This window comes from Lepidochelys kempii, chromosome 1, assembly GCF_965140285.1.
Source record: "Lepidochelys kempii isolate rLepKem1 chromosome 1, rLepKem1.hap1, whole genome shotgun sequence".
NCBI classification, from domain to species: domain Eukaryota; kingdom Metazoa; phylum Chordata; order Testudines; family Cheloniidae; genus Lepidochelys; species Lepidochelys kempii.
In genome coordinates this window covers 148038454-148110542 of record NC_136380.1, presented here as the reverse complement: position 1 = coordinate 148110542, position 72089 = coordinate 148038454, and the positions used below count along the sequence as shown (strand labels likewise).

The 72089-nt window shown below is 42.3% G+C and overlaps 1 protein-coding gene across 3 annotated transcripts; it reads right to left on the bottom strand.

Annotated features, from left to right (window-relative positions):
* Positions 1-14369: 14369 nt before the first annotated feature.
* GK (glycerol kinase) lies at positions 14370-60609 on the bottom strand. 3 transcript variants are annotated; one of them, XM_073357779.2, is made up of 20 exons: positions 60385-60608; positions 51378-51451; positions 50492-50598; positions 49897-49974; positions 48830-48909; positions 47886-48023; positions 47204-47313; positions 46478-46544; positions 43419-43454; positions 42332-42399; positions 36197-36239; positions 35029-35109; positions 34067-34145; positions 31760-31856; positions 29631-29715; positions 28481-28601; positions 26452-26595; positions 23592-23672; positions 20225-20311; positions 14370-16941 (listed from the first exon to the last, which is right to left on the bottom strand). In XM_073357779.2, the coding sequence occupies exons 1-20, from the start codon at positions 60460-60462 to the stop codon at positions 16928-16930; spliced, it is 1668 nt and encodes a 555-aa protein (XP_073213880.1). In that variant the 5' UTR covers positions 60463-60608; the 3' UTR covers positions 14370-16927. The 3 variants fall into 3 exon arrangements, with proteins under 3 accessions (XP_073213880.1, XP_073213894.1, XP_073213883.1); XM_073357793.2 differs by lacking the exon at positions 47886-48023 and having other exon boundaries at positions 60385-60609; XM_073357782.2 differs by lacking the exon at positions 20225-20311 and having other exon boundaries at positions 60385-60606.
* Positions 60610-72089: the final 11480 nt, after the last annotated feature.

Sequence of the window (72089 nt, the reverse complement as noted above, 5' to 3'; positions counted from 1 at the left end):
CTGACGCCCGCTCCGGCTCGGGGCTGCGGCGACCGGCCCGTGAACCCCGCCGTGGGGCGCCAGCAGCAGCGGCAGGGCGTGCCCCGCGCCCCGGCTGCCGGCGGCGCCGCCCGGGCATTGCCCAGCGTTGCTGACAGGCGCCGGCAGGGAGCCGCCGCTGTTGCTACAGGACGGCGCAGGCCGGGACTTGCCGCGGGCTGGCGGCTGGGGCTGGGGCTGGGGCTGGGGCAGCAGCGGCGGCCCCGCCACAAGCCACAGGCAGTAGGCATGGTCAGTGGGCAGGACTGCGTCTGCCAGGCTGCCGTGCGAGTGCGAGGAAGGGGAAGGGTGTTTTAAGCACGGGGAGCCCCCTGCCCGGAGATGGCCCGTTTCCAAGTGTGGTTGGTTTGTTTTGTTGTGGTTTTTTTTTTTTTTTTTTTTTTAACAAACACGCTCTTGGCGTGTGAGTGACTTAGCGTCTCTAACACCTGATGCCATGGGGGCGGGCGGGGTGGGGGGGGGGCGAATGTGGCTACACTATAGCTGACCTCGGACCTCCCCCGGGTACTGGCCAAGATTTTCAAAAGTGACTAGCAATTTTGGGTGCTTCCTTTTTTGGGGGTGCCCAATTTAAACTGCTGCAAAGGGGCTGCTTGTTTTTTTTCCAGCTGGTGAGCGCTGGGCAGTTTCTGAAACTCACTTTGGGGTGTCTCCAATTGCTCCAAGCCTGCCGCACGCTAGGTGTCCATGTGCATGGACCCTGCTGCCAGGCACTGAACGTTCTCCAGTGCGCTTTGATCTACTCCCTTTTCAAAGCAAGGTAGAACAAAATACACTAGGGCACTTTTAGTGCAGGGCATCGGGGTCCAACCAGCCACTTAGCGTATGTCTACACTTGGAGCTGGAGGTGGGATTCCCAGCTTGAAGAGACAGGCTCCTGCTGACTCTCATTAACCCAGCACACTAAAAATCGAAGTAGCTGCAGTAGCAGGGGCAGCGGCAGCTCAGGCTAGCTATTCAAGTACACACTCCTGGGGTCTGGAGTGGTTTGTACTGGGGCAGCTTGCCCCTCCCACCACTTGCTGCTTCCTACGCTACCTCGCTATTTTAGCACACTATCTTGATGAGCATGTCTCCTTGAGCTGGGACTCATACTCCCCCCACTCCAATTACCTTAATGTGCGCCAGGCTACTGCAAGAGAGAGATTTATGCCCCAGCTTGCCCCAAAGTAGGTATTCACAGAGACAAGCCCTGAGTCTCTTCTGAGCTAAACAGCCAGGCTTCGCTGCCGGAGTCTGTAGAAGACTAATCTCATTTGTGAAGGGGCCACTGACAGAGACCACTAATTCCTTTTCTCAGCCTCTGGGCTAGCAGAGTTCTGCAGTGAGATGGAGGGAATGGTGGTAGTACCATGGAGTGCTGAGGAGAAGAAATGTCTAACACAGGGGTGGCCAACCTGAACCTAAGAGGAGCCAGAATTTACCAGTGTACGTTGCCAAAGAGCCACAGTAATATGTCAGCAGCCCCCCCATCAGCTCCCCCACACCCCCGCCCACCAGCAGCCCTGCTAATCAGTGCCTCCCCCCCTCCCCAAACCTGCCTATGAGCTGTTTTGTGGTGTGCAGGAGGCTCTGGGTGGGGGGGGGGCGAGGGCAGTGCAGGGGAGGGGGAGGGGGCAGGAAGGGGTGGAGTGGGGGCAGGGCTTGTGGCAGAGCCAAAGGTTGAGCAGTGATCACCCTCCAGCACATTGGAAAGTTGGCGCCTGTAGCTCCAGCCCCGGAGTCGGTGCCTAGACAAGGAGCCGCATATTAACTTCTGAAGAGCCGCATGTGGCTCCGGAGCCACGGGTTGGCCACCCCTGGTCTAATGTTATCCAACAGTGACTCCTTTGGCAGAGTAAGGAATGATACTGCCAAGCTTCAAAGGACATCCTGTCTGAGCCAAATGGACAGCTATCACGTGGAGCTGGCCAGGTTAAAATGTAGGAAATGGGATAAGAAACTTGCTGTGACAAAGATGCAAAGGGGAGGGAGGGAGGAAAATAAGCTGAGGTCTTCTTAGGTGCTTGTGAAAGTGGAGAAAGCCCTGGGTAGACAGCAAGCCCCTAATATTACCCAGGTGCTTCTTACCACTGAGAACATACTACCTTCCTCCTGCAGAAAATTAGGTGAATATATTTTAATAATCAATGCAATGTTTTGAAGTGACTGAGTAATCAGGGGCAGCAGAACCAGGCAGCTGTGGAGGCCAGCACCCTTCCCAATGGAAATACTGTGGGGGCTGATCTACATTAATTCCACCCCTGCCAGTCATTCTTAAATGAGTTGTTTCACATGGTTAGGCCGGGTGAGGCTCCATGGCTGCTGGGGGCAGAGGCCAGAGAGGGCTGTCACAGCACCTGGGATTGGGCCAGAGACCAGGTAGGAACCAGGGTGATCAGACCGGGGCTGGGAGCAACAAGCCCTGGAGCAAGATGTGAACTGCCAGTACTGGCTTCCCAGCCTGGAGACAGCTGCCCCTCCCTGCCAAATCTCAATAGCTTCCCTCCTTTCCCACCCCACTCCTATCCCTGACAGTGACACGCCAACCTCCCCTCCCGCACCCATGACTGCCCCCCACTCCCTATGCAGAGCACCCACCCTGACTTCTCCTGACACCTCACTTGTCCCCCTCTCCCAGTGCTTAGCATGGTGCTTCGTATGTTTAAATTTCACTACGCACCTCTGCTTCCCGCATTCCAGGTAAGCTTCCGCAGCCTCTGTGACTAATGCCGTCTCCTACGCAGAGACATTTCTGCTGTGGCCCTTTTTTCCCCTCAGGTTTTCTGACTCCCACTCCATCAGTAAAGCCATAGGGAAAATCATACTGATTTTAATTACATAATTAATGCAAGTTAAACATTGACATTTTCCATGAAAATCCTTCTGTCAAGGTATAAGACTCTATGAATTCCTTGTTTTATATAGATGTGAATTTTAATTAAAACTTGTGCAGTGCTTTAAACTGAGTTACTTTATATAATTACTTGGTAAACTTGATAAATAGATGCAACAACAGTATTCTGGATTTTTAAATTGTTTTTATTTATTTTTGTCATGAGCTTTCACGAGTTTTAAGTGACACCTAGGGAAGGACAACGTGCCACAAATGGCTGAGCAAGACTTGTTCCTGAGCATCATGCTCTTTCAACTGCTCAGTCTGCTAAACATAGTATCCTGCTGTACATTCTAGCCAAGGAGTTGGAAGACCTGGGTTCAAATTGCTACTCTGTTCCTGTGTGACCTTGAGCAAGTCATTAAGGACCAGATCCTCAAAGGCATCTAACTTCCATGGAAGTTAGGAGCCTAAATACCTCTGTGGATCTGGGCCTTAGCCTCTCTGTGCCTCAGTTCCCTATCTGTAAAATGGGGGTAATCACACTTCTCTACCTCACAGGGATGTTGTGAGGATAAATACATTAATTGTGAGGTGTTCAAATACTAAGGTGATGGGGGCCACATAAGTATCATTGATATGTAGACACACTCCATTGGCATATGTCATAAAACCCTGCCTTCCCTTATTCCCCCAACCCTGAGTGGGATCCCTTTCAGAGTTGACCTACTATAATAAATATTTCAGAATAATTAAAGGTGACATTTGCCCTTGTACAAAGGTCCAACACAAGGACTGTGCATTGCTTACGTCCCACTTGAGCCTCATTTTGAGGCCATAGGTATGATTTAATTGGTGCATAGCAAGTGTTGCTGACTCTTGAGATTTTTATCATAAGTCTTGCAATATTTGTTGTTTTTCTTACAACTCAAGCTCCTGGGGTCATATTATTATATGAGTTGCTCAACTTTCAAATATCTCTCCATATATCTATCTATCTATATATAGCTCATGCAGTTGCAGACAAAAGCTTGAAAATGTGAAACCTTAAAAGCGCAAAAAACAGAAGGCAAGTAATAGAAAGAATCCAATGTTGATTGTGATTTTTAAATCTCATGATTTTTAAGCCAATCTCAGTTTTTGGAGAGACCTGACTCATGTTTTTTTTGAATGCTCAGTCATGGCAATATTGCACAGGCGTGGTGCAGGCCTGTTGCACAGTGTGATTCATCCTAAAAAAACACGTGTTCATTAAAAGTCAAGCCTGCTTTCCTTGAGTCACCAAAACTCTCATTAGCTCTGCAAAGAAAGCCTGAACCTAACATGTGTGCGCGCGCTCAGGATCCTGAAGGCTTGTAAACAAACAGGTGACTGGACAGCTTCTACTTGACTGGTAGTGGGATCCAGAACTTTCTTTTAATGGATTACTGAGTCACATCTGGCCCTAGTGGCTAAAGGCAACTTCCCTTTAATGGTGCTGGCCTGAAGGCAATGAGTTAAGGGGACTCTTTCAGTTCCTAGTGGATAGGTGGCTACACCACCCTTTGTAATTTCAAAAGAGGTGGTAGGGAGTGAATTGCTTTCCCTGTTTATGTGGAACATGAGGGAGGAGGCACACTGGGGTGACCAGATAGCAAGTGTAAAAAATCGGGACGGGGGTGGGGGTAATAGGTGCCTGTATAAGAAAAAAACCCCAAAATCGGGGCTGTCCCTATAAAATCAGGACATCTGGTCACCCTAAGGCACACTGACATTGTGAAGCTTAGGAAGTCTGCTTGCCATGCATGACTTATGTGGCTACACACAGGACTTCACATTACAGTGCTGTGAGTTGAGCACCTTTAAGTATGTGAATTCAACTTTCATGAAAAATGAGTCAAGTCAACAAGTGCCTTGTTTTTAATTAAAAACAGCTGGTAATTTTTGAGCTAAGGCAAAAAACAGTGATTAAGAAAGCAAAAACAATTCTCTGCTCTTTTGCTCAGAAAATATAATTTATGCTTTTTATACTTAATCAACCAAAGCCCCAAATTAAAAGCAGAACTTGCATAGCAACATAGGAGCATTTCCTACTGCGACTGCCCTAAACTATGTGATCATTTACAATTTGCTTGTGACATTTCCTTAATGCTAATTCAGGCTGTATTAGTACATGGTGAAAGACGTTATCAAGCAGCAAAGCAAAGTTAGGTTTGTTAAAAATGAACAGAAATATCACATCTGTGCCAATGACTTCTTAGTACAAAGCACTGTTTACTCAAATAAAGCAAGCCCCATGAATTAGGGCCAGCAGTATCTAGCTACCCAGCTGATCAAATAGGAGTTTTGTTTTTACAACCAGAACTGCATTTCCTTAACATCTGCTGCGATAGAGAAATGGCAGTGGAGACAAATCAGTTTAGTTGCACTGTTCTTTGGAAAAAACCTTTAACCATTTGTGGTTCCAGTGAACAGGTTGTAATGAACTTTGTTTAGGAAAGGGAACTCAAAGACATAAAAGAGACTGACGACTCAAAAAGGAAGCAAGAGAGCGCATCAAGTCTTATCAATCAATATACGCAACTAATCTTTCAAACAGTTTTTAGAGGGACCCTATAAACTTTAAGTGACTAAGTTAAAGTAATTTAATGTTCTGGTATGCTTTAAATATTTATCCTCATGAAAAAAATTACATTATAATGACTATTTTGTTGGCTCTGTTTATATTTAAAGGCAGTAGGGGGTTAGGCAGTCCCATTAAACATGTCCTGAAAGTGGGCAGGCACGGTCCATGTCTTAGACACTCCTTACTGTGATGGGCCTGGAGAGCTGGCAGCTGCGAACTAGCTAGGGCAGTGTAAGCTACACGCTCACTGCACTGAGACTGGTGTTGGGAGATATACTGTATGCCACATGATGAGAAGCAGAGAACAGGCAGATTCAGCACATAGTTCAGGCACCGAGAGCTATGACTGGGTTGGGGAGCTGAGAACAAACATGCTCGGTGCTTGCCACATGCACACAGCATAGAGAGCAGGGGAGGGAAGTGAAACTGGGCAGGGTTGGTGAATGCCACTAACACACACATCTGAAACTGGGGAGTTGACACAGGCAGTGCACATCTCAGGCACACAATGCTGGGAGCCAGGTGCATGCTAAAGACCCACGATGTAGAGACTAGGGTCGGGAGCTGTAAGCAGACTTGCTCAATGACTGACACAGACAAGTAGCATTGCAGGAAGACAACTGGCAAGCTTAGTGGATGGCAAGGGCATGCAGCTGTGAGACTAGGCTGACAGATTGAGACCAGCCAAACATGCCAAAGGCACACAGTGACAGGATTGTGGATTAACTGAGACTGGCATGGTGCAGGCACACAGAGCTGAGTCCAGGGGGGAGTGCTAAAAACAGAAAATGCATGTCACAGACACACAGCATTAAGCCCAGTGTGCAGAGCTGAGAAGGGGCAGGCTAGTCCCTGGCATAATCACACACTGCAAGGCAAGTGACGTGAGCGCAGAACAGGCAGGATTGGTACATAACACAGGCACACAGAACAGTACCCACAGCCTGGGAGAGCAGACCAGGCAGCCAGAGCTCTGAGACTTGGGCAGGGAGCTCTGACCAGGCTGGCTCAGTGCATGGCACAGACACACACAGTAAACAGACTCGGGTGGGGAGATGTGCCCAGGCAAGCTTGGTGCATGGCACAAAAAGCAACTAAGATTTAAAAAACCAGGCATATGCCATATGTACACAGCACTGCACAGGGAATAGGACAGGCTCTCAGTAATGGGATCAGAGGTTGGGGGGAGCTGAGCGCAGGCAGACTTGGGATATATCACAGGCACACAGTATGAGGGCTGTGAACAGGAGCGAAGAATGCGCAGGCTTGCTGTATGCCAGAAGCATGCAGAGTTGCAACTAGGGCTGGGAGCTGAGGTTTCTTTGCTCCATACCACAGACGCATAGTGCCGACTGACCTAGCTTGGTGCCTGGCCGTGGCACACAGTTATTATCTGGGTGGGATGCTCAAAATGGATGTGTACAGTGCATGCCACAATCACACAGTGCCGACAGAGGCGCTAAAACCAGGCCAGCTCAGTGCATGGTACAGGTAAATTAAACTGTGTGGGGACAGGAGAGCTGAGCACAGACAGACTCAGTTCATACCATGGAAAGCAAGTGCTGAGACTGAAATGGGGAAGCTGATAACAGGCCTGGTATGGGCGCACACAGCATAGTGTCCAGTTGTACTGAAAAAGGATGGAGCATTGAGCACAGGCTGAGCCAGGTACTCAGTAATGGGATTGGGTTGGGGAGCAGAGAACTGATACGCTTGGTGTATATCACAGGCCCCGGGAACTGCTGCCTCGGTAGAGTGGAGCTGAGAATGGGCATGTGTTGTTAGATGTTGTTCCCAGCCCCAATCATAGCTCCGTATGGTCTATACACACAGAGCTATGACTGAGGCTGGGAACTAAGACTGGAGTTATTTGGGCCAGGCTACAGCTGGGGCAGACACTGAGAACAGGCTGGCTATGCAGACATGCTCAGCCAGTACTCTCCGGGGCAGAAGACCTGAGAAAGGCCAGGCTTGGTGCACGACCCAGGGACATACTGTCGATACACATAAGGGAGCCAAGAAATTGCCTAGGGAGGTTGTGGCCTCTCCGTCATTGGAGGTTTTTTTCAGCACAGGTTAGACAAACACCTGTCAAGAATGGTCTAGTTTGTCCTGCCTTGAGTGTAGCGGCCTGAACCAGATGACTTACTGAGGACCCTTCCAGTCCTCCTCTTCCATGAAATGGACAATTCAGTGCATGCTTGGGATGGGCAAAAGTGCTGGCCGAGACTGCAGATCCGTGCTCAGATGAGGCAGGCTCAGTGTATACCTCCCCCCAGTTTGGCTGTAAAGGTGGGGAGCTGAGAACGTGCATGTCACAGGCACACAGCCCTGCGCCCAGAGTGAGAGCTGTGCAACCACACAGAGAACAGCCACAAAGCGCTAAGGCTGGGGCAAGGAGCTGGGACAGGGCATGGCACAGGAACTTAACAGGCAGTCTGTGGAGGGAAGCTGAAAACCAGCAAGCTCAGCACATAGCGCAGTCACCCAGTAAACAGCGTGGGGTGGGGCAATTAGAACAGGAAAGCTCAATGCCTGGCACAGAGAGCAAGTGCTAAGCTCAAAAAAAAGGGGCTTGAGAGAACAGGTGTGGACACCCCTTCCCCCACTTACAACCTGACGAGGGTGGGCGGGAGCTGAGAACAGGTTGGTTTGGTCTTAGATGGGGCTGCGTAGCTGAGACTGGGCTGGCTTGGTGCCGGGCACAGCCATTCAGAAATGGTGTACATCACAGGCACCTTGTCGTGAGGCCAGAGTAGGCTGCTGAGACCAGGTTTGTTTGCTCCATGCCACAGACACACACTGTTTAGCTTGGTCATGTAGCTGAGAATAGACAGGCTCAGTTCATACCACAGTCAGCAAGTGCCAAGACTGAAATGGGGTGCAAAGACCTGGTATGGTCACTATTTGCTGTAGACCTGGAGGTCTACCCGGGGGCACACAGCTGCGGCCTGGACAAACCCCACAGGGAGCAGGGAGGGAGTGTCACCCAGCTCTGCTCCTGGCCCCAGCCCTGGCTCCTGGCCTCGGCCCTCCAGTTGGGTCTCCACTCTGCTCCCGCCTCCGCCCCCAGCTGTGACCCCAGCCTTGGCCCCTTTACCCCATCCATGTCCCCGTTCCCCCATGCCCCAGAGCGGCGGTCCCATTCCCAACCCTGGCTGGAAGGGGTTGTGGATAGAGATTGGGGCTGGGGCAAAACCCTGAAAAGTTTGAGGACACACAACTCTGAGCTGAGCTGGGCTGGGCTGGTGGTAATGGCCTGGCTCAGAGCATGGCACGGACATGTACTAATGGGGAGCTGAGAATAGGCATGCTCAGGACTGGAGGCACAAATAAGAGGTTTACAAAAGACCTGCAGCAACAAGTTTGGGCTGGAGCCTGGGCTCTGAATCCCTAAGGGGGTGGGGGGGTCACAGAGCCCAGGCCAAAAAGTCTGGACTGCTATCTTTAGCTCAAGGAGCCCTAGTTAATTGCCCTGGCCTCTAAGACTTTCTGCCATGGGTTTTTTTTTTCGCTTCCCCTGCCCCAGCCCTGCCTGGCACAGGGAGTTAAACACCTAACTCCACTTGAAGCCTATGCCTGGCATTAGGCATGTAAGCCTGGTCAGCCCTTTCTTGCAAAAGGCTAATAGCGTCAACCCTGTAGCCCAGTGGTTCATGCAGTCATCAAGGTTGTGGGAGACAGGGCCGTCAGGCCACAAATTTGTGATGGGACAGAGTTGAGAACGGGCTGGCTCAGAAAGGGAATGGTGAGCTGAGAAAGGGCAGGTGTGCGGCCTGCCACAGGCACACCACATTACAACTGGGAATAGCTGCTGAGAACACATGGGCTTGTCCTGTGCCACAGACATCCTCTCTGCATGGGCACAGAACACTAAGTGCAGGTGGACAGGACGGCCAGGCTCAGGTCATACCATAGAAAGAAAGTGCTGAGATCAAAATGGGGAGTAGAGAACCAGTGAGGTCATTAAATGCTATTGGCATACACCACTGAGTAGACAACGGGCTGGCTTAGTGCATGGCATGAGCATTCAGTGATGGGAATGGGTAGGCTCAGTCCATTGAAACTCATCCTGTGTTTGGGGGAGGGATTTTGGGAGTAACTGAGGATGAGATACAGGAGGATGGTTTGGGATGCTGTAGGTCTAGGGAAGCCAGTGTTGTGCTTGGTGAGACGTAATTTTAGAGTGCCTTGCAGGGAAGATTGGTGCCTCACCAGAATTCTTTTTCTTTTCAACAGGACATTCCTGAAGTGCACTGACACAGCTGTAAGCCTCTTATGCTGCTCAGCTGGCATATTCCTGAAGTTTCACTCATAAAATCTGCAACAGGGGTTCTGTTTAAACACAGAAGTTGAAATAAAGGTGTAATGAATCCTACTTCTCTAGTTAATATTCACACCTTGTAGAAATGCAGCAAACTGATTGTGTGTAACAAATGGGGCTAGAAGAAAAAGATAATTCTGTAGTAACAGTAATAGATGAAACCAGGAAGAGGTCTGGCTAACAAGAGGGGATTATCGTGTTAGGAAAGACGTAAGTAGCCATAAACACAGCCTACTTTATTCATGAGCTGTAATGGCCCTTAAACAACGAAGGATACACCCACACACTCAAACACTCATCTGTCACACAACTCTCTGCCAATTCAAGTGTCCAACTGCTTGAGGTTCATATCTTACTATCCTATTCCCCTACCCCACTGTGAATAGAACTAGATGATTAATTTATTATAGGCTGGATAGGTAGCGCTGCATAATTAAGGCTGTCTTCCCATTGTAAGACCCTGCTTTAAGTTGCTTATAAGTTTACCAACTTGAATTATTTGAAGTAAAGTTTTCTGTGTTGATTTTCTCCCTCAGGCTACATTTGTTTTGGAAATTTTTAGCCAAAATGATTCAGCTGTTTCTGAGACTAAGGCTAGGGGAAAATATGTTTCCCATAAAAAAAAAAAAAGCTAGCAACCTTTTCTTTGAGAAACTAGTATCCCCACATTTTCAACTAGGGACTTAAAACTTGGCAGAGGTGAACTTTAGGTCAGGGATGTACATTTTGCTGTTTTTGTGAAAATGTGCACAAGTGTGACCAAGATCTATGCCTTTAAAAAAATTAAGTCAGAGTTGGCACATGCCCAGTAGATACTCAGTTTAGCCCCTAATATCTCTGAAGATTCTGTCATCACAGTGCATACCCAAGCCTCTGATAGATGCTAGTGCTAGCCAGCCTACATATGTGCCATCCTAATGAGCATGCTCCCTCCAGCTCAGGACTTTCCCACTAGTGGCTGCTGCAGGCTAGGGTAGGATTGGGCAACAGAACAGAGAGCACCGAGTCTCTCCTCCCTACCCCATGTGCTCTCAATGACCCCCTGGGCCCTGCTTACACCCACGCAGCGTAGAAGAGGAATCCACCAGACTCAGATGAAAAGAAGATAGAGGAAACATGGAGACTGAGCAGGGTTCGAATAGTGTGTAGTAAATCATAGGCCATTCAATGAACAATGAGTTTAAAACTAAAATACAGATCATCCAGCCTACGCACTGGCCAAGGCAGAGGTCATGTGGGGAAAAAATATTATATGGTCACATAAGTAATGACTGTATCAATGCACACTGCTAAGGGAACAGAATTCCCCTAAATCTATAGGAATAAGCTACACCAGTACAAGGCACCTTTACACTGATATAACTGTCTACATTAGAGGGCATTGTACTAACCTGACTGATTCCAAACTGATCTAGTGCGTAGACAAGCCCTCACTTGCCTTCTATTTGACCTGTAAGCATATTGGGAAAGAAACTTATTAGAGCAACCTTCCAAACAAACCACTCAACACTAACAGGGAATCATTTCTTATAATGAACTGTCATAATTTATTAATTGAAGGGGCTTAGAATTGTAAAGTGTTTTATAGCTTCCAATGACACATAGCATTAAATAACCTTTTAATAGTAAGTCAACTTCTGGAGACCACAAAAATACCCAGAGGCTTGGGAAGAATATTGAAAACACACCATTATGCTCAGTTTATAGCACACCCTAATATAGAATACTGGATGCTGTACTGGCCACCCCATCTCAAAAAGGCTATTGTAGAATTAAAGAGGTTTAAAAATTAAACTTTTGCTAGAGCTACATGCTTTAGGGTTTAAAACACTTAGGTTAAGGCCTTCATAGGGAGCACATTATCTCACATCTTCCTACAGCTGGATTCTTTGAGCCTCTCTGTGAGATGGGTGATCCTCGTTATTGTGGGAGACAGGATATCAGACTAGGTGGATCATGAGTCCAATCCAGTATGGTAATTCCTAACCAACAACTGACTAACTCCTTGTCAACAGCTAAACATCAAAATCCTTTTAAAAAAAGGCAAACAATAAAATGGCAATACAAATATTTGAGATCCTTGGATGAAAGCTGCCATGGAAGGGCCAACTGCTTTCTACAAAATAATGAACTGATGTTTTCTTTTCCTCAGCCTCTAATACTACCTGGCTCAAGCTGCAGTTCACAATGCAGACACACTCCTACTGAAGTCAGTGGGTGCTTTCCCTGCATAAATGACTGCAGAATAGGCTATCTTATCAGAAGCAGCTTTGTGAAACTCTGCAGACAGGCCATCCTCCCAGAGGATTTACCTATATTTAGCATTTTAATAGCTGCTTTAATCTCTTCACATCAAAGAAGACAGGTCTGCATCATCTTCAAGATCCATTAAGTTACTGTGGGTAAATTAATCCCTTCCACAGAACTTTTCATACAGTTAGGATCACTCACATATTCTGAGGTGTGCAAGACTTGAACATTGACAAAATTCACTGGTTGTTCCCTAAGGACTGTGGGTAAATGTCCTATTCTGTAGTTGTGCTAGCAACATTTTGCAGTTTTTCAGGGCTGCTAGCCATTTGCCTGCCCTTTGCCCCAGTGAGATTTGCATTTCCATCAGGCTAAATGAGTGGTCCCCAAACTGTGAGGAGGAACATTTGGGGGCCACACAGTGGGGTAGGGACACCACCCACTCCTGCTCTGCCCCCAGCTCTGCTCTGGCCCCAACCACAGCTCCACTCCACCCCCATCACAGCTCCGCCCTCACTCCCTCTCTGCCCCCAGGCCAGCTCTGCCTCCAGGCCCAGCTCCTCCCACATCCCTAGTTCCACTCCCAGCTCTGTCATCAGCGCAAGGTCCTCTGCTGAGCTAACTGTGCAGTAATGGGGGGAGGGGGGAGGAGCCCCACACACAGATTCCATTACTGGTAAGGGGTGGGCGAGACAGGAAAAGTTTGGGCATCACTGGGGCTAAACATATTCCTTTCAAACTGAATAAAAAAGGAAAATAATCACACTGAATTTATTAAATCTCATAGTATGTTTGTTTCTCACTGAGAAAAATTAATTATTTTCTAGGCAGAAGGACGGTGGCCAAAATTCGCAGACTTGGGTGCTGGGGGAAAAAAAAAAAAAAAAAATCTAGTCCAAAATTTGCAGTGCCCCTGCGAATCAGGTTCTCTTTACTCGGAAGCCTAATTTTACATATATGAGAGTTTTACAGCACCTTGCTCCAGCAGACAGAGTTCTAAGAGCTTCCTTGCACAACAAATCAGTACAGTAGGCATATGTATTTTTACATCAAGTTTGATTTTGTGCTAGCATCACTATTTTTAGGTTTTGATATACTAGTGATTTGTATATTTCCTAATGTCAGCTCTCTGGGGCACAGCTAGAATCTTGGCTGTTAAGAAGGGGCTACTGGGGTGTTTGATACCTGCAGAGGAATGGAAACAGCTTGATATCGTGGGGTAATCACATCTGCTGGAGGTTTCTGCTAAAATGATCAGCAGTGAAGTGGGTGTTGTTCATTTTCGTTAAGTCTGAAACCTAAAGGCAAGTCACCCATTTTGATGGGGGAACAGAGCCACTGTTCTACAGACTCTCAGCCATAAGGGCTGTTTAAAATTTTTAATTGAATGGAAGTTTGTATTCTAGGCACAATTATGTGTGAAAGATGGATTTTGCAGCAAGTCCCAGACATGGATTTGTGAAATAGATGGGGGTCTGAATATAATGGCCAGAGACTTGCACGCACCCCCTACACACCAGTTACTACTCAGACCCATAACCAGTCACACGACAGCAATTTACATGGATGTAAAGTCCGTGGTAGCCATATACCCACAGTGTGCCTTTGGAGACAATATACACTCAGAAAACAAGAGAGTTACCACACATAGGTAACCTCTCTCTAAGACAGACTTCTTCTCCCAATCCATTCTATAGCACCATGCAGTTGCATGCACCTACTGACCTACCCCTCGACAATACCCTCAAACCATAGTCCTTTCATTGTTTTACATCTCCCCTGCCCCCATGCAATGGCTCCTCATCGTACAATAGTCTTATTTCCTTCAATAACTTAGAAACAGAAAAATATCAAAGCACTTTCAAATCTGATCCTTACAACTGAAAAATGCCACCGATCAACCCAAGTGAGAGCAAGCAGCAGAACCAATTAACCAAACTTTGGAAAATAAGATTTTATCCAGAGTTGAATAAAGCCGGGGGAGGGGGTGATTTAGATAGGAATCCACTGCGTATTACACCTCTTGGAGTCCATATGGCATCCTGCATGTTAAGTTTTCATTCATGTTTTCCTCTGCAAGTACACATCTGCAAGCAAGAACTGAGACAAATTTTTAAGCCAATTTATTCATTGTATTTCAATGTCAATGTTTTTCAAGTAAGAATTCATAAATCTGGCAATTTATAGAAAAAAGTCAATTTCTATTCACACAATTTATTTGAAGAGGTTTTCAAGTTATTTATAGTTAATTTAAGCTATTTTGGTAGAAAATTAACAATGGTGTTGAAATAACACCTAAAAAATATCTGCAACAGTAATTTGAATCTCACAAAAAATAAGTTACAATCATTTACTCACAAACTGCAATTGGAACAGCATCATCTCACAATAGGTTGTATATGTCAGAAAAACAGCAGAATCAATACTCTATGCAAAAAACAGATACACCAGTGTAAAAGGCAACACAATGAAATTAATGATTTCAGGTTCATTACATATTACAGGTTTCCCGTTTCAGCATTAATCTGGAGAAAATAACCACTTGGGAACTAATTTTGGCAAATAACTAACTAGAAACCCCATTTTCTAGGGTATGGCCACCCTTAATCTGTGTCCTCCTCCAGGGGCTACTAGCACTACATTGGTCCCCGGTGTTTGGCCTGGTCTACACTAGGGATTAGCTCCACATAGCTGCATTGCTCAGGGATGTGAAAAATTCACCTCCCAAAAGCAATGTAGCCATGCCAACCTAACCCCCTGTGTAGATGCAGTTAGGTCAACAAAAGCATGCTTCTATCAACCAAAACACCATCACCTTGGCATGGTGCTGTTCCTATACCAATGGAAAAACTTCTATGGGAGCAGGCTACTTCCACAATACAGAATTAAGATGGCATAAGTATAGCACCGTAGCTATGCCAATGTAGTCCCTGTAGTATAGATGTGAGATTCTAGAGAGTAAGTCACAAAGGGAAGATTGAGAATTGTGTAAAGTTGAGGAGCTTTGTGGTTTTACCATTATTTACTGATTACATTCCTCCTTCAGTATACTTCTACAATTACATCTGAATACATATTGAAAACCAGAAACCTTTATTGCTACATGTATCCAAACACTAGGTATTTACAGAAGTTAGTGTGGACAAAGTATGTTCAAGTGACATAAGGCCTGAGTGAACAGATTATGGGTATGAAGGGAGGTTATATATTTCCACCAATGCAGAAGACTCCCACGAGTATCAATCAGTTATATAAGCATCAATGGGAAAATATATTCCTCAGTGAACATTTAAAAAGCAGATGTTTTCAGACTTCATTGCACTTGATAATAAAAAGGCAGTTTATATTAAAAACATGTAAAGACCTGAACTTCTATGCAGCTCCAATACTTATTACTCTCTACTAGCTCCTCCTTTACAGTTTATGGAAGAAATAAAGCTTTTTTAGCGAATGACTGCTTTTGCATAAAACAGACCAGGAGAGAGCTTTTGAACACAAAAACACCCCCTTCAGCTCCTAGTGCACCTATGAAAAATATTCAAAATAAATGACAGGAAAGTTCCCACACTGACTCTCCTCCTCAGTGTCACTGTAACATTAGTATCATCTTGCATATGCAGAAACATCTTCTCTGCCCTACCAAATAAGCTTTTAAATAATTTATGTTGCTACTGTCAGATTGTCACTTTTCCTATGATCATCTTAGATGACTATCTGTTTAGATATACTGGGTCTACATTTTTAAGTGGACTGAAGGCAATTTCTAAGTTTGTGGCTTAGACCTTAAGTGTCTAGTTTTGGATACTCAAGTTTGTGTATCCCAAAGCTTGGATCTGGGCTTGCAAACATCACAATTCAAGACACAAAACAAGCTCATTAAGTAAAAACATGGTCATGCACATTCAGAAGCAGCTTTTTGTCCCCAAGATACACTAAATGTGATCAAGAACATGAAGTGATGAGGGAGAACAACTTATTTAGAGTGGATCCTCTTTGTGTAAACAGCAATAGCTGCATCTTTCTAAAGTTTTGTGCATCATGTAGTATCCTAAACTGGTATGAGAAAAGCCCAAATACAGCATGGGACAACAAAGGTCAATACATCCCTTTAACTGTAAGGGCTATCAGTTGTTACGGACTACGAGGCTCTCCTGTGAACAGTGTGCCTGTGTAAAATCTGGCTTTCAAAACAATGCAAATGTACAAAAATGGCCTTTACCAAAAAAGTTGATTCTCCCTATTCCCTTCCAAGAGACAGAGTTAGGATTTAGTGTCTTAAATAGTTCTTATCAATGATCCTCCCATGAATGTATACTAGAGACAATAAATCAAACCTCATTTAATGTTTTGATCAATATTTAAGAAGAGTCTGCAGATATTAAAGTGTCCGGTACTAAGTCAGTGTTAAAAAAACAAAAACCCTATACCAATAGAGATGTTTCAATCCAGCAGCCACTGAACAAAAAATCCTTTTAGCAACCATAGAAATACAATTAATTCACAGCAGCTGGGAAATAATTTAACTGTTTTATGGCTTACTGTAATGCATTATAATAAAGTACCAACAATTAGACAGGTTACAACTTCTATTTATGGCACGTCCTCAAACAAAGTTAGGACCTATGGACCTTGAAAGGATACTTAAATGGAGGTCAGAGAGGAGAAAAGAATGGTATATTTTGTGTGGGGGTGGGGGTGGGGGGGTAGGGGAGCTTACTTTCCTTATTTCAAGTTAGAAATCCACCACCTTAGATGTCTCTGTAGGTCAGACAACAGATCGGTTTATAAATTAACTAATCAAACAAACAGTGCCATCATATTGGGTGATAACTGGATTCTTCTCTCTTCGTACATAAACCAAACAGGCCGTATTCCGGTAATCCATTAAGTAGCCTCATTTGTCAATTCCTTAAACAGAAAAGATTATGCATCAAAAGTACAGAATGTACCACAACACATTTAATGTCACATGGAGGGGTTGAAATAGGATGCTCTTAGCTTCATTTTCTTGAAACGGGGATCAGCTTTCCACAGTTAAAATCCTAATTTAGCCAATCTGCATAGATTTTTCTGCATTTCAGCGGTAGGTGCTGTTATGCCCATCTGTAACTAGTTTTCAATTTCACAGCCATCTCTCTGGTTGAATGCAGTAGCCACCAGAACACCCAACAATTTAAGAGACAAAAGGTGAGGAAGAATGTCTCATACATGTGCAATAGCAGAGGAATTTAGGTAGGTGGAATTATATTACATGTTTTGGAAGATAGCCTCATCAGCAGGGCCAATGCCGCCCTTTGTGGGATCTTAACCAGAAGTTTTATACCATCTTTTTTATACCATCTTTCAGAGGAAGTAACTTGGACAGCACAATACACCATGTGGAGACATTGCTTCAGTTTCAACTCTAAGGACAGAATGCTAATTTTCACCAAAATAAGAAAAATCACTACAAGAAATAATTAGTGAAACTTCAAAAAGCACCCAAGGTTTTATTTTATGTTTGGTTAGAGATCTCACATCATCAAGTGAGAAGTCAAGCAGCTAAGCTTAAAAAATAAATCTAATGAGATTGCAGCTCCAGGACTCAGTATGCTACATAAGTTACAATGAAAACAATGGGTTTCAGAGTAGCAGCCGTTTTAGTCTGTATCCGCAAAAAGAAAAGGAGGACTTGTGGCACCTTAGAGACTAACCAATTTATTTGAGCATAAGCTTTTGTGATGCATCCGATGAAGTGAGCTGTAGCTCACGAAAGCTTGTGCTCAAATTTGTTAGTCTCTAAGGTGCCACAAGTCCTCCTCCTCTTTTTAATGAGAACAATGTTTATTAGATGCACCATTAGTCTTTTTTCCTTTGGAGCAAGGGTCATACTCTGACATCTTTAGGTGTTAATAATTAAGTGATTCCCGTTTGATTTCTGGTACAGTGATGAAGCGACTACATTACAGGACAATTTACAATTTGGCAGCTTCTGTATAAAATGGCTTTGCTGCACTAGTGCTCCAGATACTGTCCTAGCAAGGAGAGATTCTTCTCCCCCTGCAGTAGCTCTAGTATCACAAGGTTGCCCAGAAGACAGATGAACAACAACTGTGTTGTTGCCTGGTGCTGATTCACTGCATACAAGACAGGAAATTTAACCTCAGTTAAATTAAGTAAATAATCTTCTAATTGACACTGCAGCTCCAATGCAGTCATCAAGACTCAAATGAGCCAGTGGGATTATGCTGCTGTAAATAAGAAAGCATGTGACCAAATGTGACTTTTTAAAGAGGGAAGTCCCTTCTAATTAAGGGATTTTTCCCTTTTGAGTTTGTTAACCAGTTTCAATTTTATATCCTCCCCACCCCCGAAGCCTACCATGTAAATAATATGTTAAAAGCCCATCTCTGCATGCCTGCCTTAAATTTCTTTTAAAAATATAGCTGAGGTTTTGAAGTTTGTTTTTAGCCAGTGAACCCTCACTTTATGATAACTTGAAAACAAGAGGAGGAACATGATCTGAAGGTCAGAGAGATTCAGAGATTCTGTTTTCCCAGGCCTTTATTCCTGCAGGTGTCATGTGAGAGCTGATAAGACTTAGTTTTAGTGGGTGGGAAGGAATTAAGATTCACATTGGTTCCAAGCATGAGAGTTTAGATATGCACTTAGATTACGGGACAAAGCATTTTTAAACAAATAAACCCAACATTTAAAAAAAATAATAATAATCATAAGCAGAAATGGGCACAGTATTGACTTGCTTTCTAATGTCAAATTTCATATTGTTGTAGGTGTCCCAGATGCGGTCAGGAATCAGTACTGCAATTAAAACTAAAGAGTTCTCATTAAGCTTGTTAAAAATGTACCTACTTGTACAAATTTGTTTTAATAGAGTACTGACTTGTAACTGGGTTTCTCAGCCAGGGCCCGCCTTCGAGTGCTGCACTATCCACTTAAGTGGCAGCTCATCAAACTCATTTTCGGATATATTCCAGAGTTAGTAAATCAAAGGCAAGCCTCTCAATTTGATTTTTACCATTAAACTTTCTGAGAAGTACAGGCCACACGCAATCTTTAAAACACAATGCAAGAAAAAGTAGCATTGAACAGTATGAGCAACAGACTGAATAGAAAAATTATTTTCAGATCACTAGAACAGTGTTCCAGAGTCATTAACAGTTTGGGTCAGTGTTTCAGAAATGTATGGCCACTATGCTGTTAAGTATCTGCTTCAGGCTGAAAACTTGCCGTTTGTATTTTTTTTAAAACAAAAAGCTCAAAATAAGCCACGTGGGTCTATATTGTAAGAAAGCAAAATAATGTATATACATACGACATTTGTGTTTCTGCTGTTCAAAGACACTATTTTTAAACCTTGTTAATCTATTGTTAACTTTTAAACAAAGGACTGTCTCTGAAAATAAATATTTACTGCACATGCACACAATTCTTCCCATTTAAAAAAAAGTTTGTTTTTTTTAAAATGCATAGGCCCACCATGCTCTGTTCACTTTATATACATGGACAAATCTAGTTAGTTATATTACAGGATGCACTGCGGCATCAAGAGAAGACTGAAAAAAGTGTATATGAGCAAAATAATGAAGCTGTTCAGTTTGCTAAGTCTGTACAAACAGACCAATAGCTCCAAGTGGATCAGAACTGAACACACATTCGAATTGTTTGAACTCCTCTCTCTCTTTCAAGGAGAGCTGAAAATACATTTGCCCTTTTAGGTCTTTAAGCCAGGCCCTCAAAGTAGTTTAAAAGAAAAGAAGTATAGGACACAGGCTAAAACTCTTATTTTAAACTCCCAGTTATGCCACACTACTGCAGAGAATATGATTCTCTGTCAGCGTGCTCCAAAGGGTACATCTTGTTTACTAGATGTACAAATCAAATCAAAAAAGCACCATGGACTATACAGTTCAAGTGTTTATGCAGAACTCCTGCTTCAGGTAAGAATTCTGCACAAACAAAAAAACAAAAAAGAACTTACAGCGCAACGGGATGAGTTGCAAATAGAGTTCCAGCATTCACCTGCATTTTCTTACTAACTATAGGTTTAATTCCCACCCTTAACTTTTCTCTGTGTGCATGAGCAACAAATAGCATTGAAAACTTTCTTGTTGAGAACAAACAAATGGAAGATAAGAACATTTAAACTAGTGTAGAGACCCTGTAGAATTATCTAGTTCAAATAACTAACCTGAGATGTACTTTGCTCCGATTAACATTATCATGCTACTCACTATATAAAAACCCAAAGGCAGACTAGAGAAGATACTAGAGTCACCTGATGTCATCCAGTAGAAGGAGTTTCCAGTCAAGCAAACGAAAAGAGAAATATATGTAAATTGCAGTATTTGCGTTAAGAATCATATGAACAGCAAAAAAGTTACAAAAAAGAGTAGTAACATTCACAAAAATGTTATTAAAAGTGTTACATGCATGCCATATAGAGAAGTCCAAGCCATATACATTTGAATCTGGATCCAGAATCCTCTTTCAAAAGTTATTAGGTAGAGCCCATCTCTAATATTATTCAGCATAAAGCCACAAGCAGAAAGCAAGCACAATTATTCCAAAATAAGAGTGAAGGCAAATACCAAAGATTCTCCCAGTGGTAACCTGAGATCACTGCAAGTAGATTTTGGTAAATAGTTATATTCTGCTTGTGAAATTGCACTCCATATGATTTTATGAAAATATGCTAATGAGTGTGAATATAATGTAACTGGAATATGCTTCATCCAAAAGGTCTCTTGTAAGGTATCATTACAAAGCTTAATCTACCGAGTGTGTTCATCCTATTTGTATGAATGTATCATTCTTGTATATGAAACCGGAAATATAAAATATAACTCTGAGGTCTTACTTTAGTTATGCAAAGTGTGGGCCATTAATGGTGGTTTAGAATCTTGATGGCTCCCATCAACTAGGACAATTGACTGTAGATGGCTCTGTTTATTTGCAAGCCTTCCTATGAGTCAGGTCAGGAAGAATGAAGGCTGGGGAGGGGGGGGTCTCACAGGACATGTGATCAAGTCTTAAACCTGGTGCTTTTCCATTTAGAAGGAGGGGCGGGGACCCAAAGAGACAAAAGCTTCCACCCTTGTGCCTAAGGTATGTAAAGTGATGGAACAGAATAAAGGGGGCTGCAGTCATGAAAAATCCCCTAGTTACCACCTGAGCTAGAACAAGGACTGTACCAGTGAAAGGATTGGGCCCATACCAGGAAGGAGTCCAGTCTGTGAAAGAAGCTTATTGGAACATTTCATCTGTAACCAGTTTCTTAAATGTATTAGGCTTAGACTTGCATGTTTTGCTTTATTTTACTTGGTACTTACTTTGTTCTGTCTGTTATTACTTGGAACCACTTAAATCCTACTTTTTATTTAATAAAATCACTTTTTGTTCATTAATTTACCCAGAGCAAGTATTAATTCCCGGGGCAGCATACAGCTGTGCATATCTATCAGTGTTATAGAGGGCGAACAATTTATGAGTTTACTCTGTATAATCTTTATACAGTGTAAAATGGATTTATTTGGGGTTTGGACCCCATTGGGAACTGGGTATCTGGATGTTGGAGACGGAAGCAATTCTTAAGCTGTTTTCAGTTAAGCCTGCAGCTTTTGAGGGACATGGTTCAGACCTGTGTCTGTGTTTGCAGCAGGCTAGCGGGTCTGGCTCAACATGACAGGGTACTGACGTCCCGAGCTGCCAGGGAAAATGGGCTCAGAGGTAGTCTCAGCACACCAGGTGGCAGTCCCAAAGGAGTTTCTGTGACCCAACCTGTCACACTGCTTATCACTTTAAGTGAAAAGGGAAATAAGCATATTTTTGAGGGCTGGAAGAATTTTCAATTCTGTTAATGGGGAAACACCCTGTATACGCACTTCATTCTCTAGCTGTTGGTGATTTTAGGGTACATAACATTCGAGTTTGTCCCATGTAAGGCATCCCAGTCACAACTGACATTTTACTGAAAAAGAACTTTTGTCATTTGTATTAAGATTATGTATTTGCTCTTCTAGGGATTCCAGATAAATTTGTTTTTTGCGCTTGTGACATTAAATGAGGTATGTGTATCTAGTCCAATCCTTTTTAAAAAAATGACAATGAACTGAGTATTTAAATGTACACTGAATTAATAAGATGTCCAATTAATATGCATTTAAACTGTTCCCAGGAGCAAAGTAATTCCCTCTAGTTGCTGCAGCTTCCCTCTTTCAAAATGCTTCCCCCTCAACCTCTCCATTTTCTCGTGAGTTTGGTTCTTAAATCCAATTTTTGTAACATTGCAATATAGTTGTATTTTTTGTGTGCTCTAGAGAAATACATATAGCATTGTGTGCTTTAAATCTCTCTCCCTCCCCAAATAAGACGTATATTATAATCTACTTTGAGCAGTCTAGCTCAAACATTGTCAGAAATACTTTCACTGATCTTAGGTCAGTGCTTCATTTACCTTACTAACATGAGTTGAGAATGTCTTTTGCAAGGATCTAAAGTTGCAACTTCTCTCTCTGAGGAAGGGTTGCCCTTTCACAGAGAGGGCAGCATGCTGCATGGACCATTTCTATAGCTCATTTAGCTCAAATCAAAATCAGCCTTATTTTATAGGCCTGAATCTAGCCATATGGGACTATTCTTAATCAGTTGATGATTACACTCCAACTCCGGCAGCTTTTGTTTAAATTGAACTTGCTGATACCACAGAGTATGAAATGATATGCTACTTTAAAAATGTAGCTACTGTTTAGTTGTTCAGAAAGTTGTTGCTTTCTCTGTATGGGGCATATAGTCAGAGCCATGTTATTTTTACTTCATAATAATTAGTACACGGATTCTCAACCTGTGGGTCACAATCAGTTTCAAGGAGTTATTGCCCTCCCCTCTCTCCATCCCTCTTTTTTTTTTTTAAAAATAGGGACATGAGGGTCCTAAAACATTTTCCTTTTGTAGCATGGGGCCACATTATGGAAGTGTCTGAGAACCGCTGTATTAACTCTTAGCTTCCAGCTTTATACTATGTTTGTTCTCTTACTGCAGACATCTTTACTGATGCAGTTCAGAGGAAGCTACAGTCTGCTCTTGGTGTACATGCCCAAGATTTTAATATCTTTGCAGTGACTTAAGCATCACAAGTAAATCTCCTTAAAAGTTACATAGGAAAATCCACTTCCTGTTTGATTTGTTTTACATCTATAGCCCTTTTACTGCAAATAATATCTTTTTTCAATTAAAGGATCTGATAATGTCAATAAGGAAATAGGCCATTATCCTTTCAACTGTACAGTTTATATTTTAAAAGGAATAACTATTCAACAAGGTTAAATACCTTGATTTCAGAGCTCCAGGGATAAAGATTTTTAAACCTTAAAATGCTGTTTGCTTAGAAGCAGAGATAGACAATTCAGTGTTACCAAGTGCTAAAATGTAATAAAAAGCGAGGTTTTTTTCTGTCTTTTACAGGAGAAAAATATATCTCCATAATGTAGAGGGCTACTGATGTTTTGAAGGACCTTCAACTTGTGCTAGTCACTGAAGTATAAAATATAATGGTTTACCATTTGCCTGAGGTTCGGATGTCTCCCAGCCCATTGATTTCATTACAGCTTTCTTCCACCTGGCATAGCGATATTCACTTTCTGGAATCACAAAGAGGAATTAATGTAATTTCACGTTAGATTTCCACACATTAAATTCACCATTAAGCCTCTGTCCTGCAAAGATTTCCCAAAGAATACACAGCAGTTATTTAAGAACTCATCCCCATTACAACAGAATATCTGGAGTGATAAAAAAAGAGACTCATGCATGAACAACTAGCAATTTATCAATTCTTCACAGCTCTAAACATTTATAGAGTAAGGATTACAGACTTTATTCTCTACTGCATTTCACTTAGAATCATAGAAATGTAGGACTGGAAGGGGCCTCTGTAGGTCATCTACCCCAGTCCCTTGCACTGAGGCAGCACTGCGGGCTTGGCTACACTTGCGAGTTACAGCGCAATAAAAGGAGCCCCAGGCACACTAGCTCAACACCCGTCCACACTGGCAAGGCACATAGAGCGCTCTGACTCCACGGCTACAGCACTCCTGGTACTCCACCTTGGCGAGCGGAATAACATTTGCTGCGCCCCCCGCTGGAGCGCAATTGCATTACTGCGCTCTGATCAGCCTCCAGAAACATCCCATAATCCCCTTAAGTCAAGTGGCCACTCTTCTCATTGTTTTTGAATCACTGTAGGAATGCAGATATGCCCTTTGAAAGCGCTGTTTCTGACAGCCCGCATGCTTATCTGCTTCAAGACAAAGCAACTATTAGTGTGGAATGCTCTGGGGGGGGGGGCAGGGGAGGGAGGGAAGGTCTGCTGCTGTCTGAACTTACAAGACAGCATGCTGACATGCTCTCAGCCCCCCCAAAACCCACTCGCTCTCCCCCCCCACATTCACACAACACACTCCCTGTTACACTCCACCCGGCCCATTTGAAAAGCATGTTGCAGTCACTTGCATGCTGGGATAGCTGCCCATAATGCACCACGCCCAATGAGAGTGCTGCAAATGTGGCCACGCCAGCGTGCTTGAAGCTGTCAGCGTGGACAGAATGCAGCGCTTTCCCTACTGTGCTCTATGAAGGCTGCTCTACGTCTGCAAGTGTAGCCATGCCCTGGGTATTATTTAGGCCATCCCTAACAGGTGTTTGTCTAGCCTGCTCTTAAAAACCTCCAATGATGGAGATTTCACAACCCACCTAAGTAATTTGTTCCAGTGCTTAACTACCTTGACTGTTAGAAAGTTTTTCCTAATGTCCAACCTAAACCTCCCTTGCTGCAATTTAAGCCCATTGCTTCTTGTCCTATCATCAGTGGTTAAGGAGAACAATTTATAACAACCCTGTGTGTACCTGAAGACTGTTGTCATATCCCCTCCGCCCACAGTTCCTCAGTCTTCTCTTCTACAGACTAAACACATCCACTTTTTTCAATCTGTCCTCATGGTCATGTTTTTTAGACCTTTAATCATTTGTTGCTCTCCTTCCTCTCGACTTTCTCCAATTTGTCCAAATCTTTCCCAAGTGTGGTGCCCAGAATTGAATAGAACTCCAGCCGACACCTTATCTGTGCTGAGTTGAGTAGAAGAATTACTTCTCACATCTTGCTTATAAAACACTCCTGGCTAACACATCCCAGAATGATGTTTGCTTTTTTTTTTTTGAGGCAGTATAATGCTGTAGACTTCTATTTAGTTTGTGATCCACTATAACCTCCAGATCCTTTTCTGCTGTACCTGTTCCTAAGCAGTCATTTGCTGTCATTCTGACTCAACTGTGACTCAACACAGGTAAAACTAAATATGCTGGGATATGGGTAGTGGAGAATCAGGCTTTAAAACTCAACTTTTCCCCTACAAATTCACTAGGCAGATTGGTAAGTATAATCCAAATTGAAGCAGTAGTAGTCACTTTGAAGTTAATATACTAGGAGAGGAAATCGACAGAAATTTATTGCTGTTAAAAACACCCAGACAAAAAAATTGTGCAAAGAGCAATGCAATCAAATATTAAAACCTCTAATAAAAAGGGAGAAATGCTTGAGTCTTGCACATGTATCTGTTCTTAGGTTCTTCTGGAGACAGAAACTTAGCATTATAATGAATACAAGATGACACATTAGTTAGAACAGTGAGCTAATTTTAAAGATAACAACCTGCTCTACATAGAAAAAGTTTCTCCTAAAATTATAAAAAGTTGGCCCCTTCTGCAGCCCTGTGTGGGCTGACAACTGTGTGGACTCTTTAGGGGCCACTAGCATCCTTTGCCAACAATTTTCAACACTGAGGACTCAGAGGGGTAAGTGGGATTTTTTTAATCAGTTTTTAATTGGTTGAAACCAAAAGCCACCAAATCCAGTCACACTAAACGACATGCTCCTATGTAAAGAGCTTTGGTATTAAGTCATTTTTGCCTGCTCCATCATTATTGTCCAACTATTGGCAAAGCAAGCAGACGGAACCCACACCTCCCTCCTAAAAAGCCAGAAGCATCAAGCACTACAGACTTGTTACCACAGTCTGAGTGGTAGGGGGGAGGGATAGCTCAGTGTTTTGAGCACTGGCCTGCTAAATCCAGGGTTGTGAGTTCAATCCTTGAGGGGGCCATTTAGGGATCTGGGACAAAAATTGGGGATTGGTCCTGCTTTGACCAGGGGGTTGGACTAGATTACCTCCTGAGGTCCCTTCCAACCCTGATATTCTATGATTCTATGAAATGGTACCGCTAATTACCAGTAACTATCTTTACAGTGGGGTGTTCAACTTTTGGCCAACCATTCAATTTAAATTTATATGTATGCTAACAGAAAGGGGCTGCTGGGGAGTTTTCAGATAATTTTTTAAAGTTCAAATTTCAAATTTCTTTTACCCTCAGGATTGATCTGTGGTTCAAATCGTTCCCATGTCACTGCCGTCAAATCCCCAGGATTCAGACTCCAAACTCCAACTCCTTCCGCTGCTCCGGCTGCCATTGCAGCTCCTAGTGCTGTTGTTTCAGGCATTGATGGCTTCACTAAAGTAAAACAAAGGAACACAAACCATCTTTCTTTATGGGTCAAAGTGCATAGACAAAAGAGGCCTAACTGGGCTATTATACACCTAGCTTCCCTAAGGTTTAAAGTTTGCAAACCTCCCTTTAAACACAGTTGTCACGGTTACTGGTCTAATATGTCTGACCTCAATGGAGTGCATCTCCCTCAAGCTTCTAGCCTTCTCTCACTCTTCTCTCACAGCCTCGGGCTGTGGTTCCCAGATGCTAACCACCATTACCTCAACAAGCCTGACTTACGTTCAGTACCTGCAGTTCTGTGCCCTCCTTAGTCAGTGACTTGTGGTTATCACAGTGACCAAATAGCCTTCTTAAAGCTAAGTATTATTTATTTAGAACAAAAACATTTCAGAGAAAACTAGTATTAAAAACTATACACACATCTAGCTAGACAGGTGTCTTTCCATCTTCCGCAGGGGAAGGGAAGCAGGAGGGAGATAATTCTTCCTCCTGTCTCTGCTCAGTCTTTCTGATCCCTTCCCTTCTCAGGGAACACATCACTTTAATTATTTACAACCCTTCGGTCTGTTAACTCTCAGCAATGGCAAAAATAAGGCTCGCAACTTCACTGGAGACAGAACATAGGATTCTCAAAGTTATGAAGTGTGTGCCAGGGCTCTCTTATCTGGGAGCCATTGTGTTGCCTTCCTGCTTGTTTTTCCAGCAACCCGTATTAAGTTAGCTCTATACACGGACACAGAAAATTCTATTAACTCAATACAACTATATGGAAACTACCCTGGCCAGGTCAGATACCACATTAATAAATTACATATCAGTATTCGCAGCAGCTCCACATTGCCACAGCAGTATTACAGTAAGGGTTTGGGAAAGGTGTTCTATTCTCACTGCTGCTGAAGTTCTGTAATCCTATAAAAGTTTTGTGGTATAATACTGCAAGAGGCTTTAAAGAGCAACCCACTTAGAGCAATGGCGCTCAGTCTCAAGAGCTGAAGAGCCTTTTCACCATACAATGGCCTTGCAGGCACAGCTTGATGCCCTTTATTATAATCCCGTTGCGCTGCTGTTGCATCAATATCTTTCGTCTGTGAAACTTCATTTCCTGAAGAAGTGCTAACTTCTTTATTCCCCTCAGCTGGCCTCTTCCGTGGGAGGGATCTTATCTAGGTTTCTGTACTACATTCACCACATTAATACATGGAAAATCCTTAAATTATTTTATTTTCTTCCTTCTCCACCCACCTCTTCATAGCCAATGTGGGAGATACCCCTTCCCCCCACATCATTGGGTGCAGAACACTGACATTTCTCTTTGGTCTTTCCACATTCTACACTTTGAGTCATGGAACTTCCTTCCACTTAAGCCACGTGGCAGAGCTGAGAGGGCAGAATGAAGGGGGGGGGGGGAGAGGGTAAGGAAGTGAGGGGGGGGAAGGTACAACTCCTAGCAGCTGCCACCCTACTGGCGATTTTGTTTAGCGCTCCCCCATATATATGATGCAGTTGGGGTGCAATCTTGTGAACTGGCCTCTACATCAGACTCCAACAACCTACATGTGGGTTTAGAATCTGAACCGGGATGAGAAACCTTGCGTAAGAAGAACCTGCACCAGATCTTAGATCTCTACTATGATGCTGTAATGCTTCAGTAACGGAAGTCAGAAAGAGCCAAGCACCTCTAGAATACTACAATCCTTATTGGGCCTTGGACACTCCCCTCCCACAAACCAGGCTAGCCAGTGCTTTTATTTAAATCCCCATCCCACCCCCGAACAGCGATGGGAAGGGCCAGCAGCAAAAAAAGCTAATACTTTACATATGAAGTTTGTTCAGCTTTTTAGACTCTGATTGTGTTCTTGAGAAGTCTAAACAGTCAGTTTGCACTTACCTACTGGAATACATAGAATATCTGCTTGGAGCTGCATAAGAATCTTGTTGTTAGTCATGCCTCCATCTACTTGTAACTCGCTCAGTGGTATCCCGCAGTCCTTGTTCATAGCATCTAAAATCTGAAAGAAGAGCACTACATATTATACATTTTACTGTGCAGAAACACAAGAGCCTCTTTCAATACAAAGAAAGATTGTTGAAGAATTCCAGACTGAGAACATTCCTCTGAAGTCCTATTCATCCACAAAAGAGAAAGCAGGCAGTGACGATACTGGTTTGCTCCCACATTACTCAAACATATACTCTTAAAATATGTGTACAGGAAAGGTGTTAGACTCTTATTACTGCTACAGACTTGTAGAGAGTCTACAAACCATGCTTAAAAGGCCCATGTACATCAGACCTGAATAAAAATATATCTAACCTCTAGAGCCGAGAAGATGGCTTCATCTTCACACAAAGTTGACCCCGGAGACTCAGACTACCAAATGGAGACCTTTGACTGCCTAGACAGGTTGTTTAGAGGTCTTCCACAGTTCTTTGGGCAAGGAAGAGGAACTGAGGTGAAAGAGGATCGTAAGGATTTACTGATGGCAGTTCATAAAAAGAATGAACTTGTAATGCTGTGATTTATTGTAGGGGTAGACTGGTTGGCCCATCAGAGCAGGGACTGACTTTTTTTTTTTTAAACCACAAAGAGCTCAGCAGAGTGGGGCCCAAATTAGCATCGGACACTGTAATATTAAATATTTGTTATGATAAGGTGAAACACAGAGGAGAACAATTCTAGAGGTGGAATATGCACTATGGCTCAAATTTGTAAAGGTAGGGAAGCACTGCTGTGCTCAATATTGCAACGCCTACCTGATTTAACAGCCTAAATCTCATGGACTATCAATGGGATTTAGATTCTTAAATGCCTAAATCATTTTTTGAAAATGAGATTTAGGCTCTTAAATCAGATAGGTGTTGGAACACTGAGCACAGCAATGTCCTGATAGCTGTACAAATCTGGGGCTACTAAACTTAACTGGATCTTTTCATCAGTTTGTTGGAGAAATTTTTAAATACCACAAGTCATTATTGTTTGTACTCAAACTCAAAAACAACCCCCCTCCCCCAGAAGTTAGGAGCAAGTTTGCCTTTACCTCTCGTGTTTGAAAGCAGACAGCCTCTAATGCAGCGAAGGCAATGTGGTTTTTATTTGTAAACTGAGTAAGGCCACAGATAATACTGTTAAGACAAAACAAATATTAAGCGACTAAGATCACGTATCTTGGTCAGATTATGTTTCAGTCTTACACCTGAGATTTTCAAGCACATTCATATTGCACTGCGTATAGACACTGTGGTTTAAAGTTAGAACACCTGAAAATAGAATAAAAACCTCTCATGGTAATGTTTTAAAATCCCATTGACTATTCTCCCCTTAGATTTTAATCCTAAAAATGTCTTTGTTTTACATACAGAACACAATTATCTTTATAACATGGATACTTCATTTCATTGCCACACAGGGAAAAAAACAAACCAACTAATATTACATTCTACTAGTCTCCACCCCCCCCCCCCCCAAAAAAAAAAGAGATGAAGTATGCAAACAGGATGACTTCCCCAGGCAAAGCATCTCGTGTTTCAAAAGAACCTCCGACTTCCTCCATATACTAGATATCTGTTCTTTCAGTTCTCAAACAAGGGCTTCACTGGGGACAGGACTATGTTCTTGGTACGTAAAACTGTTACTCAGTCTGCGTTAAACAAGTAATAGTCAAGTTCCAACAAAAGTAGTTTGGGGTCTGTAAGTAATGCAGTATTTTCCCTTATATAAATTGCATCAAGCAATGGTACTTTGAATATGATAGCAAGTCAACCTAATTTTTCAAACAGTTCTACATCTGAATGATGCATTAACATACAGTGCACAAAAACCCAGTTTGATGCAATAAGGAGTACAAGCCAATTTATATATTATTTTAGACATTCTCTTAGAATTGATTTTGGCATGGGTCACAGCTAACAAATGTTGAAGAGTGGCCTGAAAAATTAGCATCAATATTTTTATACAAAATTTTGTCTTAATTAAAAAAAATCTTGAACAGGTGGACAAGAGGTTCAACAGGACTGCATAGGTGTTACACTAAATGGGATGCCTATTTTAAAGTTTTAAAAGGTGAGGTTACCCTCCCCCACTCTCTCCTCCTTCCTTCTTTTTTTCAAAGAAGGAAGGGTAAGTGACTTAAGAGTTTTAAGAAAAAAAATAATGCTTGTGGTGCTCCCACAGGTCCCACTGCCAAGGCCCACTGAGACTGGGGAAACTCAGCAGCAGCAGCGCGCAAACCTGAAGAGACTACTACTTGAAACTACAGCTGGTTAAATCTGATGGGGCCTGTAAATACACTAGACAGAATCCAATAAGCTGGAAAGAGGGAGAGTTGGCCATGAGCATATGTCCTTTCCAAAAGGAACGACAGTTATGGGACCCACATTGAGAACCCTTCTCACAGCGGGATAGTTAAAAATATCCAGAGAACGTGTGGGGAGCACTGATGGAACTGAACTCTGACAATTCTCAGCACCAAGTTCCCCACTTCCTACTGCTGTTGCCTGCTGGTTCCTAGTGACTCTTCTAGAGGAGAGGAAGTAGGCCATGTACTGTATGTGCAGAGGTACGTCCAAGGAGAAGACGACACACAAGCTCTGCATCCTCAACTCTTCCTGAGACAGATTAAAAGTGAACGAGAAACCAGCATTGAAAATGGGAAGGAAAGAAGCAGACAATGCAACTGCAAGGAAGGTTGAGATCTTCTGGAGCACTGCCTCCCAAACTCACCCATCACAATTAATTTCTGCCCCACACTTCCTACCACAGACTGCCAGGCTCTTGAGGTAAGGTGGAGACTTTGGCTTCTCCCCTCATCCACAGCCAGCTGCATTTCTCCAGGGTAGGTTTCTTCCCTGCTTTCTCTACTGAGTTTTTTGTTTTGGGGAAGGATGCTGAACACAGAACTTCCTGCTCCCGGGTGTATTTTAGACGACTTTTTTTTGAGCAGCAGCCACCATCACCACTACCTGCTGTGTACCACAAGCAGCCCCTGCTCCAGGCCCCTTTGGTGAGACAGCAGGGGGTGTGCTCTCCGGTGACCCAAAAACAAATTCAAGGAAGTTTGTGTTTTGAAAGGTCCATGATGGTTAGTGGTTCTGGTTGCCCTCTAGCAGCCACCTATGGATTTTTCAGAATATAATGAGTCATTCCTGCAAATATAATTGTTATCCTTACCCTCGTGCACTGGGTTCCCAATATGGTGCATATAATCCCGAGAATGCTGGGACAAAGTAGCAGCCATAAGAAGTTCCCACTTCTGCAGCAAGTTTTTCTAGCACACATACAAAAAGCCTTTAGTTTTGCACAAATACATCTAAGTCTAAAGAAACATTTAATTTTGCCATCTGCTCCAGAAATTATTTGAGAGACAAAATACTTCAAAGACACAACACATTTATGAAAACAGTTAACAAAATCAACTGCAGTTAGAAGATACACCTGGCTACTCTGACATCTAGATGGTTGTATTATTGTTATTCAGCCAGTTACAATGTTATTCAATTAAATTTGATCACCAAACCCCGCATAGGTCCCTGTGGGAAAAAAACAAGCTGAAATTCATTACCAGGAACACACCAAAAAACTGGTATCACAGGACTAGAATCTATTTTCTTCTGAAAAGCAAGATGCCTCAGAGTCTGAGCAATGCTCAATTAGGTTATGTCTACACTGGAAAAGACACCTTCCAGCTCCAGCTTTGATACATATACCTGCACTAGTTTGATCAGAGCTAGCACACTAAAGATAGGCGCAGTGGTGGGACAGGCTAGTCACCCTGAGTACAATCCCATCTGAAATCCTAAGTATGTTCTCAGTGTGGCTAGCCTATCTAGCTGTTGGTGTAAGTATGGCTACCTTGCTATTTTTAGCACATTAGCTCAAATCAAAGCTAGCATGGGTATGTCTATCTGAGCTGGAATTTACCCCTCTAACCCCTGTGTAGACATACCCTTAGATTTCAGTAATGAGGAGCCATTTTATTTCTCCCTTTGCAATTCTGGATATTTCATTTGGTTCTTGGAAGGGACAATATATTTAAGAGTTGCACTTTCGAAAGTTTTACCTACTATCGTTAAAGGTAGCACCCGTGCCAACCTTAACTGAAAAATGAGTATTGCTTTCTTTCCGCTCCCGTCCAACTTATTTGCTTTCTGCATCTGACAATACTGTAGAGACTGTTTCATAGTTTCCCCTGTACAGTGAAGTAAATTTCCCCTGTTTGTGTGGATGAAAACATAGACACTAAGAAGAGGAATAGGAATATGCAATTATAAACTACAAAAATTGGTGAGGAGAAAGTAGGGTCATGCATAGGATCTGCAACTACTTTCAACTCTTCTGAAACTGAACAGGTTTCATGCTGACAATGCCCCTTTAGAAAAGTATTCATGTGTAGATAATACATTTTCCCTCTAAAGAAGTTCTCTGGGATTACCCACAGATGAGGGTAATCAAGATATGTTCCTAAATGCTGAGCAATCCTGACAAAAACTGAAGATTGAACCATTAAAATGTTCAGAAGTTCAGCTGCAGCTGTGCAGGAATCACGCAACCCCAGCTCCCACGGAAGGCAGTGGGAACTGGGGATTCTCAGCACTTCAGGATCTATCTATTTAGATGTCGAAATATGGATTTAGGAGCCTAACTTTATAAAATAGGTTTGATATTCGACTCTTACCTTTTTTATTGTAATACAAAACATGAAAACTATTCAGATTTGGTGTAAAACTTACAAGGCTGTCCAAATGACTTAGGAACCTTTGTGTCATTGACCATGCTTTTTCAAAATGTTATCTCATGTATCTGGATAATTTTTCAGAAGTCAATTCTGTTCCAAAATTTCAAAGCACTACACATCTGCATTTTTAGTTAAATTTTCTAATATAAAAAAGTGTTAGCTACCCTGGTTTCTCCTGGTTAATCCATTCTCCGGTAAAATGGATTATCCTCAGATATTACATTCACAGTTCAAGTTAAATGTCATTTGGTACAGTACTGCAAATTGAGGTATTAAGTTTTCAATGAACTCCATGCACCCCTTGCACAGAGCGCACTGCAGGTCTGGGGCCTCAGTCCCCCATTTTTTAGTATGGGAACAAGTTTGTAGGTGTTATGACACAATTTTCAGTGGACTACACAGTGAGACCTGTATACTATTTATCCCAAACTTCTCAATATTAAATGAGCCAATAAATCTGCTATGTCAGTGTAGCACAGCTCTTAGTAATTTCTACATACTTCAGCAGTAACAAGAGGTTTTCCTAGACGAGCAACAGTGCTATATGTAAAAAATGTAATTTTACGTATTCTTTTTTAGTAATTGCAGAAAGAACTGGTTATACATCTATGCATGTTTTACTATAGTCCCTCTCTTCTATTTTACTTGCATCTTTTAACCTTTTATTCAACACTAGAGACTTCAAAACTGTGTCAGCCCTCTATTCAGTTTGAAAAAAACGTTTACAAGTTATGAATACTCACCAACTTCACTTGAAGACTTTACTATACCAAGATTGTCCCGTAGCCAACGAACAACAGCACCAGCTATGGCAACAGAGCCCTAGGGAAACAGAAAACAAATGGTCATAGCTGGAGTTTACTAATTTCTAGCACAAAAAAATTCAAGAGTTCAGAAAGGTGGGACAAAAACGCCTAAATATCATCTTTGCAGATCTAGGACCCTGGGGCTCGCCAGGACTGCTCTAAATTGTATTTGACCACCACTTTGGAGCCACAGGCGTCCAGTGGCTGGGGGAGTGTCAAAGCACAGCAGTGCAGGAAAGTCAACACTACTCCAGTTCTCTACCACATAGAGATCTGTTTCCCCCCGAAGAAGAAATGTGAAGATGTTGGTCAGACTGGCTTTATGTCGCAGGCCCCTGAGCTGTCATATCTAGACTTCTTTATACACAGTTGCGAGGTCTGAATGCCTTATGTATCCCAACCTAAGACCTCCAAATCCTGATGATACAAAAAGTGTGCTAAACTTCAGACCCATGAATGGTTCCACTGACTTTGGAGTGACTACTCATGTACTTAGTGTTTGGAGGATCAATGTTTACGAACATAGAGCCTTCCACAGGTTTGATAGACGCTCCTGATCTTTTAGAAGTTTGCTCTAAAAAACACTACATTAGATGACAAAGCAATACCTAGTCACGCTTGCCCTGAGTGAGGAGTGAAGATAATTAGTTTTAAGGGTAACAGTGTATATTTAAGAATGGAATAGAAGGTTAGGACTTCCTCTTATTTTTTCCTTTTTGTTTACTGTATGTGTAGATGGTCTCTCATAAACATGTTGACGTAATTATGGCTTTTGTGCACATAGAAGGATTTACTCTTCCATCTGCTGGACAGTTTTTCTGAATCAAGATTCCAAGAATTGGGGGGGGAAGGGTCAAAAAGGTGTGTGTGGGAGGGAAGCAATTGCCACATATACTTACTTCTAGTGCATAACATACAGGTTTGTCTCTTCCCAGTTTGTAAGCCACTGTGGTCAGAAGGCCGTGTTCAGACAATACAGGCTAAAAAATAAAATATGGATAAACCATCAACTACTTGAACGGGAAAAGTCAGGAGTCAACTTTCTAAGAGAAATTACTGCATAAAATACTGTAAAATAGTCAAATTAGAAGGAGAGGTCCTTATTTATAAAGAGTAAAGGAGAAAAAATAAATTCTTTAGTATAACAGGTGAGTAAGTTTAGAAACTAAATTAGCCAATGTTTTAGCACAGATCCCAATCCGCAACCCATGGAAACTTGTTGATTCTGCTTATTTCCAGAAGCTTCCAGGGTCTTCACTGCAAAGAAGAACCTGGAGGCTTGCAGAAGAAGCTGGTAACAAGGAGCAGACTCAAGCTTAGCTATCTCTAGACTGGAGCTGCTAGGCAAGAAAGAAATTTCCAAGAAAACAGAAGGAAGGCAATTGAAGTAGTCAAGTAGTACTGCCAAGGGACTAGAAGAGGAGCAGACGGCTAGGGGAACAGGGAATCAACAGGCAGAAAAATGTTTAGGTGAGGCAGAAAAGCATATGCAAAAGAACAGGGTGAGATTATGAAAGTTTGTCATTTCCCTTTTTAGCAAGTTAGGAGCCAGGAAATGGAGCTTCACCAAGCCATAGGTTGAATGAAATGTTGCTTTCTAGTCTTGTAGATTAGAAGATGCCCCTTTTCCCGCATCTGTAGGAACTATATTAGCAACTTTAAGTGGAACAAGAAAAACTAGTTTTAAAGTGGTACTTTGCAGAAGTTATTTTAAATGACTGAAGCTTAACAAGAGAGTACATGAGCACAAATGAGCTAGTTTTCTTTTTGACCTTTCGTATATTTAATTGTCTGCTATTAACATTTGTTCTACATTAAAAACATAAGGTAACTTTGCTTAATCCTATGTGCATTATGCACTTTATGACCTTGCACCAAAAGAAAAAAAAAAAAAACACATTCCAAAATATTATAGGGGGATGAGGAGGAAGTGAAGTGACTCACGTGATACATTTTCCTATTGAGTATGAAGGGTTTATGGAACAAGATCTGCTTATTTAGCAAGAGAAGCAACTTAATTGAAAAATGCATACTCCTAGCAAGCTATTTCTAATTCAAGCAACCAACCTTTTGACCTGTATTGCAAAGCAAGAAACATCCTGTTCCGTACCTGTAGTGGAAAAAGACATAAGGTAGTAATTTATAAAAAGAAAATGAAGAACCAGGAACAGAAGACAGACATCTGTGACATTCATTTATCACAGAGTTATGGGCATTTCATGATAAGGCAACTTAATATAGCAAAACATCACCACCACCTTACAATTAGTCTAGGAGTAATTTATAAAATGAGCTTCATATAAATCTTAGTTGAATTATGTCTCCAACTTTTAAGTGAGCAATTAAGGAAGAAGGGCAGTTTGCAGAGCTTGTAATAGGATGAGTAATTTTAAGACTATAACTACAAGACAGGGTGGATAAAAATCCATGATTTTTAAAAAAAATCGATTTAAATTGGATTTTTTTGATAAAATGCTTTTTGGAGGACAAAAGCAAAGATAGTTTTAATTAAGATACATTATAGCTCAAAGATCTCTCATCATGGAAGAGGGATTATGAATTCTAATTCTCTAGTATGAGACAATATATTCATGTAATGTTTTGTAAATGAGTTCCATTAGTTCATGGATTAAGGACCCAATTTTATGGTGTTCTACAGGCTTCTGTATAGATTTAGGTTAATCTTTCTATCTACCCAATGGGACTCAATGCTCAATCTAGAACAGGGATTGGCAACCTTTGGCACACAGCACGCCAGACTAAGTCCCCTGGCGGGCCAAGCCAGTTTGTTTACCTGCCGCGTCCGCAGGTTCAGCCGACTGCGGCTCCCACTGGCCACGGTTTGCCTCTCCAGGCCACTGGGGGCTGCAGGAAGTGGTGTCAGCACATCCCTCTGCCTGTGCCACTTCCCAATTGGCCTGGAGCGGCGAACCATGGCCAGTGGGAGCTGCAGTCGACTGAATCTGTGGACACGGCAGGTAAACAAACCGGCCCGGCCCGCCAGGGGGCTTAGTCTGGCATGCCGCATGCCAAAGGTTGCTGATCCCTGATCTAGAAGATACCATCCGAGATGCTTAGTTTTGCAGTTCTCAAACTGTCCATTTGTGTCTCCAGAGGTAACATGCTTATTAACAGCAAAAAATGTTTTTAAATAAAATAAACAAACAGACCTCAACCCTATTGTCCCGCTGCAAATTTGTGTACACAGCGTCAATCCCCTACCGCTCTAAAAGTGCAAAGTTTCAAAAAATTCAAGATTGTTGGGGGTGGAATAGATCTGGACAAGGAGAAGAAGTCTTGAGACAAATGTGAGAGACATATGCTTGTTTTGTTAAAATATTATATGTTTGCTGTTGAAGAAAAAAAATCCAGAATACTTAACATTGTTGTTTCAGTTAAATAAAACAATTTAAATGTCTGTCTGGTGATGTTCTCCTCCTAATACAGCATGGCAAGAAAATCCTCCAAATATTAATGATTAGCCTGTTGAATTGGAGATAGTTCACCTCCCAATAACTTCATAAATATCTGCTTCAATTACCTTTGGTAAAGGAAATAACCAAATAATAATTCATTTTCTGATATAGCTATAAAACTAATCTGAAAAGTTTTCAAAATAAATCACTGTTTAAAAATGTATAGTGTGTACCTTCTGAAAATGAAACCTACATCTATCTCTGAGTTGTGAAGAATAATATGTATTAAGGTTATAACAACCAACAAGAATGCACTTTTATGTAGAAAACCATGATTAAATCAAGTCTTTCTGACTAGTGATTTAAATCAAATCCACCCTGCTACAAGAGACTTTCACTAGAGAGAACATTTTCAGAAACACCACACAATGGGAGTGGCACATTTTCAAATTCTCTACGAAAGCATGAAGCTGACAAACACGTTTATAAAAAACCCTTCAGATAAACGACAGTAGATTTTCATAATGTGTAATTAAAAACAGTGAGAAATTCCTTTGTAACAAACATGCAGGCAACATGTTAGCTTAAAATAGTAACGCATGAAGTATTTCAGAGGTATATTTTGACAAAACAATTGATATATACATACGAGATAAGTAAAATGCATCCAGAAAATAAATTATTTTTTAGTCTCTGCATTTGTAAAAAAGCTCTTACAGGTTAAAAAATTCTCATGTCAGTAACGTAGATCATTTTGTGTTCCAGTAAAGTAGAAGAGAGTTAAATGGTAACTTAGAGTATAACAGATGGTAAAAGTGGCGATTACTAAGGAAAGGATATGAGCAAATTGCAACTAGCAATGAGCACACTTTCTTATATTGTGTGAAAAACCTATTTTGCATTAGGAGGTTGGCTCAGGACTGTACTCAGAGCAGCTAGCCCAAGTGGCTGTCTACAGATACACTGCTATTTTGAGGGGGAATCTGAGCTCCTCTGCCTGACCCACTTTGTGAGTTGGAGATGAAATGGCCTCTGCCCAGCTACTGAATCTGACCCTTTCCACACCCCTGTGTGAGCAGAGATCTAGTGGGCTAGTACTCCTGAGGGTGTCTGAGCCCCTCTGCCTGCCCCCACCTGCATGTGAGTAGGGATATGTGGGAGGCTTATCCCTCTAGGAATCTCTATCCTCCCCACCCACCAATGTCAGACTGGATGTGAGGAAGCCCTGCCTCTCTGGGTGGAGTAAGCTTAGAACAAGCATGCTTGGAGAATGCATCAAGACAACACTGCTGAGACTGGGGTGAGGATATATGCATATCATAGGTTTCAGAGTAACAGCCGTGTTAGTCTGTATTCGCAAAAAGAAAAGGAGTACTTGTGGCACCTTAGAGACTAACCAATTTATTTGAGCATGAGTTTTCGTGAGCTACAGCTCACTTCGTCGGATGCATACCGTGGAAACTGCAGCAGACTTTATATACACACAGAGAATATGAAACAATACCTCCTCCCACCCCACTGTCCTGCTGGTAATAGTTTATCTAAAGTGATCATCAGGTTGGGCCATTTCCAGCACAAATCCAGGTTTTCTCACCCTCCACCCCCCGACACAAATTCACTCTCCTGCTGGTGATAGCCCATCCAAAGTGACAACTCTTTACATAATGTACCCCCCCCCCAGATGTTCTGGTTTAACTTGGATTTAAACTTGGAGAGTGGTCAGTTTGGATGAGCTATTACCAGCAGGAGAGTGAGTGTGTGTGTGTGGTTTTTGGGAGGGGGGTGAGAGAACCTGGATTTGTGCAGGAAATGGCCCAACTTGATTATCATGCACATTGTGTAAAGAGTTGTCACTTTGGATGGGCTATCACCAGCAGGAGAGTGAATTTGTGTGGGGGGAGGGTGGAGGGTGAGAAAACCTGGATTTGTGCTGGAAATGGCCCAACCTGATGATCACTTTAGATAAGCTATTACCAGCAGGACAGTGGGGTGGGAGGAGGTATTGTTTCATATTCTCTGTGTGTATATAAAGTCTGCTGCAGTTTCCACGGTATGCATCCGATGAAGTGAGCTGTAGCTCACGAAAGCTCATGCTCAAATAAATTGGTTAGTCTCTAAGGTGCCACAAGTACTCCTTTTCTTTATGCATATCATAGGCTCCCTTGCACTGTGGAGGGGGATGGTAACACCCACTCAGATGAGTACATGTCTCCAAGCCGTATTGCTGTAGGCTATATTCATCTCCGTGGGGTATTCTCATTCAGCTAAGAACATCTAATTGAAATGAAAGGGCCACTTCACACCACTGAGCCTCCTATGCTGCAGCTGGATGTGTAGACCCCCCATGGCAGGGACTCAGACTATTCTTGGCTCCGTCACTGGCCTGCTGGGTGACTGTGGCCAAGTCAGGTCACCTCTGTGTCTCAGTTTCCCCTATAGTTTCATCTATACAAGGAGAAAAATAACTTTCCCTCGAGATCTACTGACAAAAAGCATTTGTAAGTGCGAGCACTTATTACCTCTCCACAGATGTGTCTGAACCGCACACCGATGTGATAATTACAGGTGCCTATCAACATTTTTCTTTTAAAAACGAAAAACAAAACAAAACCCTAGGAAAACAAACAGCAAAAAGCTTCATTAACTTAGAGTGAAGGTTGCCCAAACATAGCTTGTGCTCCTCCAGAGTGTCTAAGTCAGCAGAACTCAAACTTATGAGAAACAGGAAGTACTCCTTTTCTTTTTGCGAATACAGACTAACACGGCTGTTACTCTGAAACAGGAAATACTGAGTTAAGGTAAATGTCCATGCAACTTTAACTCTGTCCCCCTGGAACAGTCAATAACCACTGGGAATTATCTGCATTCGCTGTGTTAGATGTAGCTGACTAAATGGTTGAGGAATAAGCTGGAGTGCCTTTAAAGAGATGGGATTGCAATTTGTGGTGATCGGGGCTATGGCCCTCGGCGGGTATGTGAGCAAGCCCCTTCTCTGATCCCTGTGTGTAAGAGTCAAAAGGAAAAAGCGACACATATGCAGTAGCAAGAGGTTCATGGTCAACTGACAGAGGGGGGTACATATTGGGATCCTATAGGTTAGATATATGCACAATTATATTTACCAGAAGGCAGCATGTGAGGTATCTACCAAGAACCAGTCGCCAACTGGTTCCATAATCATTGCAAAAATATATGTGTATATGTAATGTTGAGGGAATTATGTATCTGTATTGAAAAATATGTTCTTAAGGTATGAGAGCTAAGGCACATCCCCAGAAGGGGATAAACATGCTCCTGTTAGGTAGGAGGAAAGAGACACTTATCTCTCTCGGGCTGGTCATGTGCATATTGTGTGGTCTGTTTCACAATGCAGGCCTATCTTCAATTTGAGCTGAATTCACAAGCTCTTGATTAGCAATTGACAAGAAAGGGACACAAAAGGAAACCACAACCAGCAGGAGCGGCAGGCATCCTGTTTACGAGTAAGGACAACAGGGTTTTTTGTTTTTTTGGGGAGGGGGGATGGAGGGGATAACTCTAGGTACAGGGAAACACCCTGGATGTTTGCACTGATAAGCCAAGCTAACAGCATGGCTTGTCTCATGAATGGCAATCACAGCCAAGGTTGGCTGTAATACACTGGAAGGATTTTGATAGAGCTTTTCACTGTAAGTCATGACAGTAACTAGTTAAGTCAGTCTAGGTTCTAGAGTGCGTGCTCTTTTATTTTATATGCAACTATTGTTTCCAATATTTCTACTTGCTACCACTTGAATCTCTAACTCCATTAAATAAACTTTTACTTGTTTTCACTATAGACTTATCCAAGTGCTGCGTGTTAAGTGGAGCAGCAATCCGAGGGGTATCTGGTATCCTGGGATGCACTGAGTTTTTGGAAAATGTGAATACTGCAAATGTCCAGTGTAAAATCCAGGTAGATAATTGGAATGTGCCTGTGGCTAACCTACAGAGGGATAGTGGAGCCCGTGTGGGCTGAGAGTAGAGAACTTGTGTTGCCTATGGCCTGTGCCTATACTTGTGTTGCCAGTGGAGGCAGGGAGCTGACTCACAGCAGGCACACACAAGGATTCTGCGTGCTAAGGGCAGGTAGTAAGGAGGTGCTTCATAATCCTGGGAAGCAACACAACATGTAACTTGGGATATCCAGTATGCCCCATTTCAATGCTGCGCTGTGTAGGTTATGTCACTAGCAGAGCATGGGGAGGTCTTGCCGGGGGGACTGTTAGCAGTTAGGTGGGAGATAAGAGTAGTCTGAGAGTATAGTGATGGATAAAGCGAAGGCCAGTATTTGATGGTATTGTATCCATAAGGATGAAGGGGTTGAAGGACTTTAGTAGGCGTGGTGGTCTTTCTCTGGAGTAGGTTAAGTGTGTGAGTGTAGAGCAGGCATAGGTAGCTCCTGTTCAGTACAGGGCAAAAGCAGAGTGCAAATACATGGGCTTACAGGGGCATCACTCGAAGAGGGCAGAGTTAAGGCTGAATGGGCATTTACTTTAACTAAATATTTCCTGGTTTTCACAAGTATGAGTTTTGTTGAAGTAGACATTCTGGAAGGGCATGAGCTATTGCCAGGCAACCTTAACAGAATTGATTTTTTTTGTCATTTAATATCTTTTTTAAAAAAGAAGGAATTGCAGACACTCGTGTTCACAAACTGTTAGTGTTTAGCCTTTATAACCTTATCCAGCTTTCACAACACCCCCTACATTCAGGACTAGACAAAGATGATCTAATATTTGCTTTCAATATTGTTGTGCTAACTTACGTATTTTTTGCTTGTCCATCCTTGAAACACATTTGTCCAACTAGAGCAGCAGATTGGTCACCCAGGCACTGAAAGGATAGACATGTTCTTAGCAAAGAAGTGCATATGAATCACTGTGTAACAACAATAACCTTAAATCAATTTCTTCTAGGCTTATAATCCCAATTTGGGTCAACTGTGTACACTGTAAATGAGAAGGTAGTGAACACAAGCACAGTCTTCATGTATATTCATTCCTTCTCCCCTCTACTGAAACCGCCAACAAAAAGTGCCAATTAGTACCACCAGCTATGGTAACAATTAATTTAGCAAGTGTGATCAAGTGCAATATCTGCATGTGTTTGACATTACTGGTTAAATTCTCAGCTCACTTCAAGATTTGTACATGTAGATCTGGTTGTTATATGGCTAGCTTTCATTTTCTGATGAGTTATCCATTTATGATGTTTACTTACTGTGAAGTGTCCTAGATTTCCATGGGACTATTTGTGAGAGTTAAATTGCTAACATCCAGTAGAACCTCAGAGTTATGAATACCTCAGGGGATGGAGATTTTATGTAACTCTGAAATGTTCATAACTCTGAACAAAACATTATGGATGTTCTTTCAAAAGTTTACAGCTGAACATTGACTTAATACAGCTTTGAAACTTTACTATGCAGAAGAAAAAATGCTGTTTCCACACCCCCCTTTTCCCTGTAGTTTACGTTAAACACAGTACTGTACTGTATTTGCTTTTTTTTTTTTTTTTTTTTTGGGGGGGTGGGGGGGCGTCTCTGCTGCTGCCTGGCTCCTCATTCTGGTTCCAAATGAGGTATATGGTTCACTGGTCAGTTTGTACTTCTGAAGTTTGTAACTCTGAGGTTTTACTGTACTTGTTTGCATGATCAGGCCTTAATTAATTAATTCACAATAGTCTTCATTATTAGTGTAAGTATACTGTACTTGCTTAAAATGAAAGAATTTTGTTGCAAATACAACTTGATTTTCTAAAATAATTAGTTTATTTTTAAGTTATATCCAGTGAGGGTCTCTCCAAGCAGACCCAAGTCCTCATGCCAGAATTCAAATTGGAAAAGAACTCACCCCAGAAATTGGCACACCTGTCAGGGCTCCAGATTTCTAACAAAAATACAGAACACAAACTTCAGTTTATTTCACACTGCTTGCTTATCAATTATTGTAACATTTAAGCAATGAAGGAAAGACACTCTTCAGTTTTTAATGGAGATATGCATGCTTCAGGTGGGGACAGAAACAGCTGCAGAAAAGAGTCCTCATACCAGAATTGGTAGTAAGTTAAAAAACAAGGCATGACACTGCCATTTCAAAAGACTGCCTTTAAAAATTAAAAAAATAAAATAAAGGTAGCATTTAAAAGAAAAACTGTGCTTTGATGAAAGTTTCAACAATACTGAAAAGTTGCCTCTTGGCACAAGCAAGATATTACATTGAAGAAGCCAGCTTGTAACAACACTTTTCCTTTCATTCAGAGGCGCTCTGTAAAAACATTGTAAACTCTTTCTACTTGTTTGTGGTTTTACACTTTTTCATTTTACTGTCAATGCCATATGGTGTAACAACTGTGATTGATAAAAATGGCATTTATAGATCAACAGTCTGCTCACTAATTTTGAGATAAAGATCTTTCCACTCTCAGGAACCCATCAAGTGTCACTGAGAGCTACATTACTTGGTCCAGCTCCCATTGACTTCACTTTATATCACAATGACATCTCTTCAAAGCTACTCCAACTTATTCCTCCACCAGTCAGTCAGTTACATCTAACACAGTAACGCAGATAATTCCCATTGGCTATTGTCACCAGAAAATAGCCTTCTCAGGGAATCTCTATACTACAGGAGCAACCGTACCATTGTTGCATAGATATTTTCTACATCGACAGAAGGCATTTTGCCATCAACGTAGGTAATCCACCTCCCAAAGCAACATTCCCCATGTGGTAAGTGGCTTCCTCCCCTCGGTAAAATACAAGAGAGAAGCACTGAGGCAGAGTGATGCCTTCCAGTTAAGGGACAGAGCAGGTCCTAGTGCTTACAGGAGAAATTTGGATTGCTACAGCAGCTTGGTTTGAATTCTTGTGTGAATAGGACCTCTGTTTAATCCATCAAATCAGGTCTAAGATCAAAACAATAAACAGCAAGCTTTGTGCATTTACTCCATAACCTAAGATGGAGGAATCCAGAATCCAGTTTTAGTTGTTAGTTTTCCATATATAGTTAAAATAAAAAGCAATCTTGTTAAAATAAGAAACAGGCCATCATTTGTGGTATGCTAGCATGTGGCCTGTAACAATAAGGTTCAACTAGGTACTATGATCAGGCACTTTCCTATTACAAGTGATTATGGTAACCTGATTTAACAAGTAAACAATAACAGAGGTCCTATTTTAAGACCACACAGTGTTTTCAATTTAAGCAGCACTTCACAAAAACAACCATGTGCTAGAAAGATTCTTCAGCTGTATTCCTGTAAATGACTACAGGCATCACCAGGAATCAGTCCTACTTAAAATATCCTTTGCTTTTATTAACTAGTAGGTTCTTTCTTGAACTGTGACCATACATTTTCATTGAGGTCATGCATAAGACATGACAGTGCATTTCCAATTAGGAAATTTCAGTAGTTTCCACAACTCCCATTTTAACTGATTGGGCTTTTTGATAGTTTTATATTAAAAATTTATTTAAACAAACATTACAAACCTTATTTCTATTGCACTGAAATACCATGTGTTGTTCTCACTACAAAGCCAGACATACCTGTTTCTCTTTATAAATATGAAATTGTCAAGTCTTCGAAATTTATGCAAACATACTAGTAACACTGGCCACTTAACTGCAGTGTCTCAATCTGGAGACACTAGCTGGATCTGCTAGTTTTACAAATGTTATGTTGCATGCCTCTAAGTAAATGGAAATGCACTGTATCTGAACAGAATGGATGAGACAAACTTGTGGACAGCCTAATGAATGTCTCTACTCACCAGGCTAGGGCACATTTTCTACAGTCAGCAAGAAAATAATAATAGGTAGGAAGGAGAAAGACAAAAAAGTTCATAATCAGCTATCCTGTCTCATTTCCCATGAACGGCTTTATCTCTTCTTCCAGTTGCTGCATTGGTTCAAATCAGAATAAAATTCACTCTGATCTAATCCCTTCAAATTAGCAGACGCCAACTAAGATTCCTAGTAGCAAGCACATTTAGAACCTGGTTAAAAAAAAAATAAAAAGCTACAAGTTGGGGTTTTAAAATTAAGAACAATCCAGAATCTTTTTCTGGAGTTAACATAAAAGGACACCCTTCAAAGCAAAATAAGTTCCCAACAGGTAAACAGGATCCTGTCCTGCAGCCTTCATCCAGCCATGAAGTTCTGTTACTAAGTTCTGCAAGTAAGCTCCACCTCTTTTCAACTGCATGAACACAGTTCAGCAATCACTCCTGGGGAAAGTCTCTGCAGGTGCTCTAAAAGCACTGTTTGATTACAAACACATCAACAATGCTCCAACATGTTTTTGTAACAAACTTTACTGACACACAAGCAACTAGAATTTACTTCTCAAAAGGAGGAAATACAAGATGGAATCTGCATTTCTTCCAACTCCCACAGAACCCTACCAAATCCTTTACTCAATCCCACAGGGATGCAACGCTGAATGGGATTTACCCAGCATTCCTGCCACCAGGAAGACTCACATGGAAGCTGCCCATGGGAGTTTTGGCTGTTCTAGGAGCACTGGATGGTGGCCCCAGGAAGGGCACTATTTGAAGCTATCTTATTACTTTTAATCTGCTGCTTATAGATTAATTCACCAGCTACTTATCAAAATTGAATAAGTAGTTTGCAATAAGAATCAGATATTTACTAGTCTCAAAAAAACCTTTCCAACTGAGTTTTACTAGTTTGACACTCATCAAGAGTGCCGTTATCTAAAAAATTATCTTAATTTGACATACATACTATTAAAAAGGCTAACAGATGCTGACATTGGATTCATACCGTTTGATAAAGCAACCCACGTTGTTCTAGAAAACTAGAGAGCCATTAGCTTGCTTTTAATCAGCGTAAAGTCTTTCAATCCACCCCCCTGCCCCAATAGCTATATCTTTGAGAAAACATACCATCAAACCATAAATCTCAGAGGAACTCCGCACTTTTGGAAGTATTTCCATAGGAACATCAAAAAAACTGAAAAAAAAATATATTTTGCATTTAGTTATGCTAGGGAAATTATTTTTACATTTTCTACTTTGAGACAAATTAAACATAATATAAAGGGAACTTTGATGGCCATATCTTAGATCATGACCTAATGTCTTTCCTAGTAAGATGTGGGAGGGCATTGGAATGTTTGAGTTATGAAGCAATATTTGCTTTGTTGAGCATTTCATGGACAGATCCAACTCCATTTTTACATTTGGAAAATCATTCCTATTTTGAAATAAAATAAAGTGAATACATGCTGGGGTATCAAAGAATTTAATTTAAAGCAATGAGACTACCATTTTGCACTATACTTGTGAAACGTGCTGAAGGAGTAGTTGGGTAACTCAGAAATTAAAGGGAAACTATTAATATTTAAATCACTTCTGTGTACCAGGTTTTCAATCTAGAAAGATCTGGCCTTTTCATTAATCCAAACAGTAGTTATGTAGCTATTTAGAGAGAATAAACCCTAATTGTTATATCCATAATAAATGCAACTAATCGCTCTTCTTGGTCACAAATGTGACCAGACAAGCATTGATGGAAGATTCTTATTTTGAAAAGCACAATTAGTGTCTGTCTTTACACATCATTGACTAATACAGCTATTTCAACAGATTTAAATGAAAAATTAGACTTACTGGCAGAGTTCAGAATCCCACTCCAAGGAATGAATGTTGAACAACATTGTTCTACTGGCATTGGTGATATCTGTACAATGAACACCTCCATTCTTCCCACCTGTCAAACTCTGGAAAAAGCAACCAAGAAGATTAGTAAAAAATAATAATAAAAAAAAATTAGTCAACAGTTCAAACAAAATAATCCAGTTACTAGCCCACCAGTAACTGGTGAAAGTTTGAAAAGCCACAGTTTAATAGTCGGTTTTATAGTTAGTAAGAATGAAATCAATAAAGTATTTTGAGAAATAGAAATAGTATTTTTGCACCCCTGAGATAAGTCGGAACTTTGATATCTTTGCACTACGTGAATGAAGAGCAAGACCAGGATATCCATAATGGACAGAATATATAATGCATGTACACAAAACGGGGATTATGAAAGGTTACCAGTCTAAATTTTATGTAAGTTTTAATTTTTCCTCCACCCATATATTCTAAGGCAGCAGATTTTTTTTTTTTTTTTTTTTAAAACACATTTCTTTTTTAAACGTTGCTTGTAGCCACACAAGTTCCACAACAGATATAGTTCTGGTTATGTGACCTCCAGAGAATTCCTTTATTAACAGTTGGTATAGAGGTGTACAATGAAAATCTGTTGTACAAAAAACTTTTTTTTAAAAAAGAACCCCCATACACATACCCATATAAGCCATGAATCAATAGTACCAAACATAGCTCGCCCATCACGAACAGCTTGCCTGATCTCTTCCACGTTGTCTAGGAGCCATCGAAGTTTCACTGCACTGAAATACGTGCTAAGCGGAAGGCCAGTCCTAGTCTGCAAGAGTGAGGGTCATTTAGGACATGCCATGAGCTAATCCCCTCCAGTGACTACTGTACTTGTCTATGAAGTTAGGGAAAGAGAAAGGAAACTCAAGATTCTTTATTTAAACCTTATTTTTCTTCTTTTTTAAAAAAGACCAAGCATTCCCAATACCGTAAAACCCTCACACATCAAAGCCAAAGACCAACATGCCTATGAACAACGATCACAACAACTGATCAGTTTACGGTTCAAAGACCTTTTACGTGGCAACAAGATAAAGGCATATGCAGACATCGTATGCGATAGCTGCTTGGGGTAAGACAGCAAACACTGATGTTGCAATGAGCAACCTGACACTGAAAGGATGAACTTTCAGTTACATTTGTAGCTTTATAGACAAGCAAGCTGATACGCTGGTTCACTGACCCACTCCTACCAGGTGTGGCTATAGAACAAAGAAGCTGGACATCATTTGGCCAGCATACAGCCACCAGGTTAAAAGCTGAATGTGAAAGGAAGATGGACTCTAGTGAAACTGCTTCTCAACTCTCAAATTAGCCATATTAAATTAATGCTATAAATTAAAAGTTACTCTAATAATTATTTAATATGACAAACGTAGGATGGGAAAGTGGGTTGAAGACCATATTAACTCCTATTCTAGTGGAAGCCCTAACTCTGAGTTTAGTGGGTTTAAGACAGGCATCTGGTACATAATGCCCAAGACTTCAAATAGAAAATCATTAACACACACGGAGACTATTTGGAAATCTTAATTTAAAGCATTACTAACTGGATATTCTAGAAAAATCCCTTACCTTAAAAAAGGATTTATTTTCCCCTGGAATTATTTTAAGAAGTCTCTCAACTGTTGGCTGGGTTCTCAGGTCAAGCCACACTACAAACCAAAATAGATCACACAGACAAAACATTTACAATAATTCAACCACCATTTGCTATTTGTCATAGCCAAAGAACAGCAGAACTGTATAGCTTCTACTAAAAATTGCTGAAGTCCTTAATGTCAGGAAACTCACACTAAAATATTTTTAGTAAAGAAAAAATTGATAGGAAAGAAATATTCTTATGTATATTTCTGTATCATTGTAAAAAGGTAAAAGGGACAGGTAACCTCATTCTATTTGCAAGGCTAAGTGGTCTGTAACATCACAATATGACTTTCTACAAAGAGAGGCTACAAAGGATATACTTTGTGTTTCTCAGTCTATTAATGAACAATTCAGAGGTCAAACAAGTGAGTGAGTAACCATACTTAATAGTTTGCCAGAAGACCAAGGCCACTCAACTAGAAAGCTTAAAGTACATACAGTAATAGGTTTATTTACTATTTCTCGGTGAATACTCAACTACAGTAGTAAACAGTGTTAAAGAATTACTGATGCTCAGTTTTACCTAAGATAAAGTCTTAAACGTCACACACTTGAACATTAAACACAAAAAGCTACTTGGAAGGAAGAACTTAAATCTCCTCTCTCAAAGCAATGCCAAGTTCAGGTTTCTGAAAGTTCTTAGGACCCTTCAATTCTACAGCAAAAGACAAGGCAGAACTTCAGACCTCTGACAAGCACAAGCTGTCAACATTCTATTTTGCTGAAGCCTGATTAAAAGATTTATTAAGCTAAACTGTGATGTGATAGAATATTTAACTAGGATATTTTTCTGTGTAACTGCAGCATCAGTGGTTGCAAACACGCAATTTTTGGGAAAGGCCACCAAAAGTTGTCATTATTATTTGCAGGTTCTAACAAGATTCATATAGGATTTCTAAGAATCTGCAAGTAAAACTGCAGCAAGGCTGTACTGAAAGGAAGAGTATATAAACTTTAAGAAGCCATATACACCATGCAGGCACTGTGATACGTACCAATAGCATCATATAGAGGTTCTCCAGTTGTCTTGTCCCAAACCACAGTTGTCTCTCTCTGATTGCTGACTCCAATAGCTGGAAAACAAACAAAGGAAGGGGGGAAAAGTACACATTAGAGATTTTTAGAGGGCAGGCAAGGAAGAAAAGGAAGTGAAAGGAAAATAAAAACCTTTTGGCTTATGCCTTTTACATTCTTGGAATACCACTTTTCTCTCATTTCAAAAAACTGAACTCTGCTCTACATCTCTTATTCTTCTGTTTAACTTTCACAAACAGACATGAACAAAGAAACTGAAGTTTTGTAACAGCAGGCACTGCAGTGTAATGTGATCAGTATTTCATCCATTAGCTGCATAACCTCTTTGCAATCCCCGGGGAGAGAATTTTATTTGGTCTATTTGGCAAAACAATGCACGGCTAGTAAGTGTCAGCAATACCTTATTTCCCCAACATGCAGAGCTTTTTTTGACATGGGGCTAAATCCTACTTCCTTTCTAATCACTGGCTTCATTACTGGATGATCTGACCTTCCCCAGTCCCCAAAGCATGTTCTCAAAAGCAACTAGTTACACATAAGAAACTGCAACAATACCTTTTATGTTGGTGATGTCTACGTTTAGCTGGTTCAATTTCTCACATGTTTTCTCCACACATTCATAAACAGATTGCAAGATTTCCTTTGGATCTTGCTCCACCCATCTTTAACAAATATTAGACAGCAATCAAAAAAGAACCAAAACATGAGGCAGATGTTACATTTATGGAGAGTTGTATATGAATTCTAAGAGCAGGCCATAAAGTCACATGTTCACAATATTAAAGAGTATCAAAAAGTTAACTCAGCTAGTTTTTCCCTCTAGTCAACTTGCTTTGATTCCATGTCAGAATGACCAACCTAATTCTGTATCATATAGAAAGTGTTTGTTTAATCAAGCAAAAGAATAGTTTGAATAGTCAGTCTACATTTTTAGAGAAAAAGTCAATGTGGTATTTCAAAATCTTCTATAGATACATGTATACTGCCTCAGTACAGAGGGAGAAGAGTCTAGGGATAACACTTAGTGAACAGTGTACAGCAAATTTAGAGCTACAGAATAAGTTGTGCAGACTCCATAGGTGAAGCTGGAGAATGTAAAGATAAGCAAGTCAGTCAAGAGAATAGTTTCACCATTTTAAGAAAGCCTGGACAGTGGAAGAAAGAATGGGTGAGTGACTATTGCGAGGGTTGAACTTTCATAAACATTTTTAGGAATTAATAAGATTTCCATTAGGCCATACAAAGGAGGGAGTTTTTTGTCTTGTTTTTAAAAAAAGGATCTATTTAATTATTCTTTCCGACCACTCTAAAACATTAGCAACTGATTCCATATTCTTAACAGGCTTCAAGTGTAATTATGCATACATAGATCCTATTAAATAGGCTTTTGCCAGATTGAAAGGTAGACAGAAATGGAACAGAAGATATACAGAGATCATACCCTTCTTTAGGGAATTTCTGTTTTATTTCTACTTGATGGTGACTCAGGAGCTCTGCTGTTTTCGCATTAAAAACCTGCAAATAACAAGGATACAGATTAAATAAATTTATGCCTACAGGATTAAATAAACCATATATGAGGAGACAATAACAAAGTGAAGGTATGTTACATTTCCATTGAGCATAGGGTTGCCAACTTTCTAATCACACCAAACCGAACACCCTTGCCCTGCCCCTTCTTCAAGGCCTTGCCCCCTGCTCACTCCATCCCCCCCTCCCTCCGTTGCTCACTCTCCCCCCTCTCACTGGGCTGGGGCAGGGGCTTGGTGTGTGGGAGGAGGTGAGGGCTCTGGTTGGAGGTGCGGACTCTGGGGTTGGGCCAGAAATGAGGGATTCAGGGTGTGGGAGAGGGCTCTGCTCTAGGGCCGAGGGGTTTGGAGTGCAGGAGGGGGCTCAGGGCTGAGGCAGGGGGTTGAGGTGCAGGCTCCAGCCGGGAGTGTGGGCTTTGGGATGGGGCTGGGGAACAGGGACTTGGGGTGCAGGAAGGGGCGCAGGCTCCTGGAGGGACTTCGGGTGCAGGAGGAGGTTCCAACCTGGGGCAATGGGGTGGGGTGCAGTAAGGGCTATGGCTGGGGGTGTGGGCTCTGGGGTGGGGAGGAGTGGTTTGGGGTGCAGAAGGGGGCGCAGGGAAGGGGGTTGCAGTGTGGGAGGAGGTGCAGGCTCCAGATGGGCAGTGCTTACCGCAGGCAGATCCTGGAAGCAGCCAGCATGTCCAACTCCTAGACAAAGGAGCTAGACAGCTCTACACGCTGCCCGCACGTGCCACCCCTGCAGCTCCATTGGCTCTGTTTCTCAGGCAATGAGAGCTGGGGAGCCAGTGGTCGTAGCGGGGGCAGTGGGCGGAGCCCCCATGGCTGCCCTTGCATCTAGGGGCCGGACATGCTGGGTGCTTCCAGGAGCCGTGAAGAGCTAGGGCTGGCAGGGAGCCTGGCTTTGCCCCACTGCATCGCCGACTGGACTTTTAATGGTGCTGACCCGAGCACCATTTTTGACCAGCTGTTCTGGTTGAAATCTGGACAACTGGCAACCCTAGTTGAGCAACCTAGGCCTGTGTGTAAAATTACACCAAGTGACGTTAGACGTTATAGCTACTTTCTTTATCCCCACCCATGCTTCCAAATCAAGTAGCTAGTCATGAAAGTGGTAAAGTGATTTCATTTCTGTACTGTCCAAAGTGATAAAATTGAGCTCAGAGACTCACTTCTGCTATGATGCCAGAGAACACTGCCAGTTGTTAACTTGCCCCTTGCCTAGTAGTTATGTGGCATGCACAGCTAGATTACACAAAATATACTATGGTTATCTCTTCCTTCCTCTTCCCTCTATCTACCCATCTTCTGTTTCATCTACCTGTTCAGTCTTAGCATTAAGCTACACTAAACTCTTCAGGACAGGAAGGGACTGTCTATACTACATATTTGTACAGTGCCTGGCATCAGGACTTCTAGGTGCTATGACAATATAAATAATTTCTTCCTCAGTGCACCAATCCAGCTTCCATTAATGATTACAAGGGCTTGTGTGTGCACATCAAGAGGAAAGAGATACAAAGAATTTAAAAAAAAAAAAAAAAAGTCAAAAGCCGAGTAACAAAACCATTTGCTAAGCATTTATTTCACTAAGATCAGACTACACCTTTTGGCACATTAGCAACATTCATACACACTCCCAAATGGAGGACAGCGTATTCCTGTCTTTCTTTCAGCTAAGAAGGATGCTGGCACAAATGGGTGAAGTCACTCAGACAGCTTAATGGCAGCACGTTAAGCCAGGCAAAGCTTTCACTCCCAAGCCAATGAGGGCTGAAGTAGTTGGAATGCAGCACGCTCATCCCCATTTTGCCAGCCTTGGTGTTGGTTCTCACATAACTATTTACCACCACTAGGATGCTGTCATCAACTGGGACAAATTCTCAATAGAAATCCTCCACCACTGCAATCAAATATCATCCCTACAGAGAACACCTGCCAGAATATTGACAGAGCACAACTGGGTAAGTGTTCCCTCTGGTCTCCTTAGATGCATTCAGTCTACTTCTAGCACAATCTCAACCAAAGCAGCAGACGCTGTCTCTACCAGAGACAGAGAGATCAAAAACCTGAAAACAAATGAAAACAATCCATTCCTATATAGCAATCCTAACCTCCTAACACATGGAGCAAAACCAAAACATGCTTTAGACACCAGACCAATACTTAACAAAACAGAAAAAACAAGCCAGACTGACAAAATCTGTTCTGATATCAGTGATGCAGGTAAGCCAAAAATAAAACCAGGTTTTTGAGACAGTTCCTGTCCCTTCCCCCAATCAGTTTTCCTCCCCCACTGATTCAGATGATCTCAGGCAAGAGCAATCAAAAGTTCATTTTGGCCTGAATGTGCACTTAGCAGCCAGATAAAACTTCTTACTACTCGACGTCTGCAGTCATTTTGCAATACACAGACTTATGTGCTCATTCAATTCCCAGCACACACACACACACTGAATTCCATTACAAAGTTTAGTCACCAAAGGTATAAATAAGAATGGAGAAGCAGCATAAACTAATGTGCCAAGAGTAAGTCAAAATCTTTCTATACAGAAGTGGAAGGTAACAGTGTGAGAGAACAAACTGGTCAGTTGTTTTAGTGCTGTATTTGTCATTTTGCTTACAGAGACTATGGACTTAGTACCTGTGACACTGTTTTGCTTCTCTTGATGCAATACATGGCATTAAATTATGGCAGGGACTAACATGATATAAGGAAATAGCTTTGGAGCCATTTGCAATGTAATAGGTTACTGTACAGCATGACATTAACATACACCTCTTGCAATGGTATATCGAAAAACAAAACAAAAACAAAGTCAAACATTGACACAATATATCCTGGGGCAAGACAGTTGCCAGCAAAACTTGAGCACTCCTCGGGGCTGCTTTGAGTTATAGCAGTCAGCCCAACGCTGCCAGTGACCATTGTGGCATGCATTACAGCTCTGCCTTCCTGACAGATGCCCTGCACTGGGATTCATGAGAGACCAGCTATTATAACAGCCCAACAGAATGTCTGTGGTGAGGAAATTCTCCCCAACCCCTTGAGGGATTACTTACAGCCTCTACATGTAATTTCAGCTGGACAACAGGATAGAATAGTGTTGCCCAAAAAAAGAGACCAGATTTGGCTCAAGCTAACTGCTTCAGCCAGGAATAACTGACATGCAAACTAAGATTCAGTCACTTTGAACCTTTGGGTGACTAGGTCATAGATAAGATCAAACGGGCATTTAAAATGCTAGGTTTTGAGATAAAGTTGAGCCCCAGAGTCTGGAAAGTCAGGGGTTAGATTGTACAGGGGACAGTAACCACCATATGCAGAAAAGACTGCTGAATGCCCATCCTGCTATGGAACACCTGATAAAACACTAAATTATTGAAATGCCAATGTAACATCTGCCTGGTGAGTTCTGTAACATCTTTCAAACCAGGATTACAGACTATAACTGAGGAAGGAATTGGAGACAAGAGGAGGGATGTGACACAGGCTGAGCATTGGAAGGATGAGAGGGTGAATATTCCTTGCAGTGAATAAAGTTTACCAGTTTCTTGAATCTACCTATCACAGGGCGAGGGAAATCCTTCCCTGAGGAAGTTCCAGTGCAAAAAAATGCTAGTTTGATGATCCCTTGGTGACCTCTAAGATACTTTATATATCTCCATGCTCTCTTGTATAGCATTGTCTATATGTAGTTTCTACTTTACTAACACTGAGATTTAATCACAAAAGTCTGGTTAAAGGTGTTGCAAAGCTCTCGTCATGTACAGGTAGTCTTACAACAAATTATTGAAAAATTAAACCAGCATTCTCCCTTAAACAATTTTATTGCATACATCTTTAATTGTATAGCTGTACAGTCAATGCTGCAACAAATTTAATGAAGTCATATTTACAAAAAAAAATCTCTAAGGTGTGTCAAGCAATATGTTAGATATGCCATTTCTTTTGTTTTAATGTGATTCTCCCTGTTATTCTGAAAAAGTTTTGTTTTTAAGTTAAACCAGTTTTGTTGGTTTAAGTTGTGCCTTTTGCCGTTTGGCAAAGAAAACAAAACCCTCATAAAAACTTAATCATCAGCCTCTAAAAAGAGGTAGAAAAGGGTGTTTGAAGTCAAACAGCTAGGATTTTTGGTAAAAAGGGGAGGGACTAAAGTCCTCCCCCATAAACTATTGCTTCCAGGGCTGCCACTTGACAGACACAAAGAAAGTACCTACTGACAAAGAATGAAATAAGTTTAAGGGACAAAAGGTGACAGTCTGCAGTTGTGCTAAATTTTACTTTATTTTTCCTTTTCATAGAATCATAGAATATCAGGGTTGGAAGGGACCTCAGAAGGTCTTCTAGTCCAACCACTTGCTCAAAGCAGGACCAATCCCCAACTAAATCATCCCAGCCAGGACTTCGTTAAGCTTGACCTTAAAAACCTCTAAAAAAAGAGATTCCACCACCTCCCTAGGTAACTCAGTCCAGTGCTTCCCTACCCTCCTAGTGAAAAAGTTTTTCCTAATATCCAACCTAAACCTCCCCCACTGCAACTTGAGACCATTACTCCTCGTTCTGTCATCTGCTACCATTGAGAACAGTCTAGATCCATCCTCTTTGGAACCCCCTTTCAGGTAGTTGAAAGCAGCTATCAAATCCCCCTCATTCTTCTCTTCCGCAGACTAAACAATCCCAGTTCCCTCAGCCTCTCCTCATAAGTCATGCGTTCCAGTCCCCTAATCATTTTTGTTGCCCTCCGCTGGACTCTTTCCAATTTTTCCACATCCTTCTTGCAGCGTGGGGCACAAAACTGGACACAGGACTCCAGGTAAGGCCTCACCAGTGCCAAATAGAGGGGAATGATCACGTCTCCCGATCTGCTGGCAATGCCCCTACTTATACAGCCCAAAATGCCACTGGCCTTCTTGGCAACAAGGGCACGCTGTTGACTCATATCCAGCTTCTCGTCCACTGTAACCCCTAGGTCCTTTTCCGCAGAACTGCTGCCGAGCCATTCAGTCCCTAGTCTGTAGCGGTGCATGGGATTCTTCCGTCCTAAGTGCAGGACTCCGCACTTGTCCTTGTTGAACCTCATCAGACTTCTTTTGGCCCAATCCTCTAATTGGTCTAGGGCCCTCTGTATCCTATCCCTACCCTCCAGCGTATCTACCTCTCCTCCCAGTTTAGTGTCATCTGCAAACTTGCTGAGGGTGCAATCCGCACCATCCTCCAGATCATTAATGAAGATATTGAACAAAACCGGCCCGAGGAATGACCCTAGTGGCACTCCACTTGATACCGGCTGCCAACTAGACATGGAGCCATTGATCATTACCCGTTGAGCCCGACAATCTAGCCAACTTTCTATCCACCTTATAGTCCATTCATCCAGCCCAAACTACTTTAACTTGCTGGAAAGAATACTGTGGGAGACCGTGTCAAAAGCTTTGCTAAAGTAATTGTCAGGACGTATCACAAGGTACCATCTTAATCCATCTAGGAGCATTTGTTTTGTCTACCTGATTTTTCCACCCATGCTTTGAATATCTTTTAGTGGTATCCAGAAGGTTTAAATGCAATGTAGGATTCACACACATTCTTCTCACTCACCCAAGGAAGAGAATGGCACAGCATTTTAACTCCATGACCATATCTTTACTCCTGACAATAGCAAATATCACTTGGAAGTTGCCTAAAATCACGTGGCCAGAGTAATAGTCACACCGCTGCTACAAGTGCTTCTGTATTAATAATAGGCATAAGCAAGGTAAGTAACTGTTGCCTCCTACTGAGATGGATGATGCAGACATAAAAAGAAAGAAAAACAGTTGGAAATGATAGGGAAAGACATACATGAAGATGAAAACAAGCATAGAAGCCAAGACATTAAGGTGGACAGGTAAGAAGAGGCTAGATCTAGTGAAAAAACAGACTAACAGAACACTAGATTTGTAACAGTAGACTGGTACATGAAACATTTCCCTTGTAAAATGGTATGTTCCCTCAGCAAGTCTCCCCCCCCCCCATTTAGTGTTATTTTATGCATATACATTTTTTCTGAGCGAATGGTGCAGTAGAGCATAGGTCCCTCTATACTATTTTCACAATGTTGGTGTTTATGAGTTAACTCTCTGCTCACTGAGGTAAAAGGAGATCTCTTGACATTCAAGTTCATGGCACTTTTTATTTTTGTAATATTTCAATCACACCGCTATTTTAAGAAAACAGCTACATTTTGCAATTTTTTAAATTAAAAAAGAATTAGGAGTGGTTGCAGGTTCTACACCTGCACCTATATATTCCTGGAAATTTACAATCACACTTCTGTTTTTTAAAAATATTTTCCTCTTCTTTGTGTGTTTATAATACAACCAGAAGAGGAAACTAATCTCACAAGAGTGAATGATAGTCTGACTATATACAAAATGCTGTCAAAAGGAGACATTTAAAAACAAAACAGACTTTCTCCAATCCTTATAAAGTAACCTGACATGTTACATGTAACTAAAGTTGATTTAAAAAAAAAAAAGGGAATTTTGAAGTTGGGTAAGTCTCTTAAGTCTACTCAAAAGGAGCTTTTGCCAAATAAACTTACTGGTACAAATAAAGCAGATTAACACTTGAAATTAGGTTAAGTTTTTCCATATTTTCATTTTCCTAGTTGGCACTTGCAAGGTAGCTGCATCTATTGCCACCACAAGGGACAATCCTCAGCTGCAAGTCTAGAATTCCTTTCCACGCCCAGATTTTATTTTGTCATTTGACAATTCTATAAGGAAAAGGGCAAGGGGAAATAAATTTTCACATCGGTCAAGATGACACTCAATTCCAGACTAGTCTCCCTCTTCAGCAACTCATCTGCATGGAATAGATTCAATTTAGGAATTTTTTTTTGGCAACCTGCAAGAACAAGAATATTCCACCCCCCCCCCAGCTTGTATACTCTGTGCATTTGGCAGCACCTTGTATATAGTAAGTTTCAGTCTCTCTGTATGATTAGTTCCCACATTTTTTTTAGCCTACTATGATCTCTAATAGTCCAACACTCTTCCACTCTGTTGATCAGAAACAAAACATTTATAGGCAATTTACATAATTTAAAACTCATTCCTACTCACAAAAATATGCTGAGTCCACAATTTTTGCATAAGATCACCAGTGAGATTCAAGGGAAGCTCTGCATGCAGTGTGATGGTGGGAAGGTTGAATGAAGGTTTATATTATAACAGCACCCAAATGGCTGGGGCCTCCATTTTGCAATTAAACGAGGTTATTATTAAATAATCCATTAATTTATTTTTACAATTCCCTTCTCTACAATTTAGTTTCACTTTCTGCTCTGGGAAACAAGCTGATAATTAATTCTGGGAAATAAGCTGACAACCAATTCGGAAATCACCCTCACAAATAACTCACAATTTGGCTTTTTAAATAAAATAAAAGAACCATTACTGGCCTTAAGCTTTGTGCACTAGCTTTCAGAGCAAATATATTTTAGTTAAGCTATGGTGCATACCAGGGCCTTTAATTATCTTTATCATTTGAGGACCTATCGAAGACCTGTAGACTAAAGACTTACACATATGCTTAAACTTTATGCACTGTGAAAAGTCCATTTAAGTCACTAGAACTTCTCAGTGTGTAAAGCTAAGTGTGTGCTAAGTCTTCGCAGAATTAGGGCCTACCCATGGCATTAGCAGGAGTCATTATTCATACAGGCAGAAACAGGCTTCAGAGTGGCAGTGCAGTTGAGTCACTGTGCTATTTTACACTACACATCATCAGTAACTTTAAGGCAAGCCATGGGACCGGATTCTGTGCGGACACCTGGTTTACACATTTCACATCCACACATATTGGCTAGGTTCACAGTGGATGTAAGCCACTTCCAAATCAGAAAAGTAACATTTCGTAGGTGTCAGCAACAACACAAGGTGCAATGTAGCCGCAGAGAATCAGAGCCATGGGGAGAATCCTGCAGCCTCTGAACTCAGTGGCGAAACACCTAGTGGATTCAACGGTGCGCTGCACACTAAGCCCAGGTCCATGGGACCCAGAGCTGATGTGGTCTCACACGGCTAAAAACTGCCGTGTAGCCTTCAGGCTCAGGCTGGAGTCCAGACACTGAGACACCTCAAAAAGGGAGGGTCTCAGAGTACAGGCTCCAGTCCAAGCCTGAATGTCTACACTGCAATGTTTAGCCCCGAAGCCTACGAGTTTAAGTCAATTGACCCAAGCGCTATGGTAGTGTACCAGTGTTTCCAAACCCACGCTTGATCACCCATACAACATTGTGAACCTAGGTTTACAACTGCTAGACCCAGTTCTCACAGTGCTGCTAACTCGGCCATAGGGCACTACGTAGACCTTTCAGAGTAGCAGCCGTGTAAGTCTGTATCCGCGAAAAAGAAAAGGAGGATTTGTGGCACCTTAGTCCTCCTTTTCTTTTTACCTAGACCTTGTAACACCGGCCTGCAAAGTGACAGGGCTTGGACCCAATTCACAAGGGGACTCAGGCTCTGACCCACCCCTAAGCAGGCACCTGGGACTGCAGGTCCGAGTCAGAGTGATTTACGTGCAGATGGCAGGGAGGGCTTGCTGGTCTCTCCAAGGGAGGTCAAACCGGAGTCTGAGCCAGGGCTCCGTGTGGACATACCCAACGAGGCCCGGCTACCACGCCGCCTACCAGAGGTGCTGCTGGCCAGCTCCCCATGCCCACAGGCGGGGCGGCGGGTCTCCGAGCAGAGACCGGTGGGTCTCCCCGGGGGCGGCCCCCGCCACGGGACCAGAGGCGCACTGGACGCCGCCGCAGCAGCAGCCGCCGCCGCGGGCAGAGCCAGGGGGCACCGGCCGGCCGCGGGCGGCCTCCCGTGCCAGGGCACCGCGCCGCCCCAGCCGCAGGCGGAGCCCGCGTGGGGCGGGTCACTCACCAGGAAGCGCGTGGAGCTGGTGCCCTGGTCGATCGAACCCACCAGCGGCCCCAGCACCACTCGGTGCGACGCAGCCATGGGAGCCGCTCGCGAGCCGCGCGTCTCCTAGGCGACCCTGGCCGCGGGCTGGAGGGCAGAACGTTCCCCGGCGTCTCCAGCGCCCTCTCTGCCTGCGTACGTAACCGGCGCGTGGCTCCACTCTGGGCTCCGGGGGCGGGGAGAGGGAAGGGGGCGCCGGCCGACACGCTGCGCCGGCCCGGCCAATCAGCGCGCGGGGCGCGGAGCGGGGGCGAGGCGCGGGCAACGGGGCAACGTTCGAGGCTGAGCCTGCGGCTGCGGCTGCGGCTGGAGGCGGTCACGTGTCGCAGGCGGGGCGCTGGCTCTGCGAGCGGGTTGGGAGTCAAATCGTGAACCCCGAGGGACGGGAGAGGGCGAAGGCAGGGGGTGTGCTGTATTTCTCTCACTCCCTCAGCCGCTGCCCGTTTCTCTCTCTGGCAAAGCAGCCCTCCGCCCTTTTTCTTCAACGAGCTGGGCTAACCTGGGGAGGTCTCACTCCAAGAAGACTTTCAAACAAACATGCTCCCAGAGAAAGTTTTTCTCCCTTGCTGGTTGTGCTGAAGGAAGCTGATGCCATCCTTGCTCCCTCTTAATTTACTTTTCATGTGGATTCAGGTAGAAATGAAAGGTACAAATGAACTTCCCTTGTCTCCGGCACTGCCTTTGCTTGATTTACAATGGAAACGTTCTAGAATAAACTTACCAGCTACCTTCACAATGTGTTAAGACCATATTACCAGCATACCTACAAAACTCTTCGTACACAACCCATTCACGTGTCACACAATGATTTCCATGACGGGTGTCTCACCGGTTTTTATATGATATGATACCTTAGATGATGCTGTTTGGCTAAATATTGTGACAACAGTTTGTTGGATGTGCCATTTGCCAGTTGGCATAAAGGGGCTCTTAGGGTCACAGGGATCAAGAACGTTTACTCCTGATGCTTTTAGAATTTGATATTTCAGATGAATAATTTGTATGGAGCTTTGAAATTCTCTAGCGCAGCTGTATTTGGCAGAGGGGATATGTAATGTTATGTTCTCAGCATACACACAGAGAAGTTAAAAGAAAAGGAGGACTTGTGGCACCTTAGAGACTAACCAATTTATTTGAGCATGAGCTTTCGTGAGCTACAGCTCACTTCATCGGATGCAACAGAGAAGTTAGAGTATTTTATGTTTTTCTGGAAGGTTGCCACATAACATTACTTTCTTAGAATCCAGAACTCTAGCACACAAGAACCAAAACCAGAGAGAGAGAGAGACAAAGCAGGCAGAAAGGCACAACTCAATCCAGGTTGATCTAGGCTGGCTTCTTTCAGGCTGATTCAGATCACATGCTTCCTTAGCCTGCAAACAGGACCAGGAAATCCCTTAAAAATTAAAGTGAGAGCTTTTAGTTTTAACAAAATTTTCAATACACCACAGCTAAAATCTGAGGAGGCGGAGAAAGTCTAGCCAAACATGGTGGTGCCCTGACAGTACCCGGAACAAAGTTATTTAAATAACCCCGCACATTTGTATTGTAATATAACACATCATACTTTTTGGAAGAAGTCCCCTCTTCAGCAGTCAGGTTGGCTCTCCACCTGTGATTCAGGGATCTCCTCGGTCTTTGGTACTGTCTCTGCTTTACTTTTTAGAGGATTGAAGAGATCCTGGGTGTCTGGGTCAATCTCCTGCTATGTATCCTGGTTCATGTCCATGGGGGCATCCTCAGTGAAGTCCACAACATGCCAGTGTTTGATGGTGGCCTTCCTTTCAAAAATATAGCACAACTCCTCATAGTAGATACTGGCCATACAAGCTCTGCCAGAGGTCCTGTTATTGTCCCTGATATTTTTGTACCCTAGCAGAGCTCCTTTTCTTTGTTGCAGCAGTGGACCGAGTTCCAGGAGCAGATGGCTGAGGCAGAGCAGTTTAATTATAATGGGGATGTGTCCACACCTACCTTATTGTGGGAAAATATATCCCAAATGTGGTAACTTGCTTCCAAAGTGGATTAATTAGAGGAGGGTGAGACATCAATTAATTTGAAAAAAAGAAACCAAAAACAGTTTTGTATGTGGAAGCAAAACAGTTTCTCTCTCCAGAAATCAAGTTGATCTGAAACTGTCAAATCTAGTCAAACCCCGACTGACAGTCAAGATACTGGTCTTGTCCACAGTGATTGAGAAAGCAGATAGTGGGAAGGGTTTTGTGGGGGGAGATTAAAGGCTTGTCTACCCGGCTCTGCAGTTTGGACTACAGGGCGGTGAATTGCAGTGCACACCAGAGTTCTGCACTGTAACTGCCCTGTGCGCATGGTGTTAACATGAACTAAAACTAAAGGTACCTAGCTTGTGTTAACAAACTCCTGTTTGAAGAGGACTGTGTTAATACGAACTAAGTATCTTTTAGTTTGGGCCAGCAGCACCTACATGGAGGAAATACACCGCAACACTTTGGTACACTCTGCAGTTCACACCCCCGTAATCTGCACTGCGGCATGGTGTAAACATAGGTTCTGTTCCCTGCATCAGAGCTAGATCTCTGTTTTAGCCATGTTGAGTTTGAGCTAATAGCTAGACATCCATGAGGAGAGTCAGGAAGAGAGGCCATGTTTTTGGTTTGGACAAAAGGAGACAACATCTTCCCATAACAGAAGAGACAGGAAAGTTTGTTTTTGTGTGGGATGGAAGTAAATTTGAGTCTAAAATGAAGAATGTCTCTTTTAGTGATCCTTACAAAGGAGAGTTGAGATGCAGGGCAGCATGGCAATAAGAATGTTAAAGTGAGAATAAGTAACATTGAATCATATCTGCTTGCAGCCATTAGAAAAATGTATCACAGTTTGCTGATGTGGACACAGTAATTTGAGATATTTCTGAATATTTTTCTACTTGAATGTGTTGAATCTTGCCATTTACAAAGTTTACGGTTACTGCTCCACCCTCTATATGAAATGATGCCAATAATATGATTTGTAATCATTCCAGCTAAGTTAGTGGTATTTACACAAAACAGGAACTTGAAAGATTACTGCCAGGCTTAAGTAACTCCTAAGTTCACCTAAACTTTATTAAAGGGGCAGTATCAGTCTATGTGTAACATTTAGGTATTTGTAAATGTGCATATGCCTAATATTTTCTTTTGTAAAAGAAAAAATATGTACAAATCCAATTCCAATATGAATGTAATTATTTTAAATAAATTGGCTTTGAATTTCAGTGAAAACATTTATTTTTTCCTAAGTTTACTAGAGGTACATTAGTGCAATACAGCCTCCCACCCCTACCCCAACAAAGCAAAAACAAAACAAAACACCCACCCAAACAACCCCACCACTTTGCTATATATGGTGAGGGTTTCCAGTTTGGTATATCCTTGGAGGCATGGGAAGATCCACATGAGGGTGATCAGGTGTATCTGTGAATGCACTACAGAGCTATTCGAGGGAGAAAATAAGGAATGGGGTGACAGGGGCAAGGAGGTAAGGACAGCAAGACAATGGGAAGAGGAATAAAACAAGAGGGAGGAGAGGAGACGAGAGACAAAAGGAGAAAACTGGAGGAGAAAAACAGGAAGAAAACATAAGACAAGAAGTAGATAAAGAACAGAAAATTCATCCTTACAGAAAGAGTGTCTTACAGAATCAGGTGCACAGCAGAGATGCTGGTGTACAGAAAGCGCACCCCTGACTTAGTGGAGGCAATCATTGGCAGCTTGCTGTCCTTGGGCCCCATCATCTATGAGACTGCACCACTCCAAGCTGTAATTGAAGACCACCAGAAAATCCTGAGATTTAACCTGGTTGGGAAGTGGAGTGAGTCCTTCGTGCTTGGCATCCCCTGGCTCTACGTTCACAATTTGGGCATTTCCTGGAGAACATGAGAAATGCAATTTGAGTCTGATTATTGTCAGCATCAGTGCCTAGTCCAACCTGATGTCGAGGATGTTAGATGCAATCTGGGCAAGGCCACCATTTTCTGCAAATGGCAGGCTCCAAGTGAAGATCACTCACCAATCCCCACAAAATATAAGGACTTTGTGGTTGTATTCAATAAAAGAAATGCCAGTGCTCTGCCCCCACACAGGCCCTACAACTGTCCCAGAATTCTCCTTGATGAAAATCTAGTGAAGAATTTTATCCACCCTTCGATGTCCCTTGCTGAGGCCCCAATCCTGTTTGTCAAAAACAAGGATGGCACTCTGTGCCTCTGCATAAACTATCATGTGCTGAACAGTATCACTATCAAGAGTAAATATGCCTTTCCATTGATCAATGAACTACTGAATTGGGTGGGTCAATTAAATCCGGAACACAGGTTGAAAACCACTGTTCTAGAACAATATCTCTGCTGCTTCATCAACTATCATCAAGATGACTGGCTCTGACTTTTGCCTTTCACCAGATTTGCTTACAATAACTCTGATCACAGATCAATCTGCCACAGTCCTTTCTATGCCAGTTATTGCTTCTACCCCTCATTTCATACATCTGTATTGCTGTTCTCCCATGTCCATGTGGCCTCTGATTTGATTCAACATGTCCACTGCAATCAAGAGGAATTAAAATCACACCTAAACTCTGCCAAGGAGGATTACAAACAATACGCTGACCATCAACAGGACCATCCTCCCATGGCTGTCAGAGACAGGGTATAGCTCTCAACTCAACACTTGTATACCTCTTGACCCTCAAGGAAACTACACATCCCTAAGGGATCATTCAACAGATTAACCTGGTGGACCTTCAAGTCATCCCTGAACAAGAGCCTTTTTAAATCACATGCACTGATGAGTCATTCCTGTGCTAGGCTCCAGCCAGTCCACAAGCCAGGAGCTGGTTTGATGACCCTCCGGGCAGGTATATAAGTTTCACAGGAGAAACAGCAGCTCAGTCTGCTGAGTGTCACTTCATGGCTTGGAATTCTCCCCTGCCTGATAACAGAATCACAAGTCTTAGTCTGCTCTAGACTTGCTCTTGCTCCAGCCACATTCCTAGTCCTGCTCCAGCCTTGCTTCAATCCTGCTGTGGACTCCTGACTCCAGCTCTGACCCCCTGGTTTTGACCATTAGGCCCAACTGCCACAGATCCGGCCACTAGGCCCCACATCCTCATCACAGTTTCTGACAGTGGCTTATACATCTGCTCTGAGAGTCACCAGACTACCTCCTGGTTTGTGGTTTGGTTGGAGCCTAGCACAAGAATAACTATTCAATGCATGTGGCTTAATCAGGTTCTAGTACAGGGATGACCCGTCACCTTATAGTTAATGGGTTATAGATTGTTGTAATGAGCCATAAATCCGGTGTCTTTATTAAGTTCATGATTTTTAGTGTAAGCAGAGTCTGAATGAATTCTCCCCTAACATCTAGTGGTGATCTGTAGAAAAGGACTTCAGGAGCTGATCAGGTGATCTGCATGATGGGATTGGTTGCCCAAATAGTCACTTTTGGCTGGCATGTTCAAAGACAGAAAGAATAAAGAATAAACTTATTTAATTCTTCAGGGAAGGACTGTGTTCTGCATAATAGAAGGAGAAAGAGACATAGTTAGGTCACTGCAGAGTAGTGCTGAGCGCTCAGATAAGTAGTTCTTCCTTACTACCTTTTCCTGGTTTTAATCTTTATGTGCTTATGCAAATTATCTTTATATGGCTGATTCATTTGTCATTACAGCAGGAAAAGGGACTTTGCCAGCATACTAAGCTCCCGCTGTAGCACAAATGGAAATTGCCAATACTCAGTTCCTCTGACCCCAAGCTTTCTTTTGACATAGCCAGTCTCCCTATTATTGGGGCAGGAGTAATAAAGTGTTGTTATCCTTGTTGTGTGAATCCAGGGCAGCAGAACTCTGCTTGGCATTTCCCGATTGAGGGACTCACCCTCAGTTAAATGACACTCACTAGGCAGGGGACATGGGTTCCAAAGCCCAGTGGGTTGAGAGAGGGTAGGGACAGGTTCTTGTACCAGGTGGTGTGTGTTTTGCCTAAGGGCCCCAGACACCATTTGACCCTTCCTCTCTCCACTGTGTAATAACAGAGCTAATTTAGACTCAGTGAGAGTCTTGTTACATGCCGCAGAGCTCAAATCACTTATACCTGGGTCTAAGTATTAGACCTGTTTTGGGGCAGTGTCTCTGACACAAGAGACTGCCCAGTGTGTACCAGCAGCAAGGCTCCCCCACTAACAGCTGAAATCACTAAGAGCTGTATTAAGTGGGGGACCCTGAAGACATCTTGGCATGGCTGGATGAGAAGCGTGACCAGCAGGGCAGCTGGTGGAGAGGCGCAGCTGGTGGAGAGGCGTGGCGAGTGGCCAGCAGGGCAGCTGGCAGAGAGTGCCAGAGCAGAGCCTTGCAGAGAGGGGCGGCGAGTGAGTGCCCAAGCAGCAGAGCGAGTAAGGTGCCTCCTTACCCCCTCCCCGCCCGAGGGTGGGAGGTGAACTCTGCAGATGCATCTCTGAACTCTGGGACTGAACTGGCCAAGGACAGCAACTGATAAGAGAAGGGGTGGGCACGTTAAAGGGACTTTTGGGTTGCTGGAATTAAAAACCCGAGGGGAAAATGTGACTGCACCAGGCTTGTCCAAGCATGTGACAGTGTAAATTAAGGCATAGATGTCAGCTGTCAACACATCTTTCCATACTGTCTCTGAATGCTAGTGAGAGACCAGCGACTTGAATCCAAATATTTAACATCCCACACAAATCTGTTCCGATTTTGTATTCCTGTAGATAGATCTGAAGGATCATATTCCAACTCAGTGTGCTCATTATTCCAAGAAGGTGCACATCATAAGCACTGATGCATACTCACATTCTGGGTCATTGGTTACATGCCCTCCTGTGCCCTGCTGAAAGCATGAATAATGTGTCAGAGCGCACTTGTTGGCACACAGGTTCTGTTAGGGTCAGGAGGCACCCACAAATAGATCATGACCCGAATGCTAAGGCTCCACCTTAAAATGATCATTTATAATTCCTGTCATAAATAATATGCTTCTCTGTGGATGTAGGGGAAGTCAAGATTAGAGTGGAAAACTTCCACTCCATGCTCCCTGTGCTGGGTTTTTTCTCTGTGCAGCGCCCTGCTAGCATTTGGCCAGAAGTGTTGAATCATGAAGCTGCAATTGTAATGTTGAAATTTATAGCTTGTAGTATGTAGGCATCTTACTTTTGAACAGGTATTAAAGAATTGTTTGCCGCAGGATGACCTTTTACACAAAGGCTCTGTCACACATTGTTCAGTCTTTGTATTATTCTTGTGGCCAAAAGCAAATCTTAGATTAAGTTAATTCAAATTTAAGAAGTAGAATATGTTGGACTATCCTAAGTGCTTCTTTGCTTAATTCAATAAACCCCTGTATGTAAAGTAATTTACAGTCATATAACTAAAAGAAAAAAAAGGAAAATCAAGCAAAAATAATACATTAAAAGAATCTAATAGTTAGAAAATCAACATTTCTGGAAAACTAGAATAAAAAAATACTGGAGAAATAAATACTTATGAGCAGGGTCTTGGGTATTCTCTGCCTCACAAGTCATAGCTATAAGACATTTTATCCCCTGGTTTGCATGCCAAAATTGTTGCCATTTACTATAAAATCCATTTCCAAATTTTATATACAAACTAAAACCTCTTATGCTGCCAAACCAGCACATAGTACTATTATGGTCCGATGCAGAACCTCAGACTACCTGCAAAATCAAAGAAGGGTCTGTGCTGTCTTTGGAAATGTGAGAGGAGTCAGGGCAAAGCCAAAACCTCTTTAAGCCCTGTAAATCAAAGTTACTACAGACAGCTGCAAAAACTGTAAAGGTGCAGGGAAGCTTTTAAGAGGTAGGGGAGGGGAGGCAACATTCCTGTGTCTTATGTATAATGAGAGGAGCTTTGGGCCTTCATAGCATCTGAGATTATTATATGTTCATTGTGAAGAAGATGTTTCTCTTCCTGAAAGCTTTTCTTCATGGTTTTAGGGCCCTCGCATTTGCTTCTTTATGGGAAGAACCTGCATTGGGAAGGGCGAGTGGGAGAGTGCTCTCAGTTTTGACTTGTGGATTTTCCTATATGTTGTCCCATATGGATGTGGAGTTTGTGTGCTCCATGGAAAAAGCTGGATGTTCAACCCCCTGAACTCTCATATCTCAGGGGCTTCGCAGGAGACAGAGAGCATCTTTGTGGATGCCCTTTGCCTCTGTATTGCTGCATGATCTCTGGCAAGTAGGGCTTCTGCAGGAATAGTGCTCCTGGACACTCCACTTCCCTCCCCACAATGTCCCCACAAGAAGGTTCCACAGCACAGAGGGACAGCAGCACAAATTAATATAGTTTCAAGTTGTGTAAACTGCCAGTTTTTCCTCTTTAGGTTTGGGAGCAGAAACCCATTCCCACTCCCCGCCCTCCAAACTCCACACAGTTGGGACACTGCAGAGCTACTGCAGAAGCACAATCTAGGGCTTGCGGGTAGCTCTGGAAAATGTAACTTACCTGACAATTATTATGTATGGGGTTTGTACATTTGAATATTCTACTTTAGAACTGTACTTGTGCAGTCTCAGCATTCATGGCAGATCTGCGAGCTTTGAAAGGAAGACCAATGGCTTAAGAAAAAAATACAAACCAAGGAGGAAGGATGGTCTTGTGACGGAGGTACAGGATTTTGAGTCAAGAGGGATGGGTTCAGTTCTGTCCTGTGTGATCTTAGACACTTAAACTCTCCGTGCCTCAACTTCCTCATCTGGAAAATGAGGATAATCAGACATTAACAATCTGGAGGACGGTGTGGATTGCACCCTCAGCAAGTCTGCAGATGACACTAAACTGGGAGGAGTGGTAGGTACGCTGGAAGGTAGGGATAGGATACAAAGGGACCTAGACAAATTAGAGGATTGGGCCAAAAGAAATCTGATGAGGTTCAACAAGGACAAGTGCAGAGTCCTGCACTTAGGACGGAAATCTCATGCACTGCTACAGACTAGGGACCGAGCGGCTAGGCAGCAGTTCTGCAGAAAAGGACCTAGGGGTTACAGTGGACAAGAAGCTGGATATGAGTCAACAGTGTGCCCTTGTTGCCAAGAAGGCTAACGGCATTTTGGGCTGTATAAGTAGGAGCATTGCCAGCAGATCGGGGGACATGATCATTCCCCTCTATTTGGCACTGGTGAGGCCTCATCTGGAGTACTGTGTCCAGTTTTGGCCCCACACTACAAGAAGGATGTGGAAAAATTGGAAAGAGTCCAGCGGAAGGCAACAAAAATTATTAGGGGTCTGGAACACATGATTTATGAGGAGAGGGTGAGGGATCTGGGATTATTTAGTCTGCAGAAGAGAAGAATGAGGGGGGATTTGATAGCTGCTTTCAACTACCTGAAAGGGGGTTCAAAAGAGGATGGATCTAGACTGTTCTCAGTGGTAGCAGATGACAGAACGAGGAGTAATGGTCTCAAGTTGCAGTGGGGGAGGTTTAGGTTGGATATTAGGAAAAACTTTTTCACTAGGAGGGTGGGGAAGCACTGGACTGGGTTACCTAGGGAGGTGGTAGAATCTCTCTTTTTAGAGGTTTTTAAGGTCAGGCTTGAGAAAGTCCTGGCTGGGATGATTTAGTTGGGGATTGGTCCTGCTTTGAGCCAGGGGTTGGACTAGAAGACCTCCTGAGGTCCCTTCCAACCCTGTTATTCTATGATTCTATGATTCTTCATAGCAGGAGTAGGCAATTATTTTTTGGCAAGGTCCAAATTCCAGAGAAAATAATAATAAAAAATAATAATGGTAATAATAAGTAAATAAAAATAACAAAAAAATATTTTGGGGTCTGTTCTAAAGCATCTGGCAGTCCGGATTTGGCCCCCAGTCCACCTATTGACTACCTCTGCCTCATTGTGTTGTTGTGAGGTTAGATTACTTAACGTTGAGAATCAGGATACATGGATGGAAAGAACTAAAAAAGTGCAAAGGAAACATACTGTAAAATTCTTAAGGTAAATTCAATAATGCAGTGCAAATAGACACATAGATCCAAGTGCTCTGACAGGAATGAAATTCAATGAGAACTGAGCCTTTAACTCCCTCTAAATTCACCACTCATTAGTGTTCAAAGACAGAAAGAATAAAGTGGGGAAACTCATTTAATTCTCCAGGGAAGAAGGACTGTGTTCTGCATAATAGGAGGGGAAAGAGACATAGGTCACTGCAGAGTAGATTTGACTGAGCCCTCAGATAAGTAATTCTTCCTTTCTACCTTTCCCTGGTTCTAATCTTTATGTGCTTATGCAAATTATCTTTATATGGTTGATTCATTTTATCTTTATTATTACAGCAGGAAAAGGCATTTTGCCAGCTCCCACTGTAGCACTATAGCAATTGCCTATACTCAGGTCCTCTGACCCCAGGCTTTCGTTGGACAAAGACATTTAGAGACTTAGATGTTTACTATCCATTTCTTTAGGCAGACAACCATATTTCTTTCCCTTCTTAGACGCTCCACCATCTGTTCTTTGTTCTATCCTAGTAAGTGTGTGGAGGTTTTTTTTTAAATGAATGTCTGGTAAAAGGTGGAGGGTGGCATATAATAGAGGAAAGGAAAAGTAAGGCTCAAGCAAAGAACAGTTGGAATATGTACTAGCATTTCTCATTCATATGTTGTCCTCTTTTGCTACTGCTAAGGGAAATCAAGCAAAAAGGGTTTATTTACTGACATAAAATTCCACTTTAATTGCCGTATTATCAGTCAGTGAACTGATAAAGAAATACATAGCAAATACCTGAGTTATATTCTGTAAGTCATTTACCATAAAACCTATGAAAAGTGAAAAGTAACTGGATGAAATGCTATGCTTTTAAAATCAGCATGGAGAAACTTTTTTTTAGAAATGTATAAAAACACCAATGCTCTTCTACGGAGCTGTTTTTTCTGGTTGGTTCCCCCCCCCATCCACACTGATGAAAGTTTTTCTCTGTACTGTGCTGCAGAAGTTTTAAAATGAACTGGGCTCATTACCTTTTCTTGCAACAAGGCTTAGGCTTACCTAAAAGTACCACTGGGTTTCCCTGAATCTGCCCACAGTCACCAACTGGTACAATAATATCTACTGCATCTTATCACAAAGTTGGCAAAACATTTTGATCAACAAATATTCAGATAATAACTATTTCAACCTGGCCTGACCTGTACTATCCTGGAAGGCTATTTCATGCCTTCACTGGTCAACTAGTGGTCACTGCAGATATCCATTTAAGAGACTGTTCCTGCTAGCACTTTCCTTGGTAAGCTGTACTTCATTTATTGCAGGGGATTCTGGGTCTTTTCCTTCATCATACAGGGTATGAGCTCTGCTTCCTCATGGGGAGAAGAGAAGAGAATTATACAAACTAACAATAGTTTGGTTAGTTCAGAAGCATTTGACTGTTGTAAGAGACAGTTTGTAGGATCCTGGAAGAAAAAAGCGTATCATATTAAAGAGAGGTGTTAGGTGAGAGAGCCTTCTGCTGGTTTCCCAGAAGCCATGTTTTGTTTTCTTTCTTACTGCTTTAGTCAACTGAATTCAGCCTATTCACATTCCAAAAGCCCACGAGAAGCGTACAGTTTTCCATGGGCTCTGTTCCTTGCACTCTCTTCCAGTTTAACTCCACAGAAGCAAGGCAGAGAGAGTTTGTACAAT

Bases quoted from the DNA above. Each gene is read 5' to 3' on its own strand.
- GK (XM_073357779.2), bottom strand. From the start codon at position 60,462: ATGGCTGCGTCGCACCGAGTGGTGCTGGGGCCGCTGGTGGGTTCGATC. The intron at 34,146-35,028 runs GTAAGTATATGT...CTGTTTCCCTAG, and splicing joins CTGTATGTTATGCACTAGAA to GGCTCTGTTGCCATAGCTGG. The intron at 28,602-29,630 runs GTAAAGGCAAAC...CTCTTCTTTCAG, and splicing joins TCTGCTTTCAAACACGAGAG to ATTTTAGATGCTATGAACAA.